Source organism: Eleginops maclovinus, chromosome 20 (genome assembly GCF_036324505.1).
Source record: "Eleginops maclovinus isolate JMC-PN-2008 ecotype Puerto Natales chromosome 20, JC_Emac_rtc_rv5, whole genome shotgun sequence".
Classification (NCBI taxonomy): Eukaryota; Metazoa; Chordata; class Actinopteri; order Perciformes; family Eleginopidae; genus Eleginops; species Eleginops maclovinus.
Window position 1 is genome coordinate 27751813 of NC_086368.1, and position 71626 is coordinate 27823438.

Genomic DNA, 71626 nt, shown 5'->3' on the forward strand with positions numbered 1-71626 from the left:
AGCAGAAGCTGAATTCCACCCCGACCCGAGGAGACCGAGCCAAGCAGAAGTCTGCACAGCAGGAGCTCAAACAGCGGCAGAGAGCGGAGGTCAATCCCAGCACCATTTATAAACCCACTACAGATGTGCCAAATGAGTTATATATCAAATCACATCTCACTCCTGGGTAATCATCTGTGTCTTCCCTTTTTTTTATCAACAGATTTACGCCCTGAACAAGGTGATGACGGAGTTGGAGCAGCAGCAGTTTGAGGCCTTTTGTAAACAGATGCAGACACAAGGAGAATGATGCCTTACTGTTCACATGGAGCTGTTACCATGCAAAACTACCAACATGCAATCACACACTTACATTAATGTTCAACAAGACAATCTTTGACCTTTTACTGACTCAAAGTCCTGATTTTGTAACTTGGATATGCCAGAGAGTATTGATTTTATCAACCGATCCGATTGTGGAAGGTCTCGTAGGAAAATGTGTCCCAAAAAATCCTTCTGAAATCGTAAAGTAAAGCTGCTTCTTTTTCTACGGACACATCAGGTCCCCAGCATTTCCTTTGCTGCAGGTTAAACACAGGTTAGCTGTGAGTTACCCAGATGCAAACGTTATTAAGTCAGCTGGTTAGAGATCCTGCAGTTTAAAAGCACACCTGAAGACAAGCTTTGGTATCATCCACCAATCACTACAAATGATCCTTATTTAGAAATGCTTCATAAGCTTCTTGAAGGAACAGTTTTCCCCTCAGAAACATCCAGCGTGCTTCGGTCTTCCAACAGCAGAACAAGACGTTTTTTAGTGAACATTGCTTTATGTAGCTTTAAAATACACGGTGCCCTTAGTATGCCAGTGTTAACGGTGCTCACTTTGAATCACTTTCTTGTGTATGACATTGTATGCAGAGCCAAAAGGCCTGTACATGTTTCATTATTGCATTTTAAACAACTTCTAATTATGTCTGATGACTGAAATATTTATATTACAGACTGTGTGTCCCCCCCCCTTCACTTGACTTTGGATTGAATGAGAATAAAAGTGTTTTTTTAATGTATGTTTCTATTTGACTCTGTATATTATCCGCATACTAAAGCAAAACAGAAGATAATGTTTGTGGCTGCATGTCTAATCTTTCATTCCTTTATATCCGGACCCTGGTCTTCAAATGCAGTTCTACTTACTCAGGCTAACGTGACGTTATCAGGCTAATATAATCCTGGTAAATCACATCCAAGTAAGTGAGTTTTGATGCTTGATTTATTAATTGTAGATGCTGTTATCTCAATTTGCTAATCTACTATACATCCAAGCATTTCTTTGGTACACAATATCCTGGTTGTAGAACGCACCACTACATTTTAGGGTCTCAATTAGTACAAAAAGTGTAAAAAATACCTCATTCTGTTTATTTTATTCCTGCATTGTTCTTGACATTGGCTGCCGATTCAACATACTTTTGTACTTGTACTTTAGTCAAATGGTAAGTTCATTAATATTTGCAAAGGAGTATATCAACAGTAAAAGTATTTCCTCCCCCACATATTGTAATGTTGCGGCTAAGCTAGCTGCAGCTACTTTAGATGAAGTCAGGTAGATTAGCCCGGTGATTCACAACTTCTTACTAAGGTTATTTACTCAAGCTTTATAATTGAGTACGATGTTGAGGTACTTGGACATTAATGGAGCATACAAGATTTCCCTCTTGTAAAATAAATCCTCAAGTAACCTGCGGTACATAGAAATCGTAATAAGCAGAGCTTGAGTTTGTACGCATCACGACTGATCGCAAGAAAGAAACGACAACAAATAACAGCATCCTGTATCTCACATGTTGAAACACCTAAGGTCCGTTTAATTATAATTGAGGAATAACCGTGACCACACGCCAATACATTTAACATCTACGGTAAAAATGAAATCCTTCTTGGGATGAACAACAAGGACTTAAATTAAAAAAGATCTTCAAACTAACAGTAAACTTCACGAAAACAGGCAATACTGCAGTTAAGAGTTTATTGCATAATTTTGAGTCCAATTTTGAAATATCTCGATCATTTACACCTCTACCCTCCGTCACATCGTTTAGTCACTGTGCACAGGTAGCAGGTAACAGACCATAATAATGTCTGTGTTGCAAGCAGTCATTTTAATATGTTGAAGTTAGTAAAGCTGTGCCACCGTGATGGTGATTTACGGGTGATTTGTTAGTGCAGTCTTCGTAGCAGGAGGATGAACGAGGTGTTAGCACAAGGCAAAGCTGGTCCTATTGAAACCTAGAAACCTCCCCTCTACCCGGGAGTCCTTCTACTACTCCAGTTCTCTGTTCTCCTTTACCTTTCAGTGTTATAACTACTTGGATCCCTTCTCCTTTTTGCACTTTCTCCCCTCCTTCAGACCTCCACAGTCACAGAGCTCCCAGTAACTCGGACTCCGAACCAGCCGTCCCAGAACTTGGTGTCCTGTCCTCCGTGTTCGAAGGTGATGAAGCGCAACCCGGGGCCGTAGTCAGAGAATGTGTGGCTGACCTGGAGAAACACAGAGACAAACAATTATGATCTGATCTAGCCAGTGACCAAAAAAACACAGCCTCTAATGGCTTAAGTTATGATAGTGGGAGAAAGGAGGAAGTCAGGAGCAAAACTTTGTACATTAGCACAAAGCCTGCTCTACATCAACAGTGCTTTTTTTATTAAACAACATGACCACAATCATTTCCAAAAGTAATTGAGTAGTCTGTAATGCTTTGGTACAGCGAACCAAGCCCCCGTGAAGTCTGCCGGATGTTGAAGCTAATTTCCATAGTGGCCAAATGGTCGTAATACAACTCCTGTGTCAGAAAGGGAAGTCAAAGGGCCCTAAAATACCTTTCCCATTGACTTACACTGGGAAAGAGATGTCTGTAAATTAGCAGATGCTGTTTTTTAAGTAAATAAACTGCCCAGTATGAACACTTGTACACCCCTTACTTAAATCATTAGGGTCTAAAAGTGGAACAATGCACTTAAAGCCTAATCCAGAGTTATTTTTACTCTATTCATTTGACCGAGGAGACATTGGTCATCCTGCTCTGGATTGGATCGGCCCAGATACAGGTATTTTTTGTTCGAGAGTTGGAACATTTTGGCTTCAAGTGCAACTGAGCAGCAAGAAACGGGGGTCCCGCCTCCAACACAGTATCCAGTTCTCGTTATACGTCCCTGTTTCGGATGATAATGTTGCTAGCTAGCTAACCATTGTTCCCGATGAGTGCACAGTGGCCGTTAACACCTCGAAATTCATGCACCACGCACGTTTTTACAGCGTAGCATTTAACATGGAAGTGAAATAAGATAATTGTGCAAAATTGAGACACAGAAAGTATATTAACTTGTATAAAATGGAAATGAACATGAACATTTCTCAAATGTTCATCAAACAGAATTGGAAGTAATGAACGGGGCCCTCTGTAACCTAAGTGATGTAGAATTACTGATTCCCTCCCTGTGCTGAGCGTCCCCCTCCCTGTGTACCTGCTTCCAGGAGCAGTCGTCACTGTCGGGGTCGAGCGTCACCGGATCAGGTATGAACTCCTGAATGACCTCCTGGTTCTCATCCAGCAGAGTCACGGTCATTTGGTATGTGCAGCCGCAGTCCGACCTCCCACAGTACCTGCGGGATGAGCATTTTAAACATTGACTTTTCACACACACACACTTACAGAAGGTGTGTGAAGAGCATGTCACTCCACCTCCGCCTTACCAGTCTTCCACAGTGACGGGAGGCTGAGCGTCCAACTGTTCGCTGGAGTAATCCTCCGCCAACAAGTCGATCAACTGCCTCTTCAGACACAGCCTAGGGGACACAGATTTTAGAATACAGGAAGATTTTACTTTGGGTTGACATACATTCATTTTTAGATATGACTTATATTAGAAATACCTAAGGTCCACATACTGTAAGGCTATTCGACATCAAGTAACCACACACACATAAATACACACTCACTCAAAGGAGGTTGCAAAGTATGTGGTCACTCCGTCGACGCCAAAGTCGAAGCCGCAGTCTCCTGGCATTTCCTCCACCTTCCACTGACTCCCGCCGTTCTCCGTCAGCTCCCAGAAGTCCAACAGCTCTGGGAGGGAAATGCACAAATGTTCAAACAGTCTCAAAATAAATCAGCCCATCCATCCATCCACCCAACCATCAATCAATCAATCAACCAATCAATCAATCAATCCATAATGTGTACGTTTTCTTCTGCCTCCTACATACATTTTAATGCTTGTTCTTTTCAATTAATCCTCAATAAATGCTCTCAGCAGAGATAGGTCTTTAGCAGAGGTCAGGGGGTTAATTAGACGTACATTTTCCAAAGTTTTTCCGATTTATAACTTGGTTGTAGGTCTCTCACCTTCCCCACTGGGATTCTTCAGCAGGTTTTTGGCCATGGCTGCAGCTTTAACAGAAGAGGCAGGGCCTGCAGGAACAAGAAACAGTAACTCAAATCAATAATTGTCTCTACTGCGGTTTCGATCAATGCTCAGGATGCTGATGCAGTTTGGTTTACTCCAAATGCTTCTGCATCCTGACCAGCAGACATAAGACATGTTAACTCCTGAGTTTATTTTTCTACTGTCCAGTATTTAATATTACACTCTGTTTTATCTTATTTTACTTTATATTACATATATATATGTCGTAGTCCTGCAACTTGCTGGCACCACTATGACATTGTGCTATTTTATTGCATTATCTTTATATATTTTTTATATTGTATGTTGCATTGTTGGAGAAGTGTTTGCCAATAAAGCTTTTGAAACTTGAATATTAATGTCTCAAACACATACAAGGATTGTATGACCATAATGGCACATATTTGACTGCTTTAGAGTCAATTAATTATTTGTATTCCTGCACATTACTGCTACTTTATTGCATTATGTTGTCCTTTTTCTCTCTCTTTTTTAAGAGTATGGTATTTTGCATGTTGGAGGGGCCTGTGACTTGAGATGTTCATTGCCAAAACCATGCAGTGGCTATTGTGCAGGTGTCAATAAAGCTTTTGAATGTTGAATATGAATGTCTCAAACTCAAGAAAACACGCCAGACAAAACAAGGATAGTTGACTGAAATGATTAGGATCTCCACTGAAATAAAAAGTCTGACAGATAAGGTGTTGGATCCAGCAGGATGGAAAAGGTTAAATATAAAAACCCATGTTGAAAGCGAACCCGGCATCCCCGACCGGGTCACCTCCACAGATGTCGAACCACAACACTAATACCCCATCTGCTGACTCACCGCACAACAAGTGGAGCAAAGCCTCTCCCTGCACTTGCTGAATAGCAGGAATCACAGAGGATCAACCCGTCATCAAACAGACATCAGTCAGCAGGAAAACAACGCGGGGTCGCGTGTTGTCCCAGAAACTATGGAAACCAGGAATTCCCGAGTGACACTGAAAGGTACTTAAAATGACCTGGGTTCGGGAGTAATGCATTACCAGTAACAGGATTACGTAATCAGGATGCAGACAAAAGGATTCCCTAAACACTAAATTGTCCAAAAAGAGTAATCAGAGGTGTTACATTTTTTTAAAGCACACTGTTCGTTGTAAAGGATCCGGTGTCCTCTCTCCTCTGTCAGCTGTTCTGTTCTCTAATACTTTCAGAGTGGATCTATACTCCTACTGCCTGAATCTGCTTCATGGTTTTCTCTTTCTTTGGTTCATTTGTTCTGTTTGTAATTCAGCAGGTGAACCTATATGTTCTAGATAGTGGTGTGAGGTTAACTGTGTGTGTTAAACTGAAACAGCATTTTCTGTCAGCTTCCTGTCTTTTTAAAACTGTAGTATGTGCTCATGTGTTTCACTGTTAGGCTACTGCCTGATTATGCTTCATGAAGGGCAGTTTTTCTTATAAATACAATCATTTTTAATCCTAAATATCTGTGTTTCTTCTTTTCTAAGGTCACATTGTTCTGTATACTTATGTAATACAGATGTTAAAAAACATCTTATTGATATTTACTTTATATTGTCTTTATTTGCATTACATTTAATATGGCGGTAATCCAGAATGAAGTGATCAGGTTACATTTTATTTACATTTACTCAGATTAGGTTACTGATTACAAGGAATTATTACAGAATGCATTTCAAAGGTTACCTTCCCCACTTAAATATCTTAAATTATGTGGGTAAATATCCCACATAACCACTTCTAATGTTTACTGTACATCAGATCAGAAAACTCAAAATATTCCTTAATTTCTGAGATTATTTATCAAATTTGTGTCAATGGACAGAATATGTGTTTACTTCAACCATAGGCTTTGTATATAAAGGTCAAAACACAAACAATAATATATAAAAGAAGCTGTTTTGGACATTTTTAAAGGTAAATCCTTGGGAGTCACATACAACATCTCCCAGTTTGTTGTTTGCATAAATTACCCTGCAGCTTTTGTCCTCACCAAGGCACCAAACAAAAACAGCCGAGTCATGTTCCCAGGCTGCAGGCTTGACATCATAGGCATAAAATGCGCAGTGCATGCAACATACTGTCATGAGCTCCTGTAAATGAGACACTGCTCTGTGTGAAAGTATAAAGAAGCAAACGTGTTACTCACAGCGAGAGGAACCGCAGTCTTCACTGTCCTTCGTCTCTTTTTCTCACTTGTACTTGAGCTCCTTCGCAGAGGCCCCCTCGTCACAGTGAGGCTTTTATAGCCAGGGAACACGCACACTTACACACACACACACACACACACACACACACACACACACACACACACACACACACACACACACACACACACACACACACACACACACACACACACACACACACACGCAGAGAGAGCGAATGAGACGGGAGGGAGGGGAGGGAGAGGGAGGCACACAACACTCTGCAGGTTAGGACATCCACACACTCAGCACAAATGTCAGTAAGAGCACACATAACACACTCAGTGCTCTTCTTCCTAAAGGACACAGCCAGGCCTACACCTACACTAACATTGTATTGAGTAGACACAACAACAGTAAAGTCTCAGCAAATGCACCTGCAACTATATCTTCACTTCCTCTGATAAGTCCCACTTTTTATTAAGAAGCTTCACTTCAAGTGTGCCACTGTAAGTGACGCAGAGAGAAACACGCAGTGGGAAAGTCGTGTATGTCCAAAGAAGAAGCAGCAGCAGCAGCAGCAGCGTCCTCTGTTGACGGAGGAATTACAAATAATACAAACAGCATTTCAATATAAGTATCACTTTAAAAAATGAGTCGTGAAAAAAATGCAACACCCTCACAGTTGTCATAAGGGGGTAATATAAATATACAGATACTTTAGTTATTATAACCAGGCTGGAAACATGTTTACTTCTGGGGTTAATTTGGGCATTTTAACATGGGAGTCTACGGACATGCTCCATTCTGCAAACAGCCCCCTATCGGCCACTTGACGAACTGCAGTTTGTGGCACTTATACATTCCTAAAATTAAAAAGACTTCAGGGGACATTTAAGGTTGAATTTCAAGGATTTGCTTTTGTAAGATTTCGTTTTAACACACAATAAAATTTGAAAGAAAATAAATGTTGTATTCTGCTGACACGTCGACATCAAAGTCCCCTCACATTCTGACAATATCATTTAGCTTTGTTAAAAAATATCTTTACATTTTGTAATCTAAACTCATGTTAAAGAATATCCTTTTTTTAAATACTTGTTTAAATTGTATTATTTGACTTGAATCTGTCTTACACTGTGGTATTACCACTCTTAGGATCCGAGTGGTTGATGCTCCAGTGTGTGTATCCATTGCAGGTCTATTTCTATATCATGTTAACAAATAGTTTTGTCTTTGTGGTTTTGATTTTAGAGTTTTGATGAAATAATCCATACATTCAGAAAAACTGGGATGGCACCTGAACGCATCAGGAACCTGTCTCTGCATAGATGTAATAAAAGGTATCACCTGCAGAGGGAGGTAATGCAATGCGATAAAGTTATACCGTCTTTGGTGTTACCAATTATGCAGATAAACACAGTAACCAGTTTAAAAAATGCAAAGACATCTGACATAAAAATCTCAAAATCTGCAATTAGAAAATTCAGGTTTTTTTTTATGTCTAATGATTTAAAAAATATCTGCAAGAAATCTGAATCTATATGATGTTATTGAATACTTTGTGAATGGTTCAAGTACCAGAGGTGGGAAAAGTAGATCTTAACCCTGAGTAAAAGTAGAAGTACTCAGGTCTTGTACTTGAGTAAAGTAGAAGTACTCAGATCTTGTACTTGAGTAAAGTAGAAGTACTCAGATCTTGTACTGTAGTAAAAGTAGAAGTACTCAGATCTTGTACTTGAGTAAAGTAGAAGTACTCAGATCTTGTACTTGAGTAAAGTAGAAGTACTCAGATCTTGTACTTGAGTAAAAGTAGAAGTACTCAGATCTTGTACTTGAGTAAAAGTAGAAGTACTCAGATCTTGTACTTGAGTAAAGTAGAAGTACTCAGATCTTGTACTTGAGTAAAGTAGAAGTACTCAGATCTTGTACTTGAGTCAAAGTAGAAGTACTCAGATCTTGTACTTGAGTAAAAGTAGAAGTACTCAGATCTTGTACTTGAGTAAAGTAGAAGTACTCAGGTCTTGTACTTGAGTAAAGTAGAAGTATTCAGGTCTTGTACTTGAGTAAAGTAGAAGTACTCAGATCTTGTTCTTGAGTAAAGTAGAAGTACTCAGGTCTTGTACTTGAGTAAAGTAGAAGTACTCAGATCTTGTACTTGAGTAAAGTAGAAGTACTCTGATCTTGTACTTGAGTAAAGTAGAAGTACCAGAGTGTAGGAATACTCTGTCACAGTGAAAGTATTCTAAATGTTCCTCCAGTGAAAGTAGAAAGTACTCTCATCTAAATGTACTTAAAGTAGCGACAGTAAAAGTAGTCATTGTCTGATTGGTCCATTTCAGAATAATATCTCTGATATGTTTTATAATGATTGATCATTAAAGTGTTCTCAGAGCTGGTAAAGGTGCAGCTAGTTTGAATGGCTTTGTATACTGCAGGGTAGCTGCTGGATTTACTGCAGGTGAACTAAAGTCTGATTTAAGGGCTGATTATATTTACCATCATTTATGCTAATCTGCCTAGCAACTAAAGGGGTTAAATACATGTAGTGGAGTAAAAGTACAAAGTAGCAAAACATGGAAATACTCAAGTAAAGTACAAGTATCTCAAAATTGCAGAGCACTTAGTTACTTCCCACCTCTGGTTACTACACATTACATGTCCAACATACTCACGATCAGTACTCTCTATTTTGGGTGGGTATACAAAATTAGGCTTTATTCTGGGCCACAACACCAACGGGTCATAACACAATGAATACATTACAAACAGATACACACAATACCTCCCAATATGGGAGAGGAATAATTCAAGTTAAACATTGCAGTTTGATCAGGATTGTCGTGCGGACAGTACAGTACAACATTCAACGACCAATGGGAACAGCACTGTGCCATAAATAAAGAGTGGTGGATAAATCATACAAAGGCTGGAGTTTCGGGAAGTTTTAAACTGTAGGGATGAGGAAATACTGTAGAATTAGTGCTTTTTGTTGGAGGTGCATTTCTTCCTGTACTGATCCTTTTTTACACTTTGAGTACGTGGAGTATTTTCCATCTAAATCGTTTTTCCACAGGGAGGCGTTTCTGAGAAGTCCTTGTTGCTGCAGAAGCTTCATAAACCAAGCTCTGATTTGACACATCCAAAACAGTAGAGCGTTTCAACTGCATGATGATGATCGTAGTCTTTCCTGCTTTGGCTTTTTTAGTGCATGTCCAGTGACCCATAACTGTCCCTTCTTGAATGGGTTGCCTGCTCATCTTCTGCATGTTCCCCTGTTTTGTTTCAGGAATGTGACGGTGATTCCAGTTGTGTGGAGCAGCTGCAGAGAGGCCCCCTTCTTCGGATCTAAGCTTCCGACGATGCCTGGGGTTTGAGCTGGGCCTTCTCCATGGTGGTGCCGTACGGATCGGACCTCTTAAAGAAGCCCATCTGCAGGGAGACCAAAAGGGGTTTTACACAAATGACACTTTAGAAATGAAACAAAACTGACTTTTCCCATCAGAGCAAGGCCTGGTTATGTTATTAAAGACTCACTGAAGTTTATACTAGTCAGTATATCAACAAATTGCGCCTCACATCCGAAATAGTACACTTTAAATAAAAAATAACAAAGTCTATCAGGTCACTGTCAAATTAAACATCAGCTGAAATTGAACGAAAAAACTGTTTTGTGACTAAAAGAGACACAACATGAAGTCTCAAGGCCATTGTTCTTTTCTTTTCCTGAATGTTTTTGCCCCTTTGTGGTGGTTTCACACCTCTTGGTTGTTGTTTTGTGTCTCTTTCTGTCGGTGGAAATGCTGTGTCTCCTTATGAAAAATGTTGCATCTCTTTGTTGATTGTTTGCGGGTTTGCTTCTCCTTTTGGCTGTTTTGCATCTAAGCTGTCCCTTTTAAACAGAGGCTCTGCACCATGTAGATCAGTATCAATGGTTCCCTGTTGTAAAACCAACTAATCCCCATTCAAACTGTACATGACGTGGCTTTAAATAACACCCCAACACCTCTCAGCCAGTCAGAAAGAGTTATTTTCTAGTATAAGCTGGGTTATTTATCCGCTTGTTACCTTGTATAGTAAATATATGAGCAGGGCGAGTAACAGTAACCCAGCCAGAACAGCCAGGATGATGATCCACACTGGAACTGGGAAAAGCGTGTCCGGCTTGTTCCACATCACAGCCATCACCACCTGAAGAAGACACCCAAACACGTGAGCCTTTGCACATTCGTACGACTTTCACATGTAAATATCCATTGAAAAAACCTGATGAAGTTACCTTTTGGGATCCTGATGGCTTGGATTTGGGAAGAATAGAGTAAGGCATCTTGTCCACCTTGTACTGAACAGAGCACTCCAGGACATACTGCTTATAGACCCTCTGTGGACCGGCAAAACACAAAGGTTTTAATAGGAATTTAGTACAAAAGGGTGTAAATCGAACCATCATGGAAGCCTGTGTTCTTCCCAACAGAGGGCAGTATAGGAACACATATCTCAGACGTTGCTTTTCTCATACAGTCACTGTTTCCACTCTTGACTGGAGTTTCCTGTACTGTAACAGATCTGCCATGACCCAGCAGAGCTCCTGTATCCTCACCTCGATGAAGGTTTCGGCCCACAGTCGGGAGCGTAGAGTCAGGATGACGCTGGCTCCTCTCTCCAGCTGCCCAACACTACACTGCAGCTGCCAGCACTCCACTGAAGAGCAGCTCTGTGGAGAGACACAGTCAAACACACACTCTCAGCACTACTGATGACTATTGGAAGAAGTCTCAAATCCACAGGACTTGACACAGCTTAAAAAGTTGTGATTTTAAGACGAGATACAACTGGAGGCAGAATCATTGTTTTTTTGTCAGAAATCTCCACTTCAGTAGAACTTAAAAACAGCACATTTAACATTTTAATTGCTATATATATCTTCAAGGTTTTTACAGAGGGGGGTTGTTCAAATGCCAATCATAGCCTGATAAATAAATGCATTCGAGAAAAATATGTCAGGTTTTTTAACCTCGCTTTATCCATTTAAAAAACTACAACGATTAAAACTCGGACGTTAAATTGGCTGAACTTCTTTCTGCGGATTGATATGACTGCACGTAGTCCGTTGATCCGAGCGTCCTCCTTAGCTAAAGTAATGTCCTCAGGATGTCCAAATTGACCAATCAGAAGCGAGTATTCTTCTGCGCTGAGCATTTAGTACATTTGAATTTTATTGTGGCTTCTTACGGCATCTGAATATTTCCGAGACAGCGATCAACACTTCTCCCAACGATGCCACAGCTGTGTTATCTAATCTTGTGTCCATTTTATCGTCTCTTCCTGGAGACCCTCGTCCCTCCAGCTTCTAACTGTCGTCACCGTGGACAGTTTTTACTCTGTCAACAACGGTTATAAAGGCCTGTGTTTGTTTGTTTGTTTCACATACAGTAAGTTGTTGGGTGAAGCTTGCATGGAATGACAGCCTGAAAGCAATTTGGTCTAATTTCGAGATGGTTCATCAGAATACCGTAAGAGATGAAATTTCAAACATTACAGTCAGTGATGCAAACCACACAAAAGGAACTCAGTAAATCACAAGTCTAATTAACTTCATCTCTCCAACAATTACAACCAGCAGCAGGAGATGCTGACCAGAGCTCATTATATCTAGTCCCATTTCCTCTGTTGAAAGACATAACATCATTATAACTCAAATCTTCTTCAAAGTCACAGGCCAGGGCTTGGTCTTCCTACAATCTGATTGGAATATTTTGGTTTAAATGCATTTCATGAAAATGCAGAGCCCACCAAAAACTGAATGAAAGTCACAGAGTACCTCAGGGAAGAGCCACACACTAATGAAAACACACTCCCAACCCAACACCCAACACCAGAGCCGTTGCCTCAATTGGAGAGCGTTTGTTGTGGTATGTTGGTGAAAGAAAAGCGTCACCATGATTCCCTCCACATGCTGGGTCATGGAGGGGAGAAACGGAGAAAAACAAACACCTCCTGGGGGTCTTTATTAGACACACGGAGCCAACTCTTTCATCCTAATAAGGAACAACTGTGCTCAGGAAGCTAGGGAGGAGAAAGGTAAATCCACCCAGGAATTGGTTTTTGTCACTTGTTCTAGATCTGCCATTAAGTGCAAAATGTATTTACTGTTATGCATTAAATACTGCAGATTTGGTGCATAGGGAACTTACTGGTTTGTTAAAGCTATGCTAACAGTTGAACCTAGCTAGCAGTGTTTGTGCTAAGCTAGGCTAAATACCATCCTTTCTCGACACACAAATAAAAGTAAAGAGGAACTTCTCAGCGTTAACATATCAAAGTGTGTTTACAGGAAGACTATAACATCTTTAGAAGAGAGTTATATAAAGCGTTTTGGGGTTCCACAGGGAGCTGTGTGAGGTCCTACACATTGTCCTTATGTGACTACAGTCAGCAGTGGTCTAAGGTGCGGAAAAAGGCTGAGAAACGTCAAATAAAAAGAGTACTGTTGAAATGAATGCAGTTCACAAGTCAACAGTTTTGCAGATGACTCTCTTATAATGGTTGCTACGTGGCAAAATTGGAAGCAAGGCTGAGCAGCAATGGCTGAATGTCCAAAGGAATTGCATTGTGGGTATTTTAGGTGCAGTGTTTTGAAAGGGAAGAAGAATGCATGTACCTCTGGTTCTGCAGCATTCATTTTGTATCGGTCAATCCACCTTTTTTCATTATTTGTGTTTATTGTCTTGTGCTTTTTTCCCCTCTTTGGGACGAATGCAGGAGTTCTGATTCTGATCCTTCTGTTTAAGTGAAAGCTTTAAGCCACATCACGCGTTTATGCTAGTACTGCGTTTATGACAGTATTTGTCATTCTGTAATATGAATGAGTGTCCTTGAGTGTGTCTTATGACTGTATGTGATACATTTTGCTTGTGTAACAGATCGGAGTTTATGGGATGCATTGTTATCGATTAATATGGCTAACTATGTCTTCAATTAACGATGAATAAGAATATTGACAGTTACACAATGGAGTTATTATTCCCTGTAATGTGCTTTTCATGCCCCTGGGAGGTTGTATGCAATTCTCCTCCATATTCCCTTTCAAATTATACATTGAATGTTTTAAAGAGTAAATGTAAAACATATCTTTCTCAGTTCAGGAGAAATATATGACGTAATGGCGCCTTCAAACTGCGTGGATACACAGTCCTAAAACGGCTTGTCAGAAAACATATCCTTCTTCATTTTTTCTTCCTATTGTTTCTCGTTGTCTCACCAGGTTTCCTTGCTCAGCCAGGAGATCTTTGTACACCTCCCTCCTCCGGACGTGGTGCTCAGGGTTGGATTTTAGTGACGTGGGCTGTGCCGCTGCAGGCTGGAGCTGCAGACAGAAAGACATTCACAAACATCAATTTCAGGCTAAGAATAACCCAAGAGCAACTGTGACTAACATGTACCTCTATCTTTCACGTGAGTTTGAGTCCATTTAGTTTACATTAAATCCATTTTGCTCATGCATATTTGAAAGTATATTGATATAGTTTCTGTTCATAGAGTGTCTTTACATTTATTGTTTTTTATGAATACTCTTTGATTGAATATTCAATATTTATATGTATTTATGTGTGATATCTCTACTCTCCATGTTATTGTTTATTCTATTCTTTTATAAGTACTATTTCTGTTGTTTAGTTTTGTAAAAGATGTATTTTTTTCAGGCAGGTCGATAAAAAATGGTCCAAAAGTCCTTCTGTATTTTCTATTTTGCCCTGAACGATTAGCACGTTTGAATGTTGTTGATGTTTACGTGTAATAGCCCATTTCAAAATCATTTATGTTATATTAGTGGAGTATGAAAAGGTGTCTTTGTCCTCACCTTGAGTTTCAGTGCATTGAAGGTGTGTTTGGAGGAGCAGCTAAGGGGCCCCTCAGTGAGGACCTCCACAGGGTAGAGCAGCTCGTGTCCGTGGGCCCTCAGAGGACAACGCACCTCTAACGTGGACAGGCTGACCACACTGGGACCGTTATTCACCAACTGAGAGACAGACAGACAGACAGTCAGACAGACAGACAGACAGACACACAGACACACAGACACACAGACACACAGACACACAGACAGACATAAGAGACACAGAAATGACACATTTTAGTTTGATATTATAAGACTTTCTACTTTTATTTCAAGTCATTTTTGATATTTTCGTTTCATCATTTCCCTTTTTTTGAAAGCCCTGTTACACTGACAGATGTTTTGATCCCTGCATATGACAAAAAAGATAAGAGACATATTTTGAATCTCTATTTTATAATACATCTTACAATGGAAAACCAACATAAAATGTAAAACTGGGGTCAAAACTTCAACTTAAAGTGACAATGAATAGTTATACAAGTTTCATAAAGTCACTTAATAGTCACTTTCACTTTATTACACATCTTAGTTGAATACTCGATTCTGCGAACTAGCGAATGTGCACTCATATCAATCCGCAGTTCCAGCTTTTGATACGCATTGGAACGGACTATTTTTTCAGCAGAAGCAAAAGGATCATTATCATGTGTGAGGTCGTTGGTGTATTTATTAGGAAGCAGTCCACTAATTTAACTTAATTTTAATCTGAAAACAGATATATGAAACAGTAAGGATCATAAACACACATTAAATAAATGTGGGTGTACCTCGTAGACCTGCTGCAGCTCCGGGCCAATATCCTGCTCCTCCCTCAGGCTCTGACTGACCTTCCAGTTAGGCGGGGGGAAGATGACTTTGTCTGGGAGGGAAACACTGCAACAGAGAAACACAGAGGGGTTTTGGGCAGGAACCACAATGATAAGCATGATGATATAATGGTAATGCAATGATGAAGCGCATGATGGTATTGGAGCCTCACCCTTGCAGAATGACCTCAGCCTTAGCAGCCACCTCCAGCTCAAACGGCACCACCTCGCTCTCTGAGTTATTCATATTTTTACTAAAACAGAGAGACATACAGTTATTAAACTGACAAAACAGTTCAAAAATGTTCCTATTTCTGTCCATGCAAAGACAACCACCTTCCCAGATATGCATTAGCGCATGTAAATGGTCTGCAAAGGCAATAATAGCTAGCTCATAGTGTAGAAATTATTTATGTATTAACAATATACACACACATTACTCAGCATTTAAAGAGGCCCTCATATGTTTTTGGGGGGGTTTCTCTTTCCTGTAGTGTGTGTAAATGGTCTGCAAAGGCAAAAATCCATGTGTTCCCTCAAGAGGCACGTTTTCTTACACACACTACCCCCTGCCTGAAACAACTCCATTGGACATCACTATGTAACACTCACTTTTCTATTGGCTATCGCTCCAACACAGCCTATAGAAGTACATGCTCCTGTCTCTTCCTCCCAACTGGGGGCGTGCCAAGTGCCCTCTACCTTAGATTATACACCTCATTTGAAGTAGCACCACATACGAACCCACTTTAAACGATCTAAACTACCTCTTATATCTCGACACATAGAACTGGACTGTGTTAGATAGTGACCTACCTTCGAATTTGGAGCTCAAACTGTACAGTATTGTGAGTGTCCTTCAGTCTGGGTACAGTGAACCGAAGGCCGGCCCATAACTAGGGAAGGAAGCACAGAAAATGTAAAGAATTAATGCAAGAAACAAGAACACACATGAAACCGGCGTCTTGCATTATTCATTGATCATTTTCAACGTTTCCTCTACAACTTGAGGATCTAAAAATGGCGTCATTGGTGGTAATGAAACGTTTTGATCGTGTTATAAACAGATAATAAATACTCAAACAGAGCCTGGACTCTTATTCTGCTCTGAGGTATTCCCCTGCTTTTGGAAACCGAGGCTATTGTTTCTGCATGAGAAGTTGGATTTATGTTTTGTATGTTTTCTCAGGTCAATTCAAACGCTGTCAGAGTTTGTCCTTGCAGTTCTCTCTGCCAGAACAATTTGACTGGACTTAATTGTTCTAAGACACACAAACTGAAGAAAGCCAAAGACAACATGTGGGCTCCGCTGGCTCTTACACTGGTACCAGACTTCATAGGGTTTCCCAGGTCACACACGAGGTAGCGGGTCTGGTTTTCTGCTTCGTAGCTGCACGTCAGCTGAGTCAAGCTCTGGAGAGGACACAAAAACATCAAAAGCTCTGTTATTAATATCACAAAATAAGTAAACACAGAGTCTAAAATAGTTCGCCTGCTGTTTTGTCAATGACACATATCAATACGGTTCTGTGGACAGACAGGATTGTGTTTTCTGCCACAACTTGATTCCAGTTGTCTTAGTTTTCTTGGCATATTTCTCATACCGTGTTTTTATCCTGCTATAATTCTGTTGGGAATGTACACAATGTGGGTTTTCCACATCCTTTCCTTTCGAGAGCAAACATGCTGTACACTGTAATGAAAGCCATATGTGTACTTAAAGATGGAGAATATAATTAGTTCAGTAATTAACAGGAAGTGAGCCCTCCGATGGAGCAGACTTTCGTAGTGGCCAAATGGTGGTACTACATGTCAGTCTGTGACATCATTTGGGCCATTGACTTACATTGGGAAAAGATGTGTATTAATTCATGAATCATCTACCCGGTACGAATACTTGACTAGTTTTTATTTAAACATGCATTGTGTCTTTAATCCAGGTTTTTGTCATGGCATTGAAACCAGGTTATGACAGCATATGTAGAGCCTTTCACCACTTCTTCCTTTGCCGCCAGACAAAGGAAGAAGCGCTGCCTCGTTTGGTTAATTAGTTTGTTTGTGTTATTGCGTGACTTTGGTTAGCTTGGATTTACCAAATAACACATGGTTTACTAACAGATGGAGGCAGCAGAAGACCAGCAATAATCCCTGTGTTTTAGGAGGTAAAATCACTCTTTTTGTCTGGTGGTTTTGTAGAAAGCACATGGAGGCCTATATTGGTTTCTGTTCCCATTGGAAAGTCTTCTGTGCTGGTACCTCTTCCTCCAAACTGGGTGTGTGTCAACTGCCATCTACTATAGTTAACACACTGATGTTGGATAAGCACCTCATGCAACCCAATTTCAAAACCCGTGAACTGCCCCTTTAAAGGCTGAAGTGTGTGTCTCACCAGGTTGTTCCGTGCGATCCCGCTGTAGTCGGCCTCTGGAGGAAGCACCACGTAGAGCTCGGCCTCGTACGCACCCCCCTCTCCTTCGTTCCTGGCATTGAACGTCAGGCTCAAGGAGTTTTCATCGCCCAGGTAGACTTCCGCTCGGTCACTGCGAGACGAGAACCACAAAAGTAAAATAATTAACACACAGCTGAACACACAGCTGAACACACAGCGTAAACAAGTGAGTTTCAAAACGTCTCAGGACATAAATGGCGAGTAGTTGAAGAACTTTATGAGACGTTCACACACATCCATGGTCCTCAGATTATCCCTTCCTTTAAAATAAGGCAACATCTAGCAGAGGAATCGCCACAAATTGTGTCTGGATATTCATGGTTATTAACCCTTGGCAATCCTTACTTTCCCTGAGCGATTATGCTTCCTTTTGTTGACTTTGCCCTTAACAAGTAAACAAAGACGAAGAATATCCAATCAAAACGTAATTAAAACTCAATTAAAGTACTACTTATACGCTAACATGCTAAGCTAAGAAGGGGAACATGGTAAATATACCTGGTAAACATCAGAATGATGACAGACATGTTAGCATGCTGACATTAGCAATTAGCTCAAAGCTACACCATGCACACTAACAGCCTCATGCTGCCTTTAGTTGTGCTTGGGTGTGGACTCTTAAAGTTGTATTTCCCGAGAGTATGTATTACACAGCTATTATTTTTCTTCAGTCGTGAAAAGGGCCTTTTTTAATCGTACGGCATCAAACACAGTGAAAATACCGTCTTCCGTTTACAGCCCTTATCTGCAGGCTCGGTTTAGTTTCTGCTACCTCTGCTGCCATATTCATTTGAAGTGTCTCGGTGCAGGGCATGACCAAAAATGCCAGAGAAGCAATTGTAAAACGTAATGAAAAGCAGGGACGTGAATTCCCTTTTCCAGACAATGCTTCTCTGTTTTCTACACATTCCCCACAGGCCCTTTTCTCCAGCATATCTGTCCGTGACTGACCTGGGAAATGACCCAAATCTGATCACTGTGATTTGTCTCAGGAAACCCACCCCCACATTATTCTGCATGTTCACAGTGACGCCCCTGTGTGCAAAACGGTGTAGTGATAAATCCTCTCGACACTCTCCCACTGCTGCCCTCCCCCAGCAGCTTCACTTTGTGGCAGTAAATTCATGTTTCTATTGAGTAGAAGGAGGAGAAAGGGAGTCTGACGGAGGGTCAGAATCAGGGTTCTTCTTTCACTCCCCGTTTCCTCCTCCCCTCCCCCCATCTGGACGCAGTGACCCCTTGCTAGGTAAGACAACCACCAGATGATCTTAATTAAGCCCGGGCAAGTTTAGCGAACGCAGAGGAAGCAACACTGATACCCTGACACCAACACTCAGCAGATGCTCAGAAGAGAAATCCACAGAGATGTTAACAACGCTTTCATCAACCGTTTCAATCTTTGGGAAAGATGTAACAGTGGAGGATAAAACTCTTAAAAGCATAATTGGATCCAGAGGATACAACTCAAACACCGGGGCTGTGAATGTTAAACATCTTAACCAGATTCTTGGCGGAGAGAGAAGTGTCTCATACTTTGTCGGTGAATTCAGAGAAAACGCTGAATCATTCGAGTCCCGTGGCACAAATGCAGATCTTTTGAGTTTTTCGTGAGAGACTTGCGCTCTGATTGCCTTTCTGCAGCTAGGAGAAATCACATGGCTATATAATGCAAAACACTCCTCATAACAGAGCAGGCAGGGAGGAGAGCGTCTGAGTTTTCTTTTGTGAAAGGACCGAGACGCTGCCAAGTATTTGGCGGACGTCCATTCATGAACAAGGAAACATGATTAAACATGTGTGAATCCTTCCTCTGAATCTGTACGCCAGTGTAAGCATGTTTTCAGCTATAAATGACTGTATGTCTTACAGTCAATACATCAAGTTTGTCCCTTTGAAATATATTTCCAGTTATTTTCTTTGATGTTGGATCTGAACTCTATTAACAGGTATCTGAATATTAATGAAGACTCTGTAGTCAGTCGCGTCTACTCTGAGTCCTCAAGGCTTTATATAACAACTATTTGAATGCACTTACAGCCAATCGTTGAATAACATGGAACCATTTATAGAAAAGTGTACGGTGTTGCCCATGTGCTGATACCTCCTGATGCATGTACACTTGACACGTCAAAAGTGCTAAATAAAATCTAATCCATAGCACAAAATCTGACTAGAAACTAATATTATTTAAGATTGACAACCAGCCTTCCTGTCTTCTAACTTTAGTTCAGTGTCCTGAAATTAAATGAAATAAAAGGACTATGAGGGGATGCTATGTAAGGAAGCTGTTTAAAGCCCTTTAAAAACAGTGATTACTAGTGTGACCTTGTAACCTCATGAGCAACTTGATTAAAAGAAATGCACCAAACACTACAAGGAACATGTCAGCAACTATCTATCTTACAAAGTTAAGCTTTTAGCTGCTTAAGATGCAGATGTTTCCCTCGACATTTGGTGGTGACCGAAAACAGAGCTAAAATGGGAGGGAATATTGGACTTACTTTCACCTCCCACACACTCCCACCTCAGCCTGAAACGTCTCCATTGGACTCCTTTGTTAACCTGCGGATCATCACTATGTAACACTCGCGCTTGTATTGGCTAGCGCTCCATCACATTGTATTTGTATGTGACATTATACCTGATAGGCTAAGGGGCGGGACATCTCTAAGTGGTTGACCAATCACAACAGAGCTGGACAGCTAACCAATCAGAGCAGACTGGGCTCTGGTTTCAGACAGAGGGTGAAAAGAGGAGCTGCAGCACAGGCAGTATGAGAAACATAAAGAGCTTTCTGAACATTAAAGCATGGAGACATGTCCCAGGAGAGACACAACATACAAATATGATCCTGACAATGTGCTGGATAATATTCTATGTTTGGCTCCAGTAAGTGCTGTTGTTTACTTTGTCTGTTCAGCCAAGACTGCAACTGCTGCTAATGCTAACCATACACTTCAACTAGCTTTCTTTTCCCAGTAACCAAAAGCATAAAATGCATCACTTCAGAGGGGGTGTTTCGCATTGGCGAACAAAACAGCTTTCCTCGTCATTATAAAGTAATGTTGATTTTTCTTTTCAGCCACAGAAGGAAAAATAATTGAAGCAGCCTCGCAAAGCATGACTGGAGGGTTTTAAGTTTTGTGTGTTGAATCAGGTAAAGCAATAGAACCGTGACTTCCTCTCACCCATAAACAGCCAGCTTGAGGTCAGGGACGCAGATGTTGTCGTCTCCGCAATCCAGTTGAATCTGCGCCTGAGAGAGAGAGAGAGAGAGAGAGAGAGAGAGAGAGAGAGAGAGAGAGAGAGAGAGAGAGAGAGAGAGAGAGAGAGAGAGAGAGAGAGAGAGAGAGAGAGAGAGAGAGAGAGAAAGAAGGACAGACATAAATGGAGGTGGAAGAGGGACGAACGAGGCATGGATATGAAGGGTGAAATAGAGAGAGGTATCCAGGGGTATGGGAGAGGGGAAAGCTTTTGGGGAAGTGGATGTTTACAGAAGCCGGCACAGCAGATTCATGATTTAATGAAAGGATAAGAGAGGATATAGACTATACATCTCCTCCATATATGTACAAAACTGTACCAATATTTGCAACAACCAGATGCCAGGAGGTTGTGTGGAAGCAGCATCCTTTCATGTTTGGCAGGACAAAAGTAATATGGGAGCTTTACATGTGGGTGAGGGAGAGTAGAGAAAACATGGGGAAGGTTTCGCAGAATGAAAGGGACGATGAATTCCATCTAAACAAGCATTACATTTTTGCGGGGAAAAGCCTCGATCACAGAGAGTGAAAACCTCACATTTACAAAAGAGCTTCATCGGCATTTCTGGACATTCGGTGACAGACGACTTCAAACCACAGCAGAAGATAAATGTGATTGTCTTTCCAGTGTCGGAGCTTCAGCTCATTTCTCCTTCTCTGTCTCCACTGTTTCTCTCATGTAGCTCCATATTGTCATTGTTGCCGTGCCCTCATCTCTCCAACATATGGGAAACATTAGATTCCCGAAGAATGCAACAGAGAGCAAAAGAATCAGCCTGGCAATGGTTAACAGTCTCTCGGCGGAGATTCACATCCACTGCAGGACTCACGGGGCTATCGGTCATTTAACACCAAACAGACACGAGCACACACTCTCTCGAAGATCAAGTGATGACTCCCAGTTTATCTCCCCTCCTCTTCAAACCACTTTCATCTCTTCATCTTCATATACGTTTGATCCATGTTTCCCCCCAGCTCTTTTAGGGATACACTGTACTGCTGGTCAACTTTGAGGATATGAAATGATGAAACACAGGAATAATATTCATAACTTCGCAGACAGGCTTGGCTTGAGTATCAGATTACATGTAATTTGATTATGTATTCCCTTACAGTACAGTTACCTTATTTTACCCGATTACCTTTTTTTTACACGTGGCAAAATTTCTCAATATTCTGACCTTTTCTCAACATTTTGGTTTTTTTCCAAATTTCTGAAATATTGAATCAAAATTCTCCCTTTTTTCCCCAAAAATCTCTTCTTTTCTCAAAATTCTGACCTTTTTTTCCCCCGATGTCAACCTTTACAAAATCTCTGACGTTTTTCAAAAATCTCCATTTTGGAAAAAATCCGGGCAACTTCTCAAATTTCTGGGTGGATCAGATGTTCTCTCTCCTCTGTCAGCTGCTGTTCTGTTCTGTTCTCTCATACTTTCAGAGTGAATCTATACTCCTACTGCCTGAATCTGCTTCATGGTTTTCTCTTTCTTTGGTTCATCTGTTCTGTTTGTAATTCAGCAGGTGAACCTATAAAATAGTGTAGCATTTTCTGTCAGCTCAGCATCCTTGTAATAGTGACATTATTAAAGAGAGTTGTCTTAAACATAATGAAGTTCCACTGCTGTACTGTGTGAAATCATGTGTCTTATAATCATTTGACAACTGCCTCCATTTTCAGTGGAAACAGATTCTTGTTTCAAAAAAAAGAGAAAGTTAGAAATGTGTTTTTTATTCGTACCAGTGATTTAAGAGAATTATTCAAATGTTTCATTTCTGTCATGTTTTTGTTAGTTATTTCCAAAAGCATGACTTGAATGTTTTATTTTTACCCTTTGGTAACGTTTTTTACATACTTGCCCACATACTGAGAGAAATGCATCGACTACAACACGCCTGAGACAACTTTAGGAGCATCGATTACATCTGTCAAATCTCATGAACACCTCATAAGAAGAAGTAATGTCAAATACGACAAATCTGAAAGAAATACATCAGACTAGACTCTACATTTAACTACTTTCATGTAGAGAAACAACAGGAATCCTGGAAAGAGGGTTATGCTCATGGTGAGTCAAACATTTCTCACTGGAAAACCTTCAAACCATGTGCATGTGCATACAACGCAGAAAAGGCAGATTCCACCAGAAAGATCAAAAGCTGCCATACAGCGAGGCAATGACAGAATATGAAACACATTCAATTGCTATAAGTGGAAGAGCATTAATAGGATTTGACATTATTAAAGTCTTAAGCAGCATCATGTTAACTTTAGGTGTGGTTAGTCTTTGGCCTGTTGCACTACGACCACACCCAGCAATGACTTATGCACACAACAGCATGTCATTACATCACTGCACTCGTTATTAAAAACTAACAAGCTCAAGCAGCTTAGCCACACCAATCAGCTGTGGTTCATTTCGTTTAATCCTATATTTTCTGTACTGATTTCAGCTTGATGGGCTAAATAGTCAACTTCACATAAATCGTCAGCATGAATCCTAGTGTTACTCTTCATAATTAAAACTCACGTGTGTGTGTTTGTGTTCTCATCACTTAAAGGGGAACTACAAAAGTTTCACATCCCAAAACAAAGTTCCCATTTATTGTCTAAGAGGCAATTGCATAGTTTACTTGATGACATCACACCTTTGAGACTTAATCCTCAGGTTTTTCTCCTTAAGACTAACTTCCTGTTTGTCCACAAATATAAAAAAGTTGTTCCAAGGCCACGGAAACAAACTATTTGAATTCTCATTAAAGGGGCCCTATTAGGCTTTTGGGGGGTTTTCCTGTAGTGTGTTATTTAGGTTTTGGTGCACGTAAATGGTCTTTAAAGGTTAAAATCCCTCTCTCTCCCACACACTCCCCCCTCGCTGAAATGCCTCCATTGGACTCCTTTGTTTACTTCTGCAACATAGTGACATCACTATGGAGCACTCAAGTTCCTTGGCTAGCACTGCAACACATTGTACGTGATAAGGCTAAGGCTAAGGCTAAGGCTAAGGGGCGGGACATGTCTAAGCGGTTGACCAATCCCAACAGAGCCGACCAGCTAACGAATCAGAGCAGGCTGGGCTCTGGTTTCAGACAGAGGGTGAAAAGAGGTGCTGCAGCACAGACACTACATGTAAATATGAACCTGGAAATGAGCATAATTACATAAGAAGAAAGATAAAAACAGTAAGGGGGAATTGTTTAGTGTCCTTCAAGGTTTCAAGGCGGAAAACACTTGGCTGTATTCTGTTAAAAACAAGTACATGAGTGCACACTCAAGCACCCACTTTACCTTGTATCACTCACATAAACATGTGCACGTTTCCAGGCTCTGGCTCTGGCCTGGCGGAGGAGACCGCTGGCAACATACATAAACAAACCACATCCAGATGTGTGAGTGGAGCGCCGCCCAAACCCAGACGGAGCTGTCAGTCCTCCCTCTGTGTTTTTGCACAGCCATGACTCGCCGGTCGTCCATAAACCTCCCAACTCTTCACGGAGGAGAGAGAAAAACTCCACCAATGGAGACCAAGGTCTGGATCATGACCCTCAACCAGGGTAGGAAGAAGTACTCAGATTCTTTACTTGAGTAAAAGTACTAATACTATGGTGTTAAAATACTCCTTTACAAGTATTAGTCCTGATTTCAAAAGTACTAAAGTATTTGCATCAAGATATAATTGAAATGCAAAAAGTAAAAGTAGTCATTCTGCACATATCAGCTAAAAGTACTACAAGAATCACAAGTAGTGGTATTTGTCAAACTGAATTGATCTGTTCAAGGTCTTATTTCATTATGCTCATTATGTTTTTATACATGTAAGTATTGTAGTTTGTCAATGTGGACCAAATTAAGATACTAGAAATACTGTGTAGATTAGTAGTACAGTACTGCATTACACCATATCAGCATTATTGTGTGTTTTTATATATAAAGTTACTTTAGTGGAGTATAAAGTAGGATATTTCCTCTGACATGTAGAAGAGTAGAAGTATAAAGCAGCATGAAATGGGAATACTCCAGTAAAGTACAAATGAGGTAGAATATACTAAATATACTTAGCCACTTTCCACTACTGCCCTCAACCTCTAACCATATGGGCTTCGGCTCTATGGGGGGGCCTTACGATTGATATCAGTTTCATTATGGCCGCATGTTACCTCAGCTTTCCCCATTCAAATAAATCCCCTGCATGCAAAAAGTAAACATTGAGACATGTGCTGTGGTGTGGAGGTTGAAGTTAAAGTGTGTGTGAGCGCCGTTTGTTCGTGATTTCAAATAGTTTCGTAAAAAGAAAAAGCTCATGACGCCATCTGTTCTGCTCCCTCTCCACTGGTGTGTGTTGTGGGGACTCTCTGTTTAGATCATAACATGCAAGGCGTGCGGCCATACGAGTGGTGCGGTGAAGACGCTCAGTGTGGGACTGTAAAATACAGATTCCGTTTATGACTCTACACAGACACGCTGTCCTTATCTCTGGAAGTTGAGCTACATTAAAACAGACAATGCTTCATGGGTTTACAGGTTGGATATTTTGGATTTCTCAACCTGGATATTCTTTGAAATGCATTTGTTACACATCATGTTTAAAGGGTCCCTATTATTCAAATTTTCAGGTTTCATATTTGTATTTGGAGCCTGTACTGGGACATGTCTCCATACTTTAATGTTCAAAAAGGTCTTTCTCATACTGCACCTCTTTTCACCCCCTGTCTAAAACCAGAGCCCAGTCTGCTCTGAATAGTTAGCTGACTTGCTCTGTTGTGATATCCCGCCCCTTCGCCTATCAGTAATGATTTGTTTGAGCGCTAGCCAATAGAAATACAAGAGTTCCATAATGATGTCACTGTGAAGTAAACAAAGGAGTCCAATGGAGAAGTGTCAGGTGTGGGGGGGGGGGGGGGGGGAGTGTTGGAGAGAAACTCCCTTGGATTTTAGCCTTTGCACACCATTTACATGCACAACATATATAACACACTACAGGAAAGGGAAAACCTCAACAAGCATAACAGGGCCTGTTTAAAAAATACTGAAGCTGTCAACTGTGCCATGAAATAAACCTTAATGAAGTGGATTTAAAAATGTTGGAGCCCTCTGAATAAATGACGTCATGCACTGCGTGACTTTGTGGCACTGGTTTTACGAGGTACTTCGCATCGTGAGTTAATATACATACCTTCTGCTCTATACGCTGCTCCGTCTCATAATTCAGGATCGGTCTGAGGCCATGCTGGTCCACCGGGGCCTGGGGATCCAGACTGAAGTTCAGGCTGATGAAAATGGGAGAGAGTTTATCCCGAAACTCCTCTTCCCCCTGCAGACAGAGAAAGATGCAACCGTGTGAGAAAGTGAAGTGATTCATCTTTTTTTCTGGTGAATTTAAATAAGGCTTGTACTATGGAAGATATGGCTAGAAATGTGTCATCATTCCAATCTTTCAGTGACATTTCTGAGGAAACCCTCTTTTAAAAACACGTATAAGAAAAGGTTGTTGCATTATACCAAATCAGAAGCAGATGTTACAGCAGTATTGGCGTATATGTAGTATTAAAGGCCCTCTTGTGCTTTTCGGGGTTTTTCATTGTTGTTGTGTGGTATACAGGTGTTGGTGACTCCTTTGACACTTTGCACAGTAGCTGCCGTGTAGTTATGGCAATGAAAATCTAGGTCCCGAGCTTCTATCGGCTGGCGCTCTGACACATTGTACGTGATAGGCTATGGGGCGGGACATCTCTATGCGGTTGATCAATCACAACAGAGCCGGATAGCTAATCAGAGCAGACTGGGCTCTGGTTTTAGACAGAGGGTGAAAAGAGGTGCTTTTTGAACATTAAAGCATGGAGACATGTCCCAGGAGAGACACTACATAGAAATATACAACCGAAAAGGAGCATTAAAGGACCCCTTTGAATACTGTTTAACCAACAACAATGGCGGGCCCCTTGAAGGGAACACATGGTGTATGAACAGTCTGACAGACGAGTGGATGGTGGTGCATTTCTACTCACAACATCTCTCATCTCGTCAAAGAGTAAAGTGCTCTGATCATTATGTCCTTACAATGAACGTCTACACATATGACCTAAGTGTTTTTGGCAGGACTTTACTTTGATCAGGTCACCGTTGAGTGATGGGAAGATTGGTACTGTACCGGTTTCACCTCAAATAGCACTTCAAACAGCAACTTCAAACCCTGACTATTAGGAAATGACTTTAACCTGCCGGGGGGGTTAACTACAATCACCTGGGGTCGCAGGTGCAACACAGTCCCTGATTAGATGGGGCCCTGGCTCCTGAGAATAAGAAGCGGAACATTTGTGAAGGATAAATAAGGCATTTTGGGGAGGCTTGAGATGATTGGCCTGAAAAAAAAAAGTCAGCTCAGACTTAAAGTTCATTAACAAACCTGTCTTGTTTTCAACATCGGATAGAGTGGTGCAGTGGTGACGTATTTTTGTAGGCCGACCCGGGAGTTAGCATTGACTTGGTGTCACCATCGCTAAGCTAAAGGCGGCTAATGCTTGGCATCATGAGACACATAGAAGCTTCGGACATCCATGAAAGGAGTATTTACTCACGTATTTTAGACAGAAAATCTCTTCAGCTTGTGTTAGGCACAGACCTTATTTTTTTTGGGGCGTAAACGCGTTCAAAAAAGCATTTACTTGGAGACTTAAATGCTAACTCATTTCTGGGTTCTTTGACTCACTCCTGCACCACTCTATCTGGGTCATAGTAGGTTTAAAACATGCAAAAAGAAGCTGGGGGAGGGGGGGCAATATTTTACAGGAAAACTTCTTAATTCTTCTGATGTGTGACTGACCCGCAGATAGATCTTGGTCTCATGGCACAAGCGTTCTCCGTTCTCCAGACTGAAGGTCTTGAGCAGACTGGGCTGCTGGCTGTCCAGGAACAGAGTCCTCCTGATGGACTCCTTCTGGCTCTGCTTCACACTGTCCAACTGGACTTCCACCACAAAGCCTTATAATACACACATACAAACACACACACAGGGTAAGAAAAACCGTGAATATGCACTGAACATCGATGTGGTGGTATAAAACACATGCATTAAATGTATTTGCATAGACAGCTTTAATCTGCACTGTAGCTTTGCTTTTGTGACGGTGTGGGACAAATACAGGATTTCTGATTCTGATTTCTGATAATAAATCATGCATGCCTTACCATATGCAAATGCACACACACATTAAGGTAAACCACCTCTCTGATCTGTTCTGCTCCCTGTGCAGTTCACAGAATGAGGGCATTGTTGCAGCCCACATGACAACAGCTATGCAGAGAACAGACAACACACACCGGTGCACTTAAAATAAACACACACACACACTTTTCTAAACTGCCGGAGCCCAGCAAGTTACCCTGTGTTTACAGGATTGTTCTTTTATCTCTAACCCTAACTGGCAAATTGACCACAGAGAAGTCCAGCATACTTGTGGCTACACAAGGAAAGCAAGGTAATAGGGACCATCTGTGTGTGTGTGTGTGTGTGTGTGTGTGTGTGTGTGTGTGTGTGTGTGTGTGTGTGTGTGTGTGTGTGTGTGTGTGTGTGTGTGTGTGTGTGTGTGTGTGTGTGTGTGTGTGTGTGAGCCTCACCTAGATGAGTGGGGAGGTGCTTCCCATTAGCCAGCAGGCAGAAACCGATGCTGACACTGGAGGTTGAACACAGACAGAAATATGGGAACCCTGATCTCACACAGATGTGTTTACACTGATTTGAGGTACGTCTGTGTATCCATTCCTTTTCATGAAATCAAAACCCACGTTCAATAGTATTTATGCACATAAAAGGTTTATGGAATTGTCATTCAGTGTATTTACTCACAGTAGTTACCTCTCTATGTTGTAGTTTCTTACATATTTCTTAAAATGTCTCAGACCTAATGTAAGCCATATCATAAATTCATGCAATCTGTTCAAAACATTCCCATTTTTTGACTAAATCACACTGATTGCAAACAGTCTCGAGGGTCTGATCTGATCTCAGACTGATTTATTACACGGCTTAGTCGAATACTCCATTCTGATTGGTAAATTTGGACATTCCTGGGGTGTGCTATTTTTCACTAGTAGACCGTTGCTAAGGAGAGCAGACCGTTGCTAAGGAGAGCAGACCGTTGCTAAGGAGAGCAGACTGTTGCTAAGGAGAGCAGACTGTTGCTAAGGAGAGCAGACCATTGCTAAGGAGAGCAGACTGTTGTTAAGGAGAGCAGATTGTTGCTAAGGAGAGCAGAACGTTGCTAGGGAGAGCAGACCATTGCTAAGGAGAGCAGACTGTTGTTAAGCAGAGCAGATTGTTGCTAAGGAGAGCAGATTGTTGCTAAGGAGAGCAGACCGTTGTTAAGCAGAGCAGATTGTTGCTAAGGAGAGCAGATTGTTGCTAAGGAGAGCAGATTGTTGCTAAGTAGAGCAGACCATTGCTAAGGAGAGCAGATTGTTGCTAAGGAGAGCAGACTGTTGCTAAGGTGAGCAGATTGTTGCTAGGGAGAGCAGACTGTTGTTAAGGAGAGCAGATTGTTGTTAAGGAGAGCAGATTGTTGCTAAGGTGAGCAGATTGTTGCTAAGGAGAGCAAACTGTTGCTATGGAAGACGTTCTGATCAGGGGACTACAGTATGTACATTCATATCAATCCACAGTTGGATCAAGAGTCACCAACTTTACTATTTCCTGTTGTTGTTTACAAACTCCTAGCACCACACTTGCTCTTACCACGGGTGTTACCCTATAAACCAGGATCTTAAAGGTCACAACTCTAAAGTATAAATGCTCATAGTAATATTCTTAAGAGTCTTGTAAACGTTCAGAAACAGTAACTCATTCATTTTGAGGAAAGTGACATGCCTTTTCCAACCTTTCCAAAGTTAATAATAACCACTCTTTACCCCATTTCATCTTTCCATTTGATTACTCCATCTTTCTCCCACCAATTTCTCTCCGCTCCTTTCATCCCCTTTTTGTTACCACAGCAGCAGCAACCAATAAACACCAAAAACAAGACTTACTTGTATTAACCTAAAGGGCAAAATGTTAGGTGGTTTCAGTCTAAAATGTTCCATTGGGATTGAAAGCAGGGCAAAATGTTCCCTTTTTTTATTTTACTGGCTCTAAGAATACTGAGTGTGTCGTTTGGAGCGGCTCCAACAGGAAACTGGCATTAGTCATTTGACATTCTGGTGAGGAAAAGTTTGGAAAGCTGAAACTGAACTAAGACGTGTGTTTCATAACATTGCCATACTTCCCATGTTCTGTTATTGTCGAGGGGTCTTAAACCTCTCTGAAACTCATAACCTCTTTGTTAAATCCTTAAGGATATTTCCGCTACAATGACACATGCTGCACGCTGGATCAAACGGTGCACAGTCCTCCTGGTAAGAATCAAATGGAAAATAAGGAGAATAGTTGACGTCCATACCAAGACACAGCCGTGGTTTCGGTCCCTGTGATCAGCTCACAGGTCTTCTCCTCGTGGTTGAGCATGGTCGGCTGCACCGTGAGAGACGCACTGGCACTCACTATGGGTCGAGCCCTGATGGAAGAGCGAGACAAAGTAAGGATTAGAATAAAAAGAAGGGTTGATGCTTTTGTAACTACACTCCTACTTGTGTTCACATACCTGTATAAGACTGCTTTATCCGCCCCGAACGCACCAACAATCAGATCTGCAAGAAGTGAAGGTGAGTTACATTAAGATATAAGAGACGTGTTAAAGGGATATATCAATGTGTTTGAAGTGGGGTCGTATAAGGTACTGATCCACAGCCAGTGTTTTACCTTTGAAGGAGTACTAGGATAGGAAATGAGCAATTTACTGCAGTAGACGTGAGCATCATGACTTTTTTTTTGCCAAGTCAAAGAAAAACTACCTAAGTTTAAGTGTGTGAAATATTTAGATTTCTTTCCATTTTTTAACATGGTTGTTCGACAGCCGTTTGTGACGGGTAACCGTAGCTTTTATCTAGCAATATCTGTGTTCTGCAAGGTCAAATTAGTCATTTGACTCAGTGGACTCTGGTTGCATTGGTGAGAGCAAAGATGGACTAGAAGGCTTCAGTTCCCTGTAGGAAAACGCTCTCTGACAGCAAGGTTTAGTGGTAAAAATAATCTAAATATAGCTTATAGTTTCACTGATATAGATTTTTTTGAGTGGCTTTAATCTGTTTTGCTGCTGCTTCCATGCAAACTGGAGCAGTGCCAACTGCCTGTATGTAATACACTGAGTATGGATACGTTGAGTACTTAATACAAACCCCACTTCAAGAAAATCAAAATCACAGCAGTACCTGGATAGCCGTTTTGATCCAGATCCCTGTTGCCACGCAGGGAAAAGCCAAAACTGGCTGGGAAAGAGCTGGAAGCCCATTGGCCGGAGAGAGTCTGAGTGGGTGTGTCTATCAGTCCTTCGGCACAGCCATTATAAATGAGAACCAATCCCTGCTGGTCATCCCCTCCGTAGGGACAGCCGATGGCCATGTCTGATTGGAAAGAACAACATCATATGATATTAAGAATTTGATGTTTTCCGACATACATATCTCCCTTTTAGGTCACACCCTTACCGTTGAATCCGTCCTGGTTGAGGTCCCCCAGCGGAGCCAGCGAGGTGCCGAAGCGGCTGAAGGCCTGTTGACCCGTCAGGTGAGACGGGCTCGGCTCCAGCAGCAGAGGGCCTCTCTGGAGGTAAACATACACCTTACCCAGCTCCTCCAGACGCCCGTTGGATCCTCGACGCATGAACATTGGAGCTCCCACTATCATGTCATCCAAACTGGGGAGACGAAGACAAGAGAGATTAAGACTTAGAGAGATGTCTTAAGTGGATTTTAGAGACAAAGTTATTTAGCAAAGATTAATGTTTGAGTATATCACCTTAAACACACTACAGTACGCAGTTTATAGACCATCAGGGCCAAGGTTTACATTTTCAAAGGAAGGGGTTAGCCAGTTAAAAGGAAGCAGGAGGACATGTTCTTTTATGTTTGACTTTATATGTTGTGTTTATGGATGATTCTGGAGAAGCAATCAACCATACATATATAGAAACAAGGAGATATAATATATATATAATATAAGGAACACTCAAGGAACAGTGATTGAAAACAAAGACAACCAGGGTCTGTCATTTAACAGATGGCGAACATTTTGGGATTTCTAAGGATTTGGAAGGAATCAAAATGCTGATAAAATATACAAAATATCCTGAATTTGCCGTCCTACTCAGTGACTATGTAAAATATATATGTGGTTTGTCATCACATATATGATATTACTTTTGGTGGCTAAAACAAAGCTAGCTAAACCTTTGGTTAGCTACTTTGGTAAGTTGAATGAAGCTAACATTAGCCGCATTTGTTGAGCAAAGGATGAACCACAAAGCTTTCTGTGATCATAATCACCAGCAGGCACCAGTCAATAAACAGTAGTTTGTACTGCTGTGTATTCTGAAAAATGCTGTGTTCAAAAATGACAATTAGCATAAAAAAGGCTTCCAAAACACTCTGTTGTTGTTAGTGTACTCTTCTTTGCTGCGGTTTGCTGGGGGGGGCGGAGACACCAGCAGACTTAACAAACTAATTAAGAAAGCTGGGTCTGTCATCAGCATCAAACTGGACCCTTTTGAGGCTGTGGTGGAGATGAGGACTCTGAACAAACTGTTGCCCATCATGGATAACCCCACGCACCCTCTCCACCTGCAGCTGGACAGACAGCAGAGCTCCTTCTCCAACAGACTGCTCCAGCTCCGCTGTCACAAGGACAGGTACAGGAGAACATTCCTGCCCACTGCCCCCCCCCCCCCCCCCCCCCGGCTGGCAGAGAACTCACTGCTCCATTTGTTTCTAATTTTTTGCTATGTTTCATATTGTATTGTATTTTGCTGCGGTAACCAAAAATGTTCCCAATTTGGGATAAATAAAGTATTTCTGATTCTGATTTCTGATATGCACAAGCTAGCATACTTTCAAACATACAAGTTTAAACTGAGGGTAAAAAAAGAAAGTGCCTTTATTGTGGGCCTCTGCCAAGGATGGGGAAGTAAAACAAACAGAGAGGGAACTTTACTCTGAGAGGAACTGAGGGTATTTTCAGAAAAGTTCATGACACATAAGAGAGTGACAGGATGACTGAGCATGAGCATGGGAAACCTTTGCTTCTGTATCGGTGACCTCGTCTTTACCTTTGCACTTATTCCACCCATTTCAACAGTTTTTACCATCATCTGTCTCACCGTCACACCATCCACTCACCCGTCGTTGTTGATGTCGGTGGCTGCCACTGCGTAGCCGAAGTAGGACCCCATCTGGAACGCATTACAAACAAGACCCAAGTTAGCCTGTAATCACACCACGGTGCACAGATCCCGTTCTTTTTCTTTCATTTTCTTTCTTTTTTCCTCTTTTGTACTCTCCTTCACCACCCCCAGAAGCTTTCCTCTTCAATCTCTCAATCCCACAATCCCCTGGGGTCTCCTCTTCTCTCCCTTTTCATGGAGCTCAGTGTTCGAGCTTCTGTAAGCTGGAGAAGAGGTAGGGGGTCCTGGGATCAGGGAACTCAAACCCCTTTAAAACTCACTCAGAGTAATACGCCTGGGTCTTGGGTTTTTCCGGTTTCATTTCATTCACGTATGATAAATTAGGGTCAGGTTACATCCTTTAGCGAGTATTGTTTCAAAGTGATATGTAGCTACACAGAGACTGGAGACTCTTGTGAAAAATGAGACAAAATATCACGGTTGTCTTCCTGTACGGCACATGCAAAGCAGGTCATATCCACATAAATCAAACTAATGATCTGGACAAGGTTCAGATTCATTGCGATACCCCATCAGAAGCTTTGCCAGATAGGTTTACACTCTAAAAAATATATGATCTCCATTTCCTGGAGAGCTGAACCACAGGGATTGTTTACCTGAGCTGAAGGGATATCGGGGAACTTAGAAATAACATGAAATATAATAAGGAAGTAACTTTCATTAAAGCTGCTTTATCTTTTATCTGAAAGACCCTATGAATAAATCACCTGAATCCTTCTACTAAAAAATGCTGTTTTTGAAACCAATACCAGTGCTTTTTTGGGACCACCTCAGTTGGGTTTCAAAGTATACTGAGATGAAACTAAAAGAAGTTAAAACTCCAGTAATTAATCAGCGAGGATCATCACTACTATAAAGCCTCACCTGCACAAACCCAACCCGCTCCCTCAAAGCCAAGCTAACGTCAAACCGCGACCACAACCTTTTCATCGCTTGACTCAAGTTTTAAAAGATGGCAAGCCGACCAAACTACGCTCAAATACTTTTCTGTTTAGCTACCATTGAAAGGATCCAGCGAGTCTTGCAATAAAGATTATTTCATGGCGTTTTCTTAGGCTGGTGGTACTGAGGGGGAACTATACCAAGAGGAAAACAAAATAGAGGAAAGTCAAGCTTTATAATGCATACACGTGTACTAATAAAAACCCCAGTTTGGACTAAGCATAAAAGAAATGAATGTACTGTATCATTTTACAATACGAGTACCAGCATTTTAACTATCAAGATACTCCATAATAGATCAAAGATCAAAGCCAATAAAACCAGAACAGTCCGACTTCTTTAAAATGGTCAAATACCTCTAGAGATATCATGTGAAAAACTACTTCAGTAAAAACAGTCCCTGAGATCTCTGAGGCGTGACACATTGTTCTGTGATTTGGAAAAACAAACATTGTTTTTTTAGGCAAATGATACTTGGCAGAGCAGACACAATATTGTTTACTGGCTTAAAAAAATGACAAGATTTAAGATTTCTTTCACCAAACAACGGGGGCCTCTTGCACAAAGACCCTCTGGGGTGTTGTTGCAGCTGACTCTGACTACGCAGTCACAGAGAGCAGAGAGTCCGTTAGTTTACCTCCGAACTCTCGCTATGACTTAACAGTTTACTCAGCGCCCTCCGCCCTGAGACTGACACCTCTGATCAGACGCTGATGACCTCCCACATTGAACACACACACACACACTTTCTCATGAGTCCAGGATCACATGCTCTATCTTCTTGCAAAAATCAGTTTAAATGTACAGCTGCGAGCACATCAAAACTAAACAGATAAGTTTGCATGTTTTTAAGTTGTGTTTTGTGAAATCGCTCCTCCTTTCAATGTCAAAACCGTTCCCTAAGCGATTTCATTTCATTCCTACCCAAGAATAAATGCCAAAGATGATCAAAGGTTCATTTATACTGCAACTACAGTAGTCTGAGTCAGACAAACCATGAGGGCTACTTTGAAAGCTGCAGCCTCTTTAGTGCCAAGTTCCCACTGTATGTTTTCGCCAATTCGGTAAGGAAGAACAGTTTCCATCCGCCAGTTTTTATGTGCATTTGCAATTGAAAATACGAGTGGATTTCTAAAAACACTTGCCTGAAGATGGTATATCGATAAAAAACAATTGTGCAAGGGTAACCTAAACTTAGGGAATAAATCCTACATGAAGCAAATGAGTTGAATGTCTACTCTTCACAGGTCTCACTAGAAAATCTATCAGAAAGCTCCAGCTTATTCAGAACGCTGCTGCTCGAGTCATCACTAACACTAAGAGAGTGGACCAGTACTGAAGTCTTTACACTGGCTTCCTGTCAGTCAAACAATTGATTTTAAAATACTGCTTCTGGTTTTTAAAGCGTCACATGGGTTAGGCCCAAAATATATTAATGATCTCCTGCTAAATTTTCAACCATCCAGGAGTCTCAGGTCTTCTGGGATGGGTCTGCTTTCTGTCCCAAGAGTCAAAACTAAACAAGGAGAAGCACAGTTAGCTTGTATGCGCCCACTATCTGGAATAAACTCCCAGAATCCTGCAGGTCGGATACAGCTCTTACTATTTTTAAATCCAGACTGAAAACGTATCTTTTCACCGCTGCTTTTGATCATTATCTTTGCTTCTTAATAGCCTGTTTTTCAATGCCATCTTTATAATGTGCTGCATTTGCATTCAATGTTGTCTATTTGGTTTTGTAAAGCACTTTGAATTGCCGTTGGCTGAAATGTGCTATATAAATACACTTTCCTTGTCTTACTTTTTGGAACAAGGAAATAAAAGCAACGTTTTAAATACTTCTCGAAAGCCTAGTTTCATCTGAACTTTGAAAGCAATTTTTAGTTAGTTAGGAGTTAGGGACATTTTGTGTTTTAAAATAACACATCTTCTGGTTATATTCTTAGAACTATGACTAACAAATGCAGCCAGACTAAACTACTTCCTGTTTCAAAAGCACATGCTCAATCGATGCAGTGACAACATGAACACTAGGTCGGTCTGCTGTTTTCTGGGTTTGATTTACAGCTTTTTAGGAAACCTTGAGCTGTGCATACTGTAAGCTCAAACTCTGACCCCGGTACAGGCCTCCTCTCCACGGGGCAAATTCCTCCATCTGCAGCCCTCCTTTTACACATGCTCCTTTAAACAGGTATACCCACATATGGAAATGGGGCTATATTACAAAAAAATCTCCAGCCAGATGTGCACATACCTGCTCCCCTGTCAAGTTGAGCAGAGACTTCAGGTCCCTTCCATTTAATATGGACACCTACAGTGCGACAGAGAACATACATTATTTAGGCACACATACTTTTCAAGGTTGTCTTTTTTTTTCTGTAAAATGAAAATATCAAGATTCCTTACTACACCATAGAGCATGAGTCCTTTAGGAACTCCTGTGATGAAGTCTGCAACAACAAAAGCAAGGGTTAGGAGATTTCAAAACAACACCAATGATGGTGAGATGCATGAACAAAGTCTTGAGGTTTGTTTGTATTTTATTCCTCCAATTGTTCCTGCTTCCGGAAAGACTTAATAATCCTATTCCACTCAATCATGTGTGTCAAGGCTGAGCAGTTAAACATTACACAGAGTTTGACCCTGTAGTCAGGCATGCATTTCTGCTCTCTGTACTGTAAACATGACCCTCACCTTCCTCATCATCCCCACTGAACTCGCCACCAGCCACAGAGTAACCTGCAGGAGAAACCAAGATGAAAGACAGACTGAGAATGAGAGCGAACAGCTGTGGTTGGGAGTGGTGAAAAACATTACAATGGTTTTATATTACATATTCTGTTTCAGTGTGTGGGTTATAAGAGTGTTAACAACATGTAGCAATAGTATATTCATGTTTAATGATGGTAGATTAGCAAACTAATCGCTCTTTTTCAACAACTCATAATGCTAGCTACAGCAAAGCTAACACAAATTATACCTATTTAGCTTAAGAACGATATCCAATTTGCATTAAAATCACAAAAAGCTCATTATTTATTTGCTTGTTTTTGCTTGTGGTAGATTGCAAACTCCCGATTCACAGCTGGAGGTGGAGGTTTAAGTATTGCTGGTTACTATAGCCTAAAGAAATAACCTTCACACGTTGTAGTCACGTAGCATATGTAGCATCCTTTGTTTACATTTGACAACTGACCATTTTAACTGAGTTATATTTCGATGTTGACATCTTACAATGTCTGTGTGTATTATTGTACAATTGACCGATGACTTCATGCCTGTCAAAGCCTGGTGCTTACAGAAAATGCAACTCAACTGCCAAAAGTGTATTCAGAGATTAGCGTATGTAAGCTAGTAGCAGCTAATGTAGCCATGAGCTGCTAGCTTCAGGAGAGGGATACAAGACATCTGGCAAACTCCTTCCTTTCTTACTCTAAATCCTAAACGGTAAGCCTGTTATCCCAAAAATGAACTAGCAAGCGTTAGTGCTGTGTATGCCAGTGCTACATGCAAGGTAACACTGAATTGTTTGTCTGGATACTCTTTAAACAAATGCAATTATGGCTTTCTGTTCCAGTTATGTAGTCGTTATGAAAGAGTGGGACTGCTAACCTTTTCCCTACTTAGAGAATACAACAAACACATCTGATTGGATTACCCTATTTAAAGGGTTTAAGGTCAGTGACCTCTTTTTCTGAATCAAATTTGATAGAAAATTAGGCTTAAATGAATAACAGAATAATAAAAGATATCACTTCTCAAATTCTGATATGTTGAGAAGGGTTTCGCTCCATTTTATTGGAGTGCAAATGTTAAACCAATGGGGTACTCACACGACAAAAAAGCTATAAAACTATACATAAACCATAAATATTCCTCAGCCATCTGGAAGGGGGTTGGGAGGACCCTCAGAAAACTTACAGTATTCCCCTATATACTGTGGCCCTTAAACTCCAGGCCCCACAGTATGAACATTTGGAAAGAGTTAATGATGGCGAAATGTGTGTCCTGAGGGTAGCACTACAGAAAAGGGTCATCAAGTTGAAATAATCAGAAGCTTATACCCTCTTGGGAGTATTATTGTGCTCAGTTTAATGATCTTCCCATTAGATGATGAGCAACAGTGTCTCGAGTCAGGTCTTGAGTCATGCTTTCACTGTGATGTTTGGCTTCATAGCGAAACAAGAGGAAAGGTCAAGAAAGGCCAGAGTACAAAGTTGACAATTTGCCATGAGGTTGGTGTCCAAATGTGTCCAAAATAGAAAGAATTCTTCCTCTCGGGAGTATGAATATGAAACGATGACTTTAGAAAGATATTCCAGATAGATTTCTTTTCAATGTTGGCACAAGAGGGAAACTCAGCTGGTTCTAATTATCTGCAGACTGAAATGAAATACTCAATCATTTGTGTTCAAGGTGTTTGTCTTTGCTTTGTCTTACCAAGGTCCTGGTCGAAATATGGACCTCATTGAGTTGCTATAGACAAAAGGTCAGGGGGTTTCTTACACCACCGATATTAACCTTTGGGAACCATGATTATCCCAATCTCAAATGTCATGGCACTCTGCTACCAAATATTAGGACGTAAAAACCAACCAACTTAAGTCACAGCAGCAATAAAAGAAGAATACCAAATATTCAAAACACCATTAGCCTGAAACATTTCCCCTTGGAGCAAAAGCCACATTTCTCAGAGAGACTTCAAACACACGGGCCTAGTTCATACTGAAGTACACAGTTATTTTTTATGCAGAATGACAGCATAACATTTTTTCTACATGGCGAAAGCGTTGCCTGCCCTACCGTCTCTCTTACTGGCTAGTTGTTGCATCAGTTGGTTGGATTGGTTAGACTTACATTTGAGGAATGAGGGTAAGAATCACAGGGTGAGCCAATCAGAGGCACCATAATTCTGCACAATAGTGAGCCATGTTCTTCTGTAGGTAGGAAAGGTGTACATTTTGGAGCAATGGGCATTTGGAGAACAGTCATTTGTTTTAGGGATTAATGGCTGTTGGGCTTTCCATCCAATGGGCTTTTTTACCTTTATACCTGATAAACGTAATTGTGGCCGTCTGACAATATAAGTATGCATAGTGTTTGTAATGTCAGTAGCACTACTGTTTGGTACATGTATTTGATTCAAGTGTACTTCCTCACCCAGGTAACTGTCGTCGTAGTTCCCCTGCGCCTGTCTCGTCTGAATCTGCCCGGCGACTGACAGCAGAAAGTATGAGGGGTAGTAGGCCTTCACAATCTCCTCGGTGGTGGCTGAGATCAGCTGGCCTATGGGATGATTGGTTGACAATGGGTTAAAGGTCAAGGGGTAAAATAAGACATGTGACTTTTGAACTCTCCTGAACTGAAGTTTGTTTACAGACAAAGACAACGGATTGATTTTATGAATCTTTTGAAAGAAAAATCCATGCTGTTTCACATTTTTCGGAGCTCACCTTGCCAGTAAAAACTGCCTGGTCCTCCGAGCACTACCCTCCCGTCCTGTAGCACAGAACAGTTATATCACTGAGTGTCAAACAAACTCTGCAAATCTGATGTACACAGCAGAATCTCCACTGCTTACTTCTACCAGAACAGGGTAGCTATTGGATTATGTGGAAACTGGCAAAAAGTCCAACAAATGTTTATCTTACCTTAGTGAAGTCTGCACTAAATCCTCCTTGACAAAAGCCCTGTCCAACAGGTCCATGTCTTTCTGCAATGCACAGCATCATACATGGGACACTTAACACTTATTTCATTTCTGTTTTTAATGCAAACTACAAAAACAAAACAAGCTGCTGAGTCGAGGGCGGAAAAACAACAGAACAAACCACACAAAAAGTCCCGATTCAGGGCGGATTTGTAGCTTTTGCTTCATCTCGTAACTGGTTTAGGCCATCAAAAAGTTGACCTGAATTGTACACAGCCACTTTCGTTAGATATACAGGTAGTTGTGTTCATAACATTAAGCACAAACCTATTTATATAAACTTTAAGAATGCCAGAAAACAAGTTAAAACAACTAGAAGTAGAACTCTTCCTGCTTTTTTTGTTTCTATAAGTGCACAGGTTTTCAACACAAGGCAAATATTTGCTCACTCTTCTCTATCCCTGTATATGGATAGTGTCAGTGTTCTGGGAGTATAACAACTGTTTGGTTGGGACCTTCCCAACCTTAGTACTGTGTATATGCGTACGAGAGTAGCTCCTCTAATTTACATTGACGTACGTTGATTTGGGGGACAATCCTTCCCTGAGTTATGGAATGATTTGGGGGATTTAGGGGATGTAAACAGGAAGTATAATGTCGTCATGGACTCAGTTAGCTTTTCGCAAACCAACTTGAGGCTCGTATTTTAGCCTACATTTGTTACTGGTCATTCATCATTACATTATGTTGAATAATACCTGTTTGCAGTGTACCCAGGTACAAACAACTATCCCTGGATCACTTTGACATTGACGAACAAATCATAAGTCATAACATATTTTTAAGGGAGCTTCTAAATCAGAGTCAGTGTTATTGCTGCCATATTTCGCACCTGTTTCTGGCCAGGATGGTCCAAATCTAATCGAACTCACACTGTTGTTAGTCATTCCTCTCTTGCTTAAGCAAACAAACGTATTGTACTCTGAGTCAATCAGGTGGAAATTAAAGGAGTGCTTCTAAAACTAGCAGAGCTGGCATTATTACTGCCGGATTTGGCACCCCCTCTGTAACTTTGGCTAGGATGGTCATAATCGCTCCAAAATCACTGCTCTACTTTTAGTCATCAAACTCATTTTACTCTGGATTCATGGCGTATAAAATACCAGGGAGACTTCTAAATCTGGCAGAGTTGGCTTTACTATTGCCGGATGTTGCACCCTACCCCCTGTAACTTTGGCCAGGATGTTCATAATCTAACCGAACTCACACTGGAGTTAGTAATTCCTCTCTACTTTAAGCAAACAAACCCATTTCACTCTGGATTCAAGGCATATAAAAAGCCAGGGTGACTTCTAAATCTGGCAGAGTTGGCATTATGGCTGCCTAATTTGGCACCACCTCTATAATTTTGGCCAGGAAGGTCATAATCTCACCAAACTCACACTGGTGTTAACTATTCCTCTCTACTTGAAGTAAACAAAAGCATTTTACTGAGAGCCTATCAGGTGAAAAATTAAAGATAAACCTAACCCTAACCCAGAGGAAAGTATTCCTCAAACACAGGCATGTATCTGTCCCTTTCACCTTGACTTTGCATCACGTCTCAGTTTTTAAAGACCAAGACAGAGCTTTAAGAAGATATAATACATGTCTGACATTGATCAGTTAGACAGAGGCATATTAAACAATTCATTATAATATTGCTGTTGGACTATATTCGCTCAAACTTTGGCCCCACACCCTCTCTGAAGGTGGCTATGATTGCAGAAACTCACCTGTTCGGCAGGGGGCGTACTCAACGAACGTTTTAAGACTGTCTACAGAGAGGTAGCAGGTTCCTGTGACATCTGCGAAGGGTTCGTCGTGTTCGGTTCTCCAGTAGTAACGGGGAGCACAAGCCTGGCAAGCACAGAGAGACGGCTCAATGACATCCTGATCCAGACCTTCTCCCTCAAACATCACTTATGAAATCAAAGATGAGCCACTTTAACTACACACAGAAAGTCTGTCAAGCTTTAGAGCCTTCGAAATCTGGAAACTAGTAAAAACGGTGGACCATTTTCTTAGTGAAAATACAAAAACAGCTGCAAGTTAGGGAGGAAACAATGTGTGCTGTGAGGAATCTACTTCCATGGCCACAGGGTTGCATTATATTAGCCATATGGAGTTTATGGGATAACAGGTTGTTGCTGTCTCAAATGTTTACTACGCATTAAGCAGCAGCTGTGTACTGCTTTGCATTTAGTGAGCTGTAATATATTTGATTTTATTTGCCGTACTCGTGGTTTAGTGCTCACCCTTCCTCCTTGTAAAAGTGCAGTATATTGTTTCAAAATGCAATAAATGGGGACAAATCTTAAACTGTGTTAGTATCTGAACTATGGTTATGGTACCAATGAGTGTCCCCTGCTATAAAAGAACAATACTCAATGCTAACTTGCTGCCTGGGACTATAGCTTTTATTGTTACTGTTAGCATTTAGCTTTCACTGACTCACTGTAGAAAAGCTAATGGCAAGTTTATTAGCAAACTTTAAGCATTATATGGAAACTGACAGTATTTTTATTCCAAATTAATGTAGTGAACAAAATATTCTGTGAAAGTTTACCTATGTTTTAGATTTGTTGAGAATTGAGGGAACATTCTGCAACCTTGTCTGAAGAGTACAACAACGTGGAGACCCAGAAGTTCAAATTAAAACACCCCCATTAACCCATGTGCAGCACTATGGACACGTTTGGATTTTATATTTTATATATTGGGATTATTTGGGTTTTATAAGCCTTATTGCAAACATTTCGGCAAATATTTAGCATTTTATATTTTTGAAAGTTTAACATTTTATTTTATTAAAATAAAAATACAATTATATTTAAACTTTGTAGCTAAAATACATACAACTTTAATTCTATAGCACATTTAAAAAAACAAATTGACCAGAGGCTCTACATCAATAAATATATATATATATATATTAAATATATAAATAAACAGGACATAAAAAAATGTAAAACACAGGAAAATTAAACCATACTTAAAGCCAGAGACTGTGATGTAAACACGATATAAAACCCCAATTTAAAAGCACACACTGACATTTCTTAGAGGTGGTCTGCAAGCGCGAATAAGGAGAGTAAGTGGGTCTTCAAACAGGATTTAATGATCAACAATCAAGTAGTATTTTTACTGAAGTTGCAGGAAAATAAAATGTTGCTTTTATCTAAAACTATGCATGAAAGAAGGACACCAAAATCATTGCTGTGTCCCAATATCTTCAGCAGTGATGATGACGACTGAAGTGGGTTACAAAGATGTAACCTGAGTCACCGTTAAATGTGTCATTCTTACCAGGATGCTGTTACCATGGGAACGCACTGTAGCTCCGAACCACTGATGGGACTTGAACTCGACCTGAGTGTTCACGTTGCTTATGTAAAAATATCGATCGCCTAGAGGAGAAAAACACATCAAAGACATTCAAACTGGATTCCACGGACACTGGGACTTTGGTGATTTTTAGGATTTGCTATTTTAACTCAGTCAAAGATCCCCTTGTCATCAAGTGTGTTTGGTTTCCGTGCTGTCAGGGCCTCATTTGAGTGTGTTCCCCACATGTTCTTGGCTTTTTTTACATGGATATTTTATGGCCTTGTTCCAGCGGTCTGCAGTCTTAATCCATCCTCCATGCTAGGCAGACATCAAACAAGCTCAAAGGGACTCGGACCTTGTTGTTTCTGTAACCCAAGCGGCTGTACTTCATTGTCAGGATCTGTTTTAAGAAGAGGCCCTGGCAGTACGAAGGCGAGGAGCAGTGATGAAGACAGGGGGGCGGTGGAGTGCTCTGTGCTTGGTTTTCCTGACAAATGGAGTACTTTTTGCAGCCTCAGCAGCATTAAACCTCCTCAAGTTTTGTTTTCAACAACAACATGCTGTAAAATGATTCATTTGGAGTGGGAACGATGGTCGTATTTCTTCTTGGATTGCTATTCCTGGTCCATTAAATGTTTTTATAGGTGAGCCAGGTTGGCTTTCCAATGGCACACTGTAAAAACAAGTCCCTAACAAAGACTTTAAAACAAAGACTTAAAAAGAACAATCAGTTCAGAGTAATTATGGTTCAGAGTAGGCCATTTTAAAAAGGTGGGTTGATAGTGAGTCCATACTGCGGATGTCTTGTGCGAGAGAGTTCCAGAGACTGGGGGCAGAGTGGCTGAAGGCTCTTGACCCCACGGTGATCCAGCAGGCTGAAGGTACAGTGAGTTGGAAGGCAGAGGAGGATCGGGGAGCACGACAGGGAATGCAGTTGTGAGGGAGTTAAGAGAGATATGGAGGTGCAAGAGTGTGAAGGGCCTTGAAGGTGAGGAGCAACATTCTCAAGTCGATGCGGTATTTAACTGGAAGCCGATGGAGTTGTTGAAGAACCGGAGTGATATGATCCATGGAAGGAGTTCTGGTGATGATACGGTCGGCTGAGTTTTGGAGCAGTTGGAGCTTACGCAGAGATTTTTGAGGAAGACCACAGAGGATGGAGTTGCAATAATCAATACGGGATGTGACGAGGGCGTCGATGAGAATAAAGATTTAAAACAAGTGAAAGCAACTCTACCCACAATGCACTGCAGGAGGACTCTACCCACAATGCACTGGAGATCAATATTGCGGAGGTGGAAGTATAGGCAGATCGAGTAATGTTGTTGATGTGAACTTCAAAAGATAGGGTGCTGTCGAGGATGACACCCAGATTCTTAACTTGGGGGGGGGCGGGGAGGGGACTGTGGAGTTGTCAATGGTAAGGAAGAATTTGTCAGTTTTGGCCAGAGTGGATTTTCTTTGCCAACTAAAAGAACCTCGGTTTTATCACTGTTTAGTTTGAGAAAGTTGGATGAGAACCATGATTTGATTTCCAGTAAGCAGTCTGACAGGGTAGTGGGGGGGGGAGTGGAAGTGGGTTTAGTGGAAATTAGATATTGTATTTTCTGAAGATACTGCAGAGAGTTAGGAGGTAGATGATAAATAGGAGGGTTACATCCCTATGTGACACTCACGCTTCTATTGGCAATCGCTCCAGCACACTATACATGATAGGCTAAGTGGTGGACCAATCACAACAGAGCCGGCCAGCTAACAAAATCAGATCAGACTGGGCTCTGGTTTCAGACAGAGGGTCAAAAGAGGTGCTGCAACACAGGCAGTATGAGAAACATAAAGAGCTTTTTGAACATTAAAGCACGGAGACATGTCCCAGGAGAGACAGGAAATACATATGAATCTGAAAATGAGAGAGGGAACAGTCTATGTATGGGATTCACCATTGTCCAATAACATGAATTGAGAGGCGGGCCTTCTGTGGTCTCTATTGCCACTTATAAAAAGTTGGTGGGGGTTAGCTCGTTGATCCTAATTTCTTCTACATGCAGGATTTGTGTCGCACCTACAGCTCAGCACCAAAACGAATTTTTGCAATTCAGCATCCTTGAAAAATCATTTGAGAAAACCTGACGCCCTAAATCACAATTACATACGCCCGTTAGTGCATGTGTCAGCTCTACTGTGGTCTATTCTCTGATAGGTTTGCCTGCTGTGAGGCACAGAGTGGTGACATTAAACTCCCCTGGCTGAATTTCAGGGTGCCTGTTTGGGTAATGAAGTCTGGGCTGTGTCCTTAAACATACAGTGAATCCGGTGGCCTGGCTATAAGCATTTGAGTGTAAATGTGTGTGTTATCGGTATGTTTCGCAGGGGGAGAATTTGTAAACAGTTTGTAGATGTGTATTTGTGTACGCAGAGTTTGCATAGCAACAGCTCCCAGTCTGTGTAAACCCCCGTCCGATAAGTCAGACCCTGTGATCCTCAAACGGTGGTCCTTATCGCTTCCTGTATTTCTTATGGAGGGTGATTATTTTTCTTGCAGAGCTGGGGTGGGGGCAACCCAGGTCCTCTGGGGTCCTTGTCCCTGTAGTGACTCTGCCCCTAATTAAACAACCCTCACAACACCGGGCCCGGGTCCAACAGGAAATACAACGCTCTGTGAAAACACTGCAAAACACAGGAAAGGTTCCAAACCGGAGACCTTAGCGAGGGGTGGTGGTGGTGAGGAGGAAAGCTGGGTTCAACAAAAACAGAAGCGATGGATTAGGAGCTGTAAGTAGCTGCACTTGTGACCTCAGGGTCACTGGGATGCTACCTTTGGCTTCTCTCAGACACTCTTTATGGATGCTTAGAGACAGACGTTAACTACATGCTTCTGTCTCAGACGGTTTAACGTCGCTGTTTGGGGGAAGTGACATTTTTATTTGCATGTCCTTGAATAATGTGATTTACTACGTACTAATGTTAGGATGTTGGGAAAATTCTCTCCCTTGGATTGTCAACATTGAAGGGGCCATATTATGCTTTTTAGGGTCTTTCCTGTTGTGTGTGATATAGGTTTTTGTGCATGTAAATGGTCTGCAGAGGCTGAAATCCCAAAGTTCTCCCCCCGCCTGAAACACCTCCATTGGACTCCTTTTGTTTTCTTCCGTAACGTAATGACATCACTATGAAACACTTGTGCTTTTATTGGCTAGCGCTCCAACACATTGTACATGATGGGATAAGGGGCGGGACATCTTTAAGCAGCTGATCAATCACAACAGAGCCAGCCAGCTAACCAATCAGAGTAGACTGGCCTCTGGTTTCAGACACAGCACACACGCAGCACAGGCAGTATGAGAAACATAAAGAGCTTTTTGGACATTGAAGCATGGAGACATGTCCCAGTAGAGACACAAAATACAATGATGAACCTGAGAATGAGCATTAAAGGGCTCCTTTAACGTGGCTTAGAGATCAAAATTTTTTTCCAAAGAGGCAGACTCGTCAAATTACATTTTACAAGACACCCTACCTTGCTTGTCAAAGTCGATCATGCTGCAGTTAGCTTGGCTCCAGGGGCACGAGTACACGGCTCCTCCTTCAGTGATGTCGGGCTGGCTGGTGTTGGCTTTCGGGGCGCCGATCAAAACACTGAAACTAGACGGCAGGAAAGGAAAAACGTAAATTGCGATGACGGGACCGTGTCCAGGAAAAGTCAGAGATGACGCCAAGAAGCATTTGTTTTGTTTTAAAATCAAGTGCAATTATCCCGTCTTGACTAAAGTGCTGTCATACACACAGCTGATGAAAAGAGGACCAATCTAGAGAAAGAATTGTGAGGGGGAAAAGGGTCTGAAAGGAGCTACATAGGACTCTAACATAGATCAGATAACATACAGAAGAATTACATGACAATAAAATGTAAGTAAATTAACACCCTGCTTTCGCCAACCATTCAAGTCGCAGTTTAGTCGTATTTAATATACAGTTTTGGATCGTCATATTCCCATATTCGTTTGCTGTTTAGGGATTTAGGATTCATGTATTTGTGCGATCATACTGAACTGAACGATGGCAAGACGAAGGCAGTGTGCATAATCTGAACATTGATTAACCAATTAACACCTCGGCCTTTCAAACAAGCATCAAAAAACCCATCAAAGCTTTAAAAGGAGGAATCAGTTTTACAATAACAATTACTACAAACTGTTGGAGCTATATATATATTGCTTTATTTGATTTAATCATTGACTGACTTGCTGTTTTTGTTTATAGTAATTGTAGTATTAGTATTATTAAAATCAGAGTGAGAGTAGTTGCTATGCTTTTATTTTGAAGGCCTGTTTGGGCACTGGGTGATTAGGACACCTGGTGCAATTGTATATATTGGAGACAGGTGGGAACATGTTTTTTACCAGGGTGATTCAGGCCACAAGGAAAGCCATAGGAAAGGCTTAAGGAAAGGAATCAATCGGAAACTGTGTTCATTGTACTTTGGATCCTGGAAGTAGATGCACAAACGGAGATTCTTGTCTGGACTTGGATCATTGTGCTTCAGCTGCAGTGTTATTTTACAACAATTAACACTATATGTGAAAGTTGATGCACTGACGTAGACTGAAAGACTTGTGTAGTATCTAAGACAGGAATTGAAAAAATGTGTCATTGTAGAGAAACAAGTCATATAGCACTACCATGAAAAGAGTTCCCATCATCCCCTGCTCTAGTTTATGGGGTCTGTTGCACAGCACATGGCTTCCCACACGTGCATTTAGAGATCAGTTTACATCTTTCACCTCAGTGGCTGTTTTTTTCAGCAGATCCCTGTCATTATCACTAACAGTTAGTAAAGGAGGATTCTAAATGTCTGAAAGAGGAAAAACACTGAGTCCAGAATCGCTGCCCGGAAGGTTAAACATCTGTCTCTACTTAATTTAATGTCACATATTGTAACGTTAAGTTAAGCCGAAGATTTGTAACCTCAGCATAAGGTCAAAGTCAGCCCCGAAATCCTTTATCCTCAGCTAATGTATGAAATATAAAGCCAAAACACTGTGTCATAATGCCTAAAGCCGAGGAAAGTAGCAATTTCTGTAGGATACAAGGTGTGGGATTACCGTGCAGCAATGAGGGTTTCTTGGAAACTGAAATATGGAGGTGAAAACACTCGTGACGTTTTATCACCTCATAAAGGTGACATAGCACCAGCTCGTCTTTAACTGTTGCTGTGTGCTGTTCGGTGATGAGCAGGTAGTGTACAGCGAAATAAAACTGTGTATATAAAACCAACACAATGAGACCCTGAAACTCAGCAGAGCACAAGGGGGAGACGCACAGCTGGTAAAAACTATCGTTGGTTTGGTCACTTTAAACACCTTTTGCATGGGATTCATTCATTGTTTCTGTAAGAATATTGAATAGAGAAGCTTTATAGTGAGCTTGCAACAACACACCGGTATATTTTCACTGAATTATTACCTGTCACTGGTCTAACATCGAAATTGAATGACAATCCTTCGTTAGAATTAACTAAATGATTGGTTGGTTTTCTTCACTTCTATTTCAGATAACATTTCATAAATGTGTTTCTAATAAAAGTCCAGGAAAGTGTTTTTAGGAAGTGATACCTGTGTTTGTGTTTTCATCTTTCAGTCATTTTAAATAAGTGTAGCCTTATTTATTTCAAGCCAAACTAACTCAAGTAGTTTTGTTGACTTTTGTTTGTAGGTGTTTAAAAATCAGAGAAATGGTTCTATGAAACGTTATTTTGTAGGGCTCTTAGTTCGTCTGGATATAGATGTGTTTCTTTGAGAATTTTTCTCTTTCAAATCATGGTTCAGCTAACTTAAAATACACACTCCTGTACCCAATCAGTCCGTTGCAATGAGCATTTAATAACTGTGATTGCCAGGATTGTAATCAGCAAGTTGCCTAAGAAAGCAGCCTTAAGCATTTTTCCCGATGTCCAAAAGCTCCCAGCCTTGAAATGAATGACACATACAAAGAGAGAAATGAGGGCATGAGTATGTGTGAATATCATGCACTTAAACCCACATGCTAATTCACACATGCAAGTGTTTGTGTGTAACAAGGTGTTCAGACTGAAAAGGCCTGGCTGGCGCTGAGCGAATTTCCCCAACTTAAGACATTGGTGACTGATGACATTAGCAGAGATCAGACGAACTCTGTACTCCCCCCTTCCATCCCCCAAAATGTCTGGAGAGCACAAGAGGAATATTTACATGGCTGCTGGATAAGCTATTTCTTAAAAACCACTCACTCCACAGCCACTCTGCAAAGGCCGTCTCTCACAAAGCTGCAGGACTTTTTAAGCATCGCCACCACCTGTGATCTCTGCACGTGTGGAGGTTTGCTTTTAGGAGACAATTAAAAGCTCTTGTAATGTAAACTCAACAGGCAACAGTACCATGATATGTATCAATGGGATGATGTATTTGCTGTGACCTAAAATGAAGATTCCTTTCCTTTAACTCACACTCAAAAGGAACATCTGGGGGAAAAGGCTTACAGGCAGGGCCCGGGTCAGTGATGCAACATGTCATTTTACCTCAGGGATTTATGAGCTCCAGTGAAAACATTTACATCTATAGGCACATTATTCTGAAGCAAGTCATACTCTAATGACAGGTTAGTTTAACTGTTCCTGTGCATGGAAACCCGCTCAGAACATACATCTTCTGCACAACATTGTCACGTTTTAGGCTGCTAAAGGTATCTGGATGCTTCATTTTAAGGGCCCCTGAGCTACAATGATAAGATCTTACATTACATTTAGAAATAAACGTAATACTTTTCCAGGAGCCTCTTTATCCGAGCAAACCCTGGTCAGTTTTTCTTGAGATCTTATCTGGGTTTTTATAATAAACAGGATATGATGCTTACATGAGCCGGATCCCCATCCCCAATATCTGTTTTGTTTGGGTAAATACATTCACTAAACTCACACAGATGTGGGTGGCCAAGAAATATCTGACACGTTACTCAACTAGAGTTTTCTTGTAGTATTTGTTGTACTACTTTGTAGGCTGCAGTAGAACGATCCCCAGTTGCTCTAGCCGATAGATGTTCTCACATGACCATAATAAATGTGGTTATAATTTCAGATGAATCAGTGTACCATTCATGAACAATAATTGAATAAAAGCACTGACTGTGACCGGCTGTGCAGTTCAACTGTGCTAGCAACATTGGCCCTTTAGTGGCCTTTAATGTAGAGCTCACAGATAGGTTGGTAAACACAAAGAAGTTCAGGGACATGTGGTCAAAGTACTTCAAATGCTGTGTCCTATTTCCATACTACAGACTCATTATCTCTGACAACAATCAAGTACACTTAAACAAGACACAAACTGCATCTGAGGTCACTGAAAGGGACCTTTTGTCAAACTTTCTCAGGGCAAAGACCATCAGAAACAATTCTAGCATTACAATAAGTTAACAGTTCCTGCAATGGCCAATGTGACCCAAATCTTTCTGGTTCTAACCTTGTTAACTGGATTTTTAAACATATATATTCACACACATTTACTCTTTCACTATTTAGACATATACGTTGTCAAAAGGCGCCACAGAGATCAATACATTATCCAACATTCCAGCCATGACACAGACCATGCTGCAAACAATGGTCATTTTAAGCATGCTGAAACACCTGCAATGGCAATGCAATACCATGTTTAGCAGGTATCATATTGAACATTTACTAATAAGAACTAAAGACAAGTACAAATGAGGCCGGTGGAGCAGTGGGCTGCCATACGCACAGCGCCCGGGGAGCAGTGTAGAGAACAGTGCCTTGCTCAGGGACACCGGTAGCACTTGTTCTTTCGGGGACTTGAACTGGTGACCTTCCAGTTCCCAGGCTAAGCACCTAACCACTTTGCAGGAATGGAGGGAGTCAGGGAATCACAACACTGACAAGGATTCAACGTGATGAGGACAGACATACTGTATCTGTACCAAATTTCACTGGAATCTATCCAGTAGCTGTAAGGACATTTCCAAAAATATCAGCCGGATTTTGGAACTACAATAGATGTTAAATAAAGACCAAAATCAGCAGGAATTATCGACTGGAAAACCATGAATGTATGCAGAAAATGTGACCTATAGTCATCAAACTGAGCAGAGGACACAGCTTTTCTGTTGTTCACTATTGACCGATCCCTACCAACACACTTGAGGCCTGCCTCCTGATCCAGACATATTGATTTTAAGTGGACATGTGTTCTGAGGCAGTGAAAACAGAGATAGCATGGTGAGCAACTCTTAACAACAGTGGGGTAATTGTGAGAATGCATGACAAGCAGAAGCATCCCATCAGCAGAGTAAGAAAACATCTCATGGAAAGCATCTGTGTTGTTTACTTACCACAAGACAAAATACCATAAATTCACATGAGTTCGCTCCAAAACAAACATTGTATTGTTCAGTGAAGGCAAAACCATTGCAGGGAAACGGGAGGCTTAGTCAGTATAAATTGGTCTAAATCAACATCTCAGTAATGACTCAACAACATGCTCTCTTACTGCCAGGAGCTTAGTTAAGCAAACGGAGTGAATCTTAACCAATTTCCTCACAGGATAATATCTACATTCATTACACCAACATTGGTTTTCCTACGTGACCCACGAGGATGTTAGTGGAAGAAGTGCTCTTACTGAAGTACCAATGCCCTAATGTAGAAATACTATAACTAAACACAACATCTTGGCCTCAGAATATACTTAAACTTTATGTATGACAGTCTATCATCTCAGAATAATGTGTGTTATTTGGTTGCAGTAATAATTCAGTCATGGAAAGTTACAGCTGGGTATATTGCACAATATCCTGGGTATAAATAAAGTGCTTAAATATTTCAACCACCCCATAAACTCATAAGTAGCCCAACTGGAGTTGTTAAAAAAAAAGTTAGGTGAAGTAAAGACTTAAATATTTGGACAAGAGCGGAGTAGAAATATAATACTGAGACACGGAGCTGATAAGGAGTAACTGGAATCTGTATGGCTTAGATCTCTCGACACCTTTTACAGGAGCAGCTACTAAACATTTTCCACTCCAGCAGGTTATCATGAAGCAGATTAACAGCTGATATGCACTAGATTTCTGTCGTCATCCAAAAGATGGCTTCCAGGTGATGTAACATCCGAAAGAAGTTTCTTTGGCTCTTCAGCAACAGCAGCTGTGAACAGCTGGCCGAGAGGGTGTTTCGGCTGGACAAGCCAAATGTGTTTCAATGTCTCCAAAAGTGAGATAATGCTATGTTGAAATCAACTTGTTAGCTTGTTGGCTGTAAATGTGCTGTAGTGTATGGTCAGCTTATCCTCAATGTGTTCAAGTGATGTGAAAATAAAAGAGTTATTATCAATACCATGGAAGACACTCTTCCAAGAATCAAAGTGTTAAACTCTCTTGTGTTGAACTACATTATACCGATGGCAACTTTTAGCTTTAGCAATATTCTTTAATAAACACTGGTGGATAAGGTTTATTAAGAGTTCAAAATGTAGTACAGTTGAATGTACATAGGTAGAGTGCCAGTTTTTCTCAATTCTACGCACATTACTTGGTAGGCTACGTGTTCAGGTACAAGAACACTTACTGGTGGTTGTTAGCTAAGTTAGCTTGCTGGCTAGCTAGCTAAAAGTTTGACTATCATTATTGCTGAACACCTGCAACGGTGGCAGCAAGTGACCACTAAGGCATGATAGTGAATAGCTAAACAGTTTTAGTCTAACAGTAGAACAAGTAGAGGAGAGTAGTAAAATCAGCTAACAGTCTCACAGCAAATTGTCCATCCAAAGTTTGCTAGCATTAGCCACAAAACGTTCCTTACTAGGACAAGGCTGTAGCAGTAAAACTTGAATGAGCAATGGTGCGTTGTGTTGCACCTCATTTCCTCAGCAGTGAATGAAGTTCTCTTTTTTTCAGAGTTATAAAGTCTGGCTTTAACTGAAAGTGCAGAACTTTAAGAGAGAGTTTACCCCACACAAAATATATATATTTCCTCTTACTTGTAGTGCCATTTACAATTTATTATGCTAGTTAGGGTTCTGAAGGTGGAAATTGAAATGCAATGTTTTGTAAATAACATATTCTAAAAGCGGCATTTTGACTGTATGACCCGCCACCACAACCAGCTGTATTTTCTAGTAAGCTAACCTGAACCCGCCCATCACTTCAGTCTAGATTGTTTTGGGGTACTGGTACGATTTCTCAAACATGTGGAACCAAAGAATGACCTTAAGCTCCTAAAAAAAGGCCTAATTCACAGTCATTTGTGAGCAGTTTAATGTAGGACCTATTTTCCTTCAAACACTATACCTGCCAACCCTATCACCTTGCAGAAGAAAGCTAACCGATAGTGCTAGCTTACTTAGCACCCCTGAGCTAGCTACACAGCTCAGGCAAGGAGGACTCCAATAATGTTCACATTGTGGCTCTTGAAAATGAGGATGTGATATGGTTGGCAGTTGTAGTTCAGTAGAAAGAAAAATAGTTCCCACATGAAACAGCTCACAACAACGTCTGTTTATTATCTGGAGTAATCGGGTCATGATGTCTGGAAAAGTACATTGCTATTCAGTTTTTCAAATCTGCTTTTGTCAACAATAAGCAGAGTGCCATACATTTCCACATAGGAGAGAAGCAAGACAACAATCAGGATTGGTAAATACCACTACAGGTAACAGGAAACATATGTATAACTACTTGAAGCGCCATTTAACGCAAACAACTGTAACTTTTAGAATGTTAAATACTAGAGTGTAACATCAAAATATAGGCTACCAATATACAGTAACTGGTAGATGTCTGGTAATACCATTATTGTAAAAGCTCTGTGACTCTAATGTAATGAAGAATTATAGAGGCACGAATTCTGTATGTGCAGCCGATAAATGGAAGACCATAAATCCACCGGCCTTCATTCATATCCAACTTGGATTATATGACCATGTGTGTGTTCCACGACTATTGCCCACGGGAGGGTTTTCTCAATGAGGCAAAACAGGTGACGGTATTTGCTGTGTGTGTGTGAAGAAATAAGAACATCGTTGATCTTTGACTTTATCTCACTCAGCAGTTCCTCCTCTGTCAACAGAAGGACCAGCTGGAATCCCCCCGTCGTCCCTTCAGTTTATATTCAGGAGAAACAGATTAGCATATTTCTTACTTTGCTGTAGGTTAACCCCCTCCCGTCCGAATCAAACACAGACTCAAATGTCTGTTTCCAATCACACTCGGGCTGGAATCCTGTGTGTGTGTGTGTGTGTGTGTGTGTGTGTGTGTGTGTGTGTGTGTGTGTGTGTGTGTGTGTGTGTGTGTGTGTGTGTGTGTGTGTGTGTGTGTGTGTGTGTTGTTTTTTTTTCAACATTGCATTATTATTAATTTCACAGTATTTTGTTTTGTGTATCGTATAAATGTGAAATTAATTTGTACCTTGATGCTTCGGCAAAACTGTTTTATCCCAAAGAAGCCATGGAATTGAAGTGGGACGTGTGCTTAGGCTATATTGAGTGACATTTAACTTTGCACCCTGACAAAGTCCATCACTGTGTCATTATGGGATGCATTTAACAGCAAGATATTACAGTGAAAGTTTTGTAATGAGTCTAAAAATAGTAATAAGACTAATAGTAATATTAGTAAACTCATTCAAAAGTCATTAAAATGAAGAGTTTGTATAGGAATCACAACATTACCTTAACTTGAGAGCTTACTAAATAAAAATCCCAACATTTTAATACTAGAAGATTTGCAAGTGATATACATCAGAGGCTGGCGATGTAAAAACAAATGAGCATGTCTACTGAGCTCAATGCAACATGTAGTCAGAGGGGGGAAAGGACTTGAGAGAAAGTACAATATGGTCCTAAAATCCTCCATTACAAGTACAAATCCTGAATTGAAACTATTACCTAGGTAGAAGTACAAAAGTATTATCAGTATATCAAAAGTACTCAGTATGCAGAATGGCTCACATTATTCCGTTTTTATCAGCAGCAAATACATGTCAATTAATTTTAATGTGGTTGTTTGACAATGTAGAGCCAATTTCAGATACTTTATAAAATAATGTGTATATTAAAAATTCATGTATTGCATCAGATTATGTTTTTCATAGCTAATAATAATATCAGTGTTTAAAAATGTAGTAACAGTAATGTAAGTATATGTAGTGTTAAATGGAAATAGTCAAGTATGTCAAAGTAGTACTGAAGGACAGTAAATGTAGTCCCACCAATGTGTTAGTATATCAAAATGATGCCATAAGGAAGACAAATCAATAATCAAAGTGTAAGTAAGTGTTAGAGCATGCACACATTTTGATGCTGCATTGAGACGTTTACCTGGATGAGTTGCTGAAGAACTCCACTGAATATCCGAAGTAAGTCCCCGGTGGTCCGGTGAAAACGACGCGTTTCTCCGTGTCCAAGTTAAAAGCGGCGCAAAGCTGCAGCAGAACCGCCACTACAGGTAAAACCAACGCTGCGTTATGACCGTGACTTTTTCCCCAGGACCGGGGAGGAGAAAGTCCAGGAACGGTGCCCATCTCTTCTTTTGCGCGTCTCCTCTTTCATTGAGTAGCTGAAGCGCAAAACGCATCATCCGTGCTGTACTGGAGTATTCATAAAGTTCTGCAGTAATCCCCTTCAGCTCCAACAGGTCCCGTGTACTGGTCCAGAGTGCATAGTGAAATGTTACAGAAATGTGAGTCAGAGAGGGAAAGAGAAAGGGAGGGAAGGAGGGGGGGGGGGGTGATTGCAACCTCATTTGGGGTGGAGCTTTACATATTACCAGACAGGCTGGTCCCCAAAGAAACAGAGCTGTGGTACTGCTGTAAACAGATATTACTGCACAACTCCAGCTATTATTAGAACCAGAGGTGGAGGAAGTCATTAAATTAAAGTTAAAGTAGCAGTATACCGTGTACAAATACTCACATTTACTCATTCAGTAAAAAGAATTGGGTACTTTTACTTCACTTGAGTATTTTTACCTTATACTACTTTATACTTTATACTCAACTTTATTTTGTAGGTGAATATTTTTACTCCACTACATTTTTTTTTACAGATTAAGTCACAAGATACTTAGATCTCGCAGATTTACCCTATTAATACAAAAAATAACTTGAAGAAATCAAAACAAACTGATCCTGACCTTGACTTACACCATTAACTTCATCTTTACTTCATCCTTTTACCCTCTTGTCACATTTTTTTACTCGTCATATTTCTGACAACAGCCAGTCATGTTGCACAGGCAGGGTGAGACTGCACATGTCAGATGATCACGTATCAGGACGTAACAACTATAATGTGGTCAAGAAGAAAAAGGACAGCAACAGACGCCTCATCATTTTAATGTATGAAATACCCAGCAGTGTGAAAGTAATCAACCCACATGTCTCTTCTTTTTTACCCCCCTTTCGTAGTCATTGTGACTCCATTCCCATCTGTCTTTCATGTTTATGTATTTTTCTGTCTATACATAATGTCCTTTTGAGTTTCATTCTCAGTAAGAAGAGAGTCCCTGGACTTGATAAACAAATTCAATAATGAATAGCCAATACTTGAGCCGTACATAACCTATATATTAGTCTCAAAAGTGCCAACAATTCAGCTTGTTGTTTTCACTGGCAGATTGACATTAGGCTGTGATCAATTAACGCTTTGACTTTTGAATAATGGACATTATCTTTCATGTGCATGCCCAGTTTTTTATGTAAGTACAATGAGAAACTGCAGACACAGTTCAGTGGAGATTGCAATGATTCAGCCAAATTGGAACAAAACAACAACTCTTCTCAGCGCGCTTACATTCAGTGGTTTTGTTTTGACATACTCTGCATGTCAAGACATAATTCAATGTGACTAAACCTGGAAACTCCACAGACATCCATCTCATCTCCAGCTCCGTCTCTCGTCACTTTGCAGGAACTGAAATTACAATCATGGCAGACTGACAGGCAGGCCAGCGAACAATGTGTGATTATTTGTAGCTCTCTTCGTGTGTGTGTGTGTGTGTGTGTGTGTGTGTGTGTGTGTGTGTGTGTGTGTGTGTGTGTGTGTGTGTGTGTGTGTGTGTGTGTGTGTGTGTGTGTGTGTGTGTGTGTGTGAGTGTAGCTCAAAGGGAAAGAGAGTGTTACATTTAAAGAGCGGTGAGTCAGTGGGTCTTACCTGCCAAAGGCTACAGGAACCTGAAAAACAAATGATCACATGGTACAGGGGCGGGGTACTTATAGGAACTGATAATACAACAGTTAGCTCCTCTTATAAATTATCCAGCAGCTTCATAGTTATTTAAAGAGGCCCTTTTTGTGCTTATTGGAAGTTTTCCCTTTCCTGTAGTGTGTTAAATCAGTTTTAATGCATGTAAATGGTGTGCAAAGGCTCCAATCCCTAACCCCCTGTCCCCCCTAGCGCTCCAACACATTGTACATAATAGTCTAAGGGGCGGGACATCTCTAAGCAGTTGACCAATCACACCAGAGTTGGCCAGCTAACCAATCACAGCAGCTCTGGTTTCAGACAGAGGGTGAAAAGAGGTGCTGCAGCACAGGCAGTATGAAAAAAATCAAGAGCTTTCTGAACATTAAAGGCACATGATTGACCTCTATTGGCATCGAGTATAAACTGCAGCATGCAGGGCCTCAACATTTTCCAAAAGATGAAGTGCTGCCTTAGTTTTAAAGATGAGATAAACACAACAATAAAGTTAAATATGTAGAAAACAAGTTACAAAAACAAAACAGAATGTGTTTGATCACAGCACAATAAAACTTGAGAACAATGATCCCAGTAAATGTAACCCAACTTAAAAGCCAAATTATTACAATTGGTCTTTGATTTATTTTCAGAAGATGGTCTCAGCCAGTCAAAACCAACTCTGCTTTATTATTTGTTTTGGTTTCTACACTTGGGAACAGGCTTGCTATAATATGTTTTTCTATTTTTATTATTGCAACATCACTGTAACTACAACAACAGCCAAAGCAATCACAAAATACAACCATTTTCCTCTTCAACGCTGGAAGCTATGTTTCCCTGGCACTCACCATTCACTGACCTCCTGAACCGTCTCTTCCTGCTGAAATATGTCAAATTACAGTAGCAACACCCCATCCACGCGCGGCCTCCTCGTGACTTCAAAACACGGGCTGTGTATTTAAACTCGGTTATCAGATACAAATACTTCCCCTGGTCCAAACCAAGCATCCGGTTTAAATCTTGGTGGGATTTCAAATGGAGACTCAGCTCAGAGGAGGCCCAAGCTTTGACTGACACCTGTAGCGTCACAGAGGGTCTCTCAATGTCATTCTGGAGCCTTTGGGATTTCACTTTTTAAATATAGTTTATCTTGTTCATTGCACACACAATAGGATGAGCGGGGGTGACCTCTGATGGCTTAAACTATGATCTAAAGGGGGCTGTAACGATGCACTAAAAAGGCAAGCTAGCAAACATAAATGTAAACAACGCTGGATTTTAAATACTTTCAAAAGTCAAATATGCTCTTGTTTTATGAGAATGTAAATGTGTGTGTTAAACCATAAGGAAACACGGGGATTTTGTTGCAAAACACTGAAAATCTATCCTTTATCTACCTTAGTAAAGGACCAAAAAGTCCTGGTCTCAGGTATCCGATCCTCTAGAGGCACACATTAGCAGCCATGTTGTTTTAATTGTGGTAATCCTGCAGCTTCCTGTGTGTGTAGGTGGCCTCGTGCGTGAGTGTGTGTGTGTGTGTGTGTGTGTGTGTGTGTGTGTGTGTGTGTGTGTGTGTGTGTGTGTGTGTGTGTGTGTGTGTGTGTGTGGAGGGAAGAGAGCTCCAGACAACATGCAGACACTCTGAGTAGGTGTGTGTTATGTCTCTTATCACCTTCTACTCTGACATAATGCAGACAGTCTAGTGTGTGTGCGTGTGTGTGTGTGTGTGTGTGTGGGGGGGGGGGTTGGGAGGTAATTTTGGCTGTGAAAAGACATAAATAAAGTCCCCCCACATGGCAGGCGAGTTGACCGGTGGAAAATGAAACGCCTTAAACTTAACAAGCCTCCTCGTAGCGACATAATTGCAATAGGTGTTCTGGTGTTGCTCTTTTATCAGGATTTTTAAATTAGTTAGCCGAGTTAGCCGCTCAGCAGGTCTCAGAGCTTCTGCAGTTTCAGCGCGCTACTCGTAGCTTGGAAAAATGCTCTTTTTCCATGGATCTAAACCAAAACAGTTAGGGTCACTGTGTTCACATCTGACTTTGGAAATGAAGGAAACAACAACGAGTTCACAGAATACATCTCTGAGAAATAAGTCCTTTCACATACGGTTGATCTTTCTTTAAAGAGGCTATTATGCCTTTTGGGGTTTTCCCTTGTAGTGTGTTATATAGGTTTTTGTGCATGTAAATGGTCTGCAAAGGCTAAAATCACAAAGTTCCAGGAACAGAGGGGAAGTTGTCTGTGTGTTGACCGGAAAATATTCTACTTACTTGAGTTTCTACAGTAACATCAGTTTTCTTTGTCAATCCTGGGACATTTTCACCTTGACAGAAAGAATTAAACTCTCCGTTGGACCATTGAGCAATCACAATAGAGCCGGCCAGCTAACCGAGCAGACTGGGCTCTGGTTTCAGACAGAGGGTGAAAAGAGGTGTAGAGTAGGAGAAAAATAAAGAGCTTTCTGAACATTAAAGCATGGAGACATGTCCCAGGAGAGGTACAAACACTAATATGAACCTGAAAATGAGCGTGATAGGGCCCCTTTACTTTCTCTTCTCGCTCACAGGAAGCCTTCTCAGGTGGATGTTGATAACAGCAGATAAGGCTTTTAAATGTCCGCCTTCTTATCAAAAACCAAACGATAAATGTTGCATTTCCTTCCTGGGCATACTGCTTTCTTAACTTCCTTAAAAACAACAATCTACCCTTTGGTTTCTTTCTGTCTGTCGCAGTGAAAATGTCCCAGGATTGAAAGAGAAAGCTAAAATGACTGTAAACACTCTTAAGTAGAATAATTCTCAGGCAACCCGCGGGAACACGCACTGCATGATCACGATAAAATCAACAAGACTTCCCTCCTGTCCAACAGTAACTGAGATGGTGTTATTTATAGGGTCTCTCTGTCACTGAGAGGTTAATACTGAAAGGTGAAATTCACAGTGGAGGACTCTGGGCTGTGCTCCAATATGAATATAATGCATTGTTACTTGTCTTTTCCTCAATGAGGGGCCTGTATCTGGGCGAGAACAGCTCCCAGGCCTGGTTCTTCCCCGCTGGCCTCGTGCTGCTCCGCTTATTTGTGGAGTGAGTTTTCCTCCTGGCTCCTTTGGGCGATAGTTATGCAGATTCAAAGGGATAACTGCTGTTTCAGTGCGGGTCCATTACGAAGTAGTGTTGTGTTGACGTGGCGGATGACAGAATAACTTTGATAAGCTGCCCTGGAGAGATATGGAGTTTCAAACACTGCTGGGTCACATTCCTCGAAGCACAACTTGTAAAAATACATGTGTTTCTGGGTCAGAACAGTTCAAGTTCATACTAAGAGCATGTATGAAAAGTATTAGAAAACTCAGACAGTCTAGAAAAAGAAGAGGGTTTATCTTAAATTCTTCCTGTAACGATTCTCTTCTTTCTCTTGCGCAACAGGCAGGACGATTGGAGGTCAGGGAAAGGTCTGAGGCCATGCTTGATAACAAGAGCAGCTCCTCAGAGAAGCTGGCCTTACTCAGCTACACTTCAGCAGGGTGGATTTTCGCCGACAGGAGTTTGATCACAGGTCCTTCAGTTTAATCACAGAGTTCCAACAACCTACGCCACCTTTCTGAGCGATGGAGGTGCTTTCAGGGAGAGAACATCTTAACCGTTCTAAGTCGATGAGAGCAACTCACTGTGAACACGTCGACATGCTTTATTGTAAAGGAGGACATATTCTGCAGTCTGAAACAAGAGCCCAGTCTGCTCTGATTGGTTAGCTGACAGACTCTGTTGTGATTGGTCCCGCCCCTTAGCCTATCACGTATTATGTGTTGGAGCACTAGCCAATAGAAGTGGCAGTGTTACAAAGTGATGTCATTTTGTACTGGAAGTAAAAGAATCCAGTCAGAAATCCTTTATTCTTGAGGCAGCACAGGGAATTTAGCCTTTGCAGACCATTTACATGCACAAACATCCATTTATCAGACTTCAGGAAAGGGGAAACCTAAAAACGCATGATAGGGATTCTTTAAGGAAGTTAAGAATGAAGTAGGAAGGAAAGGAAATCATTATTATCCAGTTTTTGATAAGAAGCATGATGTTATCAAAAATGCAGACGCCTGACAAGACTTCCTGTTAAACCGTGGTGAATATCTTAGCATTCTGTAAAGAAATATGTTCCAGAGAAGGAAAAATGTTTTCCACGCTTCATTGGAATAAACAACAGCTGTAAACCACGTCACAATCCAGATGTTATTGAAATTCATAACAAAAAAACGTTGCTACTCAAACTGATTTCATGCTCTCCTCCCAGGAATCAGGGTCGAAGCTAGGCATGGACTTCAAGAACTCCCAATCAGCTACACAGAGTGAATATCTCTTCCCAAAGCTCCTGTCACAGATATGTCTGTAATGAGTCCACAAAACCACCAACACACTGTTCTGACACCATGTGTTTCCAAAACTCAGAATCCCAGCTGTGTAGAGCACCACAGGAATGATGTTCAACTCTTTTAATGCTTGTTTTGTCTCAATTCTTCAGATAAAATAGATGGGTGATGATGATGTTGATGGATTGTGGGCCTGTTGACACTCCCTGACGGTTGCTGGTAACTGTAACCACACCGAACCCAAGTCTAAACCAAACCAGCCAATCACAGCAATCAGTCTGAAGACCAGTGAAACAGTCAGGATACAGGTCTGTAGCTGCAGTTACCTGAACCCTGTCCTTTTACTCCCCCTGTTGGTGATCCAGAACTGGGACTTATTTACCAAAGAAGAATACCAATATCTTCATTTAAAAAAACTATAATCAAATTGTATTTTGTGGGCATGTGCACTACACATGTGTTATGTAGTCACGTAACAGAGACATGAATTGTTTTATTATTTTGTCTTTAATACTTTCATTTAAGTGGAAATGTTTCTTATTGTCAAATTATTTTACATTTTTATTTTATCTTGAATATATTTATTTGTATTAAATAAGTATTAATGTGTGCTAATTATTTTTAATTATTACTTTGTCTTTAATACCTTATTTTTGGGGGAATGTAATATGTCTGAAAGCACAGATTAGACAATATCCAATTTAGGGTAAATTCAGACAATAACTTCAACTTCTTTTTGTTATGAATTACTACTTAAGTGTGTTATTATTTCTTGAGGAATTGTTTTTATGATCCTTTTTTATGTTTCACTTCCATCTTTGATTGTTCATTACATGAGATGAGTTGTTTGTTGTGTTTATGTCGAGTGTGTGAACCTGTTTGAACCTCAGTAAGAACAACCCATGCTAATGCTAACACTAGTACTGATTCCAGTACGGACGTATTCTGCTGATGCGTACAAAGTGACACACTTCAGGTTCTCATTTCCACACAGTAGAAGCGTATCACCTAGAAGTGATCGGCCGCTCGGTTAGTTCCTCACAGTAAATCAGTCGCTGTGTCTCACTTTCCAAGTCTAGACGGTATTTTCACATTCCATGTTGGTGAATCATTGTGATTCTATCTCAACCTGCAGAGACAATTACCTTTATTTACAAAATGCTTATTCTTATCTGCATCCTGTAGATCTGAAAGTCCCTCATCAGCTTAACAGATGACACAAAGCAGAACCTTACTGAATTCAAATCGGCTTGATTTAAAACAGAACGACACGCTTCCCTTTAATCTAGAACTTTATTGGACATTTTACACAAGATCACAGTGTTGGTATAAAAAAAGACATGGTTTTGTTTCACAGTGTTTCACAGAAAGACTATTAAAAATACAATAAGAGTAAAAATACTGTAACGTCTAACAGAGTCAAATGTTCTGAAGCTCACTTTTGTTCCAGGAGTTGCAACATCGCAGCGTGTGAGGCCATCTGTTTGAACAGCTCCTGCACACAGAACATATGGGATCGTTCCCTCCGTGTGTGTGAGTCACACACTGCTTGACGTAACGAGAAAGTATAACCGGGTCAGGAGTGACTGCGCCCTCACTCTTCCTGCTCAGGCTGGAGGAGTCTTTCCGAGAAGATCCCAGAGTGATGTAGATCCCGGTGCTGCTTCCAGCTCTCCTCCCTGATCCCCCTCAGCAGACCCTCCTGCAACACACACACACACACACACACACACACACACACACACACACACACACACACACCAACAAATGAAACAGTTGTAGAAACAAATACGCCCTCTGATCGAAGTTTGAGGATTTACTTACGTGTGATGTCATGTTTTTTGATATGATATTTGCAAGAGTTTTCTATTTTCTGGAAATAATTGGAAGTATTTTATTCACAAATTAAACTTTTGAAAAACTCTCCAGTACTTTTTGGTTTTCTTAATGACTAAACCCAATACTAAAAAACTACAAAAAGCCCAATAATGGAATAGTCTGCACACTGTCTGTTTCACTTTATTTCTTTGTCCTGTTTTCTGTTCACAATGCACTTGTTTCAGAATATGAACATTGATGTGAAGTGCCTTTTTCTGAGGTCCTCGGAAATGTTCAGTAAATCATTTCCAGTCTTCTTTCTTTGATTTGTTGATGAGCTGATCAGATCCATCAGTTTTCTTTTAGACAGTTTCTTTACGCCCCAGGATGTTCAGATAAGACCTTTTATTTTAGTCTTTTGAATTCCCCATAATGGAACGGAGCAGATTTGACAGAGAATGTGTGATCTTCTATCTTCCACAGAAAGTGAGAGTTACAAAAACCCACCTGTTGAGTGTCATTCAGCACCAGGATGACGTCTCCCTGTTCAAACTGCAGCAGGCCCTCCTCAGATGCTGCATGGCTCTCTAGCGCCACCCTCTGGTGAAAAACAGGAAATAAAAGGTTAGTTTAAATTAGAAGAAAAAAAACACATTTTCCAGATTTGGAACGCTAATATTTGGGTGTATTTGATCACAGAACAACATGTCTTACTCTAGTGGATAATAGAAAAACTACAATGTTAAAAAGGCCTTGATCATCATCATTTCATGCTGTAAGAAAAAGGTGGTTTAATGGGTTTATATGTTTGCATTTGTGTCCTTATTTAGGCTATATACGTAAATATAGACTTATTGTAGGATCTGAGATTAAACGTCCAACATTTCCAAATTCAATTTTTTGACTCTTAAGAGTGCAACTTACTGTAATCAAGTCAACATGCCTGTTATGTTTTCTATAATATTTTACTCACTTTAACATATTTTTATTGGAAGTATTAGTTTAATTGTTATGTTTATCTATTTTATTATAGATTATAGATTTTCCTTTATTTTAATTATTCTAAAATTGAACAACTGTCACAAAAAACAACTATTTCTGATTCTGATTAATAAAAGCTGTATACCTTGTACAGGAAGCCTGGTGGGTTATGGGAAGTGGAGTCCTCTCCGGGGTCAGCCGTCTCCTGGTTGTCTGAAGCCTCTGAGGACTCCTCTACCTCCTCCTGCTCCTTGGTGGGTCTCAGTGAGGGTTGATCTGTGCAGTGGAAGGAGACGCGTGGGGCGGGAACAGGTGGAGCTTTGGGCTTCACCTCCTCTGACGGTGCTTCACTCACTTCCACCTCCTTCTCCTTCTCCTCCTCCTTCTCCTTCTCCTTCTCCTTCTCCTTCTCCTTCTCCTTCTCCTCCTGCGGCTCCTCCGGACTCTGCGGGGTACTTTCTGCAGCGTCAGAGGGTTCGGACATTTCCTGACTTGCAGCCTCTGACTTCGGGACCCCGACCCCGGAGTCATCGGACTGGTTGGCAGCGAGTTCAGCTTCTGCATCCTCCTCTGCCTCCACCTCCTCCTCATCCTCCTCCTCTTCATTGAGACTCCCCATTTCCTCCTGCTCACACACCGACTGCCTCTGAGGCGTGTTGCTGCCGCTGGAGCTGAACTCGGAGTCGGACGAGTCTTTGGATGAGGCGACGTTTTCCTCCGTCTGGAGGGAGGAAGACAGAGCGGTGTCTTTTCCATTTTCACCGTTTCCTGTGTGGATGGAGACGTGGTCGGTTGGGAAGGCGGTGTTGCAGGGGATGGGGTTGGAGATAACCACAGACTTCCTCTTCTTCGTCTTGCTCGTACTGCTATTAGAAGAAAAGAAAACATTGTTATTTTTGAACTACATTAAATTAAACATGTATTTTAAGCCAAAATTAATAAAGACTATAAAAAAATATATACAGTAGGTGCATGAAAAATAATTAGGATTGGAAATGAGATAATAATAAAATATAAACTAAATTAAATGTTTATTTGTATATATACTTTTTCATTATTTTAATTATATATAAAATTATTATAACCAGAGTCTTCCTCTTCTTTGACTGCTATTTGAAGAAAAAAAAACATTGTAATTTTTGGACTTTTTTTGAAGCAACGAGGTTAATTTTAGCATCTTTTTATGAATACTCAGTTATATTTAAATGTTGTAGTCTGTATTAGTCTGTGCATTAACATTCACTTTAACTAGCGCCTTCTCATTGCTGCTCCTGCCGCTTTTATCACTGCTTTAATATATTTATGCCTATTTTCTTCATACAAAATGTTGTTTTACCAAAGGAAGAAGACAATAAAGAGATTCTGATTTAGCCTTTTATAAATCTACCTGATTAGTGTAAAAGTACTCCAGCATTTTGAACAGAAACGGCAGCTGTACAGCGCTATAAATGCAAGTTGTATCATGAATAAAATCACCACAGCCTTACCTGTGCAGACCCTTGATGATGAAAGCTTTCCCCGAGTGTTGGGTCTCCAGTTTCTTCATCACATTGTACAGCTCATGGTTCAGCTGCAACACAACATCAATATCATGTAAACATCTAAGGACTTCACATTATTAGTATTAGAGTGAGAGGAAATGATGCATCTCATCTCACCACACTCATTTCCTTGTAGAAGACGTCTCTCAGGTTGGAAATATTTTGGAACACTGTCACATAGCAACCTATCCGGCTGCAGACACAAAGACAGATCTCAGTTCATCTTCCACTACAAATCTCACACCCTTTCCGAGCAAGTAATCTAATTCATGTATGCACGTTCTGCAAAATGTGTGTCTGAAGACATTTTATTGTAAATCTCACAGGCCTGATTTGCACATTTACATATCCAACGCAACATGTTCTCTTCGACTTCAAGGCGAGAAAGAACAAAAGCCTGAGAGGAACCTGAGGCCCGTTTTCGTCTGCTGATCCATTATTCAAGTCAGATGTAAATCGTTTTGTTTTTTTCTTAGTGCTTTGGACTTTTTTCATGCCAAAATAAAGTGATTGTTGTTGCAATACTCATTTGTTCCACAAGAGGCAAAAGTCCAACACTCAAACCGAATATCAGCATAGGACTGAAAACAATCATGTGTTTTTTCCAGGTGAGTTTAATTTCTCCATTCACTTTAAAACACAAGGTATACATGTTGTTTGAAAAGGTGTGTATTTTATGGCCAACTGTGGCAAAATGTATAACTACAACAACTTTTTTCACTAAGTATTTTTGCAGATATTTGCAAAACAAGTAACTGAGAAAAATGATTTTGGGGAACCTTTTTATCCACTTGTCTAAATTTATAAATACAGAAAGAAATACAATGATCTCAGACGGGAGGATGCATCCACAGAATATGTTGTTTTGCCTCTCAGGGCTTCCATAAGATGGTTTTAGCTCTACTTGGCCTCAAAGATATCAAAGGGTAGCATATTCCCATGGTTTGGAAGTCAATATTTGCCAACACCACCCTTCCCCTGGTTAATCGGCTCCCATCACAATAAATAGGCAACAGGTTTCTGAACCTGAGCCTGTCAGAGAGCTGCTTATGCAAACACATATTTATAATGTTTACCCAACACAACTCCCTAGGCTGGTAAAGCTAACCGCACGTAAACGTTCCTATTCTCACACAGATGTGCCAACTTGCCTTGATAATGATCTAAAACTCCTCCAGCAGATTCCTCCGAGTGTTATCTCAGAGTTCATTTCAACCTTACCTCTGATAGAGGACCGGAAGCTCCTCCCTCAGCTCGGTGTTTATCTCCTCAAACACATTCTGGCTCTTGTTGAACTCTTCATCCGCCTGTTGAGGAGGATCAGAAAGTAGGTTATAAAAAATACTTGCAGTAGAAACCACTTTGAAAATATGTGCTATGCTAATAATGCTAATTCTACCTTTGATATTTTGGCTTCATCCTTTTTCTTGGCACTCTGCAGCGCCTCCAGGTGGTGGCGTGCTGAATCGTAGTCCACCAGCTTTCGACCGCGTTTAGCTACCCGTTCCTGAAAACACACACGAGAGTTTCTTTAGTTATGAAAAGATGGATAAACTCTACGGGTGTTGTTAAAATAAGACTGGTGTTATTTAAGAGGCACAAGGAACTGGTATGAGGTAAAGAGCCTCGGGTTACCTTGACCTCCGGGAACTGGCTGGTGTAGTTCTCCATGGTGCGGACGATCTGGTCGCTGAGTTTCTCTTCGTAGTCGTTCCACAGCAAGTCTTCACTCTAAGCGACACAGTTGGTATCACATCAATTTGACTGCAACCAGAGTCTCTAAATACTTGGCATCTCATAATAAGGATATGAATATATGGGTCTTTAAAAAAAATGGAATTAAGGGGAGAAGCTACGGGTGAGAATTTCCTAGATTAATCACTCACATAAGGGATTCGTTTTGTGTCAGAAGTGTGTTAAATGTTATGTTTAAATATGCAAATAAGGTTATTTAGTATGTGCTGTTTTGCATCCCTTGCTCAAATAGAGTAATCCAGACTTCGAACAAACCCCAGGTTCAAAGTTTCATTTTTGGGGACATATTTGTATTATTTACATGCCCAAAACCCTATCTAAAAAGACACTACAGGAAAGGGAACCCCCCCCTAAAAAATGAATAGGGACTTCTACTTGCATATGAACCCATTGGTGAGTTTGGTTGGGTTTAGGCCACCCTGGAAGCCTATATTTTCATGGTAAATTAGATCAAGCTTCTTAAAACTGCTTTGTGGAAGGAAGTCAGACTGAGCTGCCATTTAACCAAATGACCCTGCAACTCTCAGGTTACCGTACAAACAAACACATCCTACCTCTGTAATGACGGCGAAGTCCTCCACTCCGTTCCACTCCGGCTCGTAGACGTCACTTAACGTCTGGGACAAGCGCTTGGACGTCTCGTGCATGGCTGTGGAGAGGAAGAGGGAATTGTAGAACAGAATAAAGAAATCAAAACTCCATAAAAAAGGACCTTATCAGCCAGCATCAGCACTGCAATGCATTGTGGGGCTATTGTCTTTAGGGTTTGTGGTGCTGCTGCTACACCCACACTGAGAAGGTCAGAACAACAGTGGTTTCCTGACAATGCAGGAGCAAGAGCAAGAGCTGACAACCGTAGGAACACCGTGGTTTCTTCCACATGAATCACATATGCAATGCTGCGTCTGCCATTTTCCCTGCAGGACTTTTATTTGTCCTTTTCGAACATGGCAACGCAGACAGAATTGCAAAATTGGACACAGCGTACAAGAATAGAAAGATCCACTTCCCTATTCTTCTCTAACTTCTTTTGGGTAAAGAGTGGCTTTCATTACCTACCTTTCACTGCTGCATGGTAGGCTCTGACATCTTTAAACAGCCGGTTGCCGTCAGTCTAAAAACAAAACAGAAAAAGTCAAACTTGTTGACAGCTACTAACGGTATCTGTTCAGCAGATCTGATACACTTATGCTTCGTCATTTCTTTAACCCTAGTGTTGAAATCCGTGTGCTTTGGGACATTTTTGTGTACAGGAATGCTTTTTCAAGCCCCCAAGCTGCATTCAATGTGCAATGTATTGTTGTTTTACCACAGATTAAATATCAATCACAACTTATAATGTGGCGATGGCGGTGGTGAACTGAAAGCAACGTGTCTTGTGAGCATGCAGACTTCCTTCCTGTTGTCAGTTTCCTTCCAATATCTACAGCAGTGTTGCATTAAACACTGAATGAGCGTTGAGGAACCTAGTGAAGTGAACCTTTGGTCGAACAGCAGTAAAAGTGACAACAAGGGAGTAACAGGATATTGATGAATGCTAAAGCCATAGAAAGGAAGTGTGCTTTTTCAGTCATTACCATTGTAAAGTAATAGAGTGATGACGTTTTTTTCTAGGTCGACCTGGATGTTAGCATCGCAACAGGCTTTCCATTGGATTTCGGAAAATTGCAGAAAATAGGATCTTTGGCAAACACTTTTTTGATATATACACTGTTTCATAAGCAGTATAATCTCCATATATTAACACAACTTTTATAAATGCAGAAGTAAAAAGCTAACTTTAGGCCGTAAACAAACTACATTCAGATGGCTTCACACCACCACCGCTAAGCTAGAGGCGGCTAATGTTCTGCATGATGACTTTAAGTAGTTTATTTATCCACTCGTACTTGAGGTGTTTTATCTTGTAGAATTCAAAGTAAGCATTTCTTAAACTTGTGTTAACCACAGACACACGCTTATGGTCATGAGGAGAAATTACAAGTTGTATATAAGCAGAACAAAAGAACAGAAGAAGAAAGAGCTGAACGCTTTTTAAGTGTTTCCTGTTGTCAAGGCCGAGCTGATTGTGTGAACTGGGTGTGACCACAACAGCAGCGAAAACAAAACTGGTTAACTGGAGTGTTTGGTAGGGTGATCAAATGAGCTCCAAGTGATGTAAAAGACCTATATGCGAGTCCTGTAGTGATTAGACCACGTAGAGAGACCTGTTGCTTGTGTGGAAAAAGTTACCTGTTGTTTGTTGAGGCTCTGGACGCACATTTCGAACTGCTCGTCCTTGGTCTCCATGGTTTTGCCCAGTTTTTGAAGGACCTGAGAGAGGACGGCACAGTGAGTATTTACACAGCATAGGCACAGCATTAATGATTACTAGAGTGGGGCTTATTAAAGAAGGAACTCCAATGGGTTGGGGAGCCCTACTGCATATGTTGAAACAATTGCATACAGACTTTTGTGGCTCCACAATCTGGTACCTAAGTCTCATCAAGAAAGGTCACTTGAGTCGGGTTTTATTTGGGTCGCAGACTACAAGTGTTTTTCCTTGGGCTTGAATACAGCAGTGGAAAGTATTTTGGAGCATTTTGAACCTTACAAATATTTCCCCATTAACAGCCAATTGTAGTATTCCTTCAGAAAAGGGAAGAAGTACCACATGCCTAAGCAACATTTTATGTCAACATCAACCAAGACCAAAATAATCACTTTTGCTGATTGTCTTCCTTGTGTCTGTAAAGTATTGACTTTGGAAAGTGACGGCAGGCTTCAACAATAAGTGTGTCCTCAATTACTGTGGTGGAAACTTCTGAAGCAAATGGAGACGAAACAGAGAGATGCTGGATAGCAGGAACTTGACGGCAAAACACTGCTGGGTTTGTTCGGAGCTGCGGCCGGAGAATTGACAAGACATTTGCGGTAGACACGAGTTGCCACAGTGGTTGCCAAACTAATTCTGAAGCCAATCTTATGTCAGCATGAGCTTGTACCCACTGTGGGAGGCTGCCCCTCCTTAATGAAGATCACAGCACCTGTAAGGCCATAGAGCCAGGTCAGAGGAGGACAGAGAGAAGAGATGCAAATTACAAGCTTACACAAAATACTCCCTAACAATTACCCACTACTGGCAGCATCAGCGGGATCTCAACACTCATAGGCTTTTGAAACCAAGTGACACACTAGTTATTCCGCAAAGCCAAAACATTTCCACTCATTTGGATGAATTATGGCATGCACTTTTTTGTCTGTTTGCATTGAGATTGTGCAGAATGTCCGAACCAAACTGTCTGCAGCTGAATTGCATTGTGGGTAATGTAGGATCCAGATTTGGTCAAGAAAGGAGAAGGACTGAACGAAAAAAGGCATGGGTTCTCAGAAGTGACAGTGTTTTTGGAGTGTTGGCATGCTATTTAATTTGCGGGGAGGATACTTGGGTCCATAACAGCTTACTGCAGATATCATAGTACGAGTGTAAACAAATGACAAAGAAGAGTATTGGTCCAACAGTGTAATCATTGTCAGAATAAACAGGGCCCATCAGATTCAGCAGACTTTAATTATAGCAGATTAGCGCTCCCTATACAGTACCACTCCTACCCTGCCCTTGAACAAGACACACATGGCTAATTGTTACAGTGTCCTT

General features: G+C 40.9%; 4 protein-coding genes across 6 annotated transcripts in view; 1 reads left to right on the forward strand and 3 right to left on the reverse strand.

Moving 5' to 3' along the window:
- The window catches only part of svbp (small vasohibin binding protein), a 2239-nt gene extending 1196 nt beyond the window's left edge, over positions 1 to 1043 (forward strand). The window contains exons 2-3 of the mRNA XM_063910035.1: positions 1 to 89; positions 203 to 1043. The exon at positions 1 to 89 is cut by the window's left edge and continues 45 nt beyond it. Coding sequence (XP_063766105.1) covers positions 1 to 89; positions 203 to 289 — 176 coding nt within the window. The 3' untranslated portion in view covers positions 290 to 1043. The remainder of the gene's footprint in view (positions 90 to 202) is intronic.
- Positions 1044 to 1819: 776 nt separating this feature from the next.
- On the reverse strand, positions 1820 to 6799 carry fbxo2 (F-box protein 2). The gene is made up of 6 exons (XM_063910058.1): positions 6605 to 6799; positions 4386 to 4451; positions 3980 to 4106; positions 3734 to 3826; positions 3505 to 3643; positions 1820 to 2520 (listed from the first exon to the last, which is right to left on the reverse strand). Exons 2-6 carry the CDS (start codon positions 4420 to 4422, stop codon positions 2386 to 2388), a joined length of 531 nt encoding a protein of 176 aa, XP_063766128.1. The 5' UTR covers positions 4423 to 4451; positions 6605 to 6799; the 3' UTR covers positions 1820 to 2385.
- Positions 6800 to 9292: 2493 nt separating this feature from the next.
- LOC134883507 (integrin alpha-5-like) lies at positions 9293 to 56003 on the reverse strand. Its single transcript, XM_063911892.1, has 30 exons — positions 55665 to 56003; positions 46823 to 46947; positions 43285 to 43385; positions 41712 to 41835; positions 39938 to 39999; positions 39740 to 39785; positions 39447 to 39572; positions 36981 to 37025; positions 36693 to 36736; positions 36541 to 36597; positions 33280 to 33332; positions 31594 to 31802; positions 31318 to 31509; positions 30651 to 30696; positions 30450 to 30563; positions 28633 to 28688; positions 27839 to 27996; positions 26192 to 26329; positions 20946 to 21013; positions 17698 to 17848; positions 16629 to 16721; positions 16125 to 16204; positions 15482 to 15562; positions 15270 to 15375; positions 14464 to 14622; positions 13864 to 13968; positions 11203 to 11316; positions 10882 to 10983; positions 10671 to 10793; positions 9293 to 10034 (listed from the first exon to the last, which is right to left on the reverse strand). The coding sequence occupies exons 1-30, from the start codon at positions 55865 to 55867 to the stop codon at positions 9951 to 9953; spliced, it is 3165 nt and encodes a 1054-aa protein (XP_063767962.1). The 5' UTR covers positions 55868 to 56003; the 3' UTR covers positions 9293 to 9950.
- Positions 56004 to 63168: 7165 nt separating this feature from the next.
- Positions 63169 to 71626, reverse strand: part of bin2b (bridging integrator 2b) — a 9795-nt gene continuing 1337 nt past the window's right edge. Inside the window, exons 1-12 of one of the 3 annotated variants that reach the window (XM_063911013.1) lie at positions 70693 to 71112; positions 70222 to 70302; positions 69049 to 69103; positions 68544 to 68638; positions 67870 to 67965; positions 67634 to 67741; positions 67456 to 67541; positions 66352 to 66427; positions 66181 to 66263; positions 64839 to 65559; positions 64220 to 64312; positions 63169 to 63596 (exon numbers count right to left, since the gene is read on the reverse strand). In XM_063911013.1, the coding sequence (XP_063767083.1) occupies positions 63489 to 63596; positions 64220 to 64312; positions 64839 to 65559; positions 66181 to 66263; positions 66352 to 66427; positions 67456 to 67541; positions 67634 to 67741; positions 67870 to 67965; positions 68544 to 68638; positions 69049 to 69103; positions 70222 to 70278 (1578 nt within the window). In that variant the 5' untranslated portion in view covers positions 70279 to 70302; positions 70693 to 71112 and the 3' untranslated portion in view covers positions 63169 to 63488. Of the gene's footprint in view, positions 63597 to 64219; positions 64313 to 64838; positions 65560 to 66180; positions 66264 to 66351; positions 66428 to 67455; positions 67542 to 67633; positions 67742 to 67869; positions 67966 to 68543; positions 68639 to 69048; positions 69104 to 70221; positions 70303 to 70692; positions 71113 to 71626 lie in introns of those variants that run through there. The other 2 variants (XM_063911012.1, XM_063911011.1) reach the window with 2 other exon arrangements.

Bases quoted from the DNA above. Each gene is read 5' to 3' on its own strand.
- fbxo2 (XM_063910058.1), bottom strand. From the start codon at position 4,422: ATGGCCAAAAACCTGCTGAAGAATCCCAGTGGGGAAG. The intron at 4,107-4,385 runs GTGAGAGACCTA...TTTCCCTCCCAG, and splicing joins GAAGAATCCCAGTGGGGAAG to AGCTGTTGGACTTCTGGGAG. The intron at 3,827-3,979 runs GTGAGTGTGTAT...TGTGTCCCCTAG, and splicing joins TACTTTGCAACCTCCTTTGA to GCTGTGTCTGAAGAGGCAGT.
- LOC134883507 (XM_063911892.1), bottom strand. From the start codon at position 55,867: ATGGGCACCGTTCCTGGACTTTCTCCTCCCCGGTCCTGGGGAAAAAGT. The intron at 40,000-41,711 runs GTGAGTTTCTGC...TGTGCATTGCAG, and splicing joins GTACGCCCCCTGCCGAACAG to AAAGACATGGACCTGTTGGA. The intron at 28,689-30,449 runs GTATGGACGTCA...TTCAACCTCCAG, and splicing joins GAAACCACGGCTGTGTCTTG to TGTCAGCATCGGTTTCTGCC.